This window comes from Polypterus senegalus, chromosome 16, assembly GCF_016835505.1.
Source record: "Polypterus senegalus isolate Bchr_013 chromosome 16, ASM1683550v1, whole genome shotgun sequence".
Lineage (NCBI taxonomy): Eukaryota > Metazoa > Chordata > Cladistia > Polypteriformes > Polypteridae > Polypterus > Polypterus senegalus.
This window is the reverse complement of record NC_053169.1, coordinates 101,303,804-101,369,388: the sequence shown is the minus strand read 5'-3', so window position 1 is coordinate 101,369,388 and position 65,585 is coordinate 101,303,804. Positions and strand designations below refer to the sequence as shown.

General features: G+C 43.4%; 1 protein-coding gene across 1 annotated transcript; it reads right to left on the bottom strand.

Moving 5' to 3' along the window:
- Positions 1-25,914: 25,914 nt before the first annotated feature.
- On the bottom strand, positions 25,915-55,027 carry hhipl2 (HHIP-like 2). The gene is made up of 10 exons (XM_039738930.1): positions 54,960-55,027; positions 50,522-51,007; positions 43,200-43,852; positions 37,993-38,136; positions 37,448-37,779; positions 36,238-36,364; positions 34,942-35,087; positions 32,462-32,543; positions 32,000-32,082; positions 25,915-26,995 (listed from the first exon to the last, which is right to left on the bottom strand). Exons 2-10 carry the CDS (start codon positions 50,855-50,857, stop codon positions 26,028-26,030), a joined length of 2,871 nt encoding a protein of 956 aa, XP_039594864.1. The 5' UTR covers positions 50,858-51,007; positions 54,960-55,027; the 3' UTR covers positions 25,915-26,027.
- Between the last annotated feature and the right edge of the window lie 10,558 nt (positions 55,028-65,585).

The following is a 65,585-nucleotide window of genomic DNA, read 5'->3' as shown; positions in this document are numbered from 1 at the left end:
CATAAATAAATAAATAAATCTGCGGTGGGCTGGTGCCCTGCCCAGGATTTGCCTTCTGCCTTGTGCCCTGTGTTGGCTGGGATTGGCTCCAGCTGACCCCCATAACCCTGTAGTTAGGAGATAGATAGATAGATAGATAGATAGATAGATAGATAGATAGATAGATAGATAGATATGTCACTATATAATAGATAGATAGATAGATAGATAGATAGATAGATAGATAGATAGGTATGTCACTATATAATAGATAGATAGATAGATAGATAGATAGATAGATAGATAGAAGATAGATAGATAGATAGATAGGTATGTCACTATATAATAGATAGATAGATAGATAGATAGATAGATAGATAGATAGATAGATAGATAGATAGATAGATAGGTATGTCACTATATAATAGATAGATAGATAGATAGATAGATAGATAGATAGATAGATAGATAGATAGATAGATAGATAGATAGATAGATAGATAGATAGATAGATAGATAGATATGTCACTATATAATAGATAGATAGATAGATAGATAGATAGATAGATAGATAGATAGATAGATAGAGATAGTTGGCGAGTTGATAGATTAGATAGATAGATAGATAGATAGATAGATAGATAGATAGATAGATAGATATTAAAACATCATTATCTTTCATTTAATCCCAATAGGACTCAGGTATTCAAAGACGTTATCCATCTGCAGTACGTTCTGCTTTAAGCCTTTTGGTTTTGTTCCATTGTCAGTGCTGCTCCACTGGTTTATGACCATCTATAATAAAATGTTGGTAAAGAGCTGTTTTTATTCTTCTGATTACGCTGGTCAACAAGCATTTTGCTACGGGATTCTTTCATCTGTACTTTAACAAATTTCACTTGCTGAGTCCAAATCTGAAAACCGTTTTCATCGAGCACGTCCCATTTTTTAGTTATGATGTTCCAGGTCTTGGACAATTAGGGTGACTGGACAGTAAAGGCGATGTGTTTCAGCATTTAAGAAATAAGATTGGTCTCGAGAAAGAGAAGCCAAAATGAAGGAAGGTGTTTTTGTTGACCCTGAAGTCCGTGAACTGATGCTTGACGAGGAGTTCACAAGGAAACTGAAGCCCACTGAATCAGCATCCTCATTCATGCGGGTTGTCCAGAATTTTCTTGACATTCAAAGAGCAGAGAATTATACTGAGTTTGTGGAGAATATGCTGAAAGTATATCAGCTTATGGGAGCCACAATGTCACTGAAGGCACATTTTGTACATCTCGACATTTTTCCACCAACTCTAAGCGATGTCAGAGATGAGCATTGGAAAAGATTTCATCAAGATACAAAGGTGATGGAAAACTGATATCGGGAAAAATTCACTTTAATATGATGGGTGACTACTGTTGGTTCTTGCAAAAAGAGATGGATGTGCAGTACAAACACAAAAGCGAGTGTCTCCAACATTTTTGGGCACGCTGACCTCACTTTTATATTGAGGTAAATTGACATAAATATACCTTAACGTGTCTCTGGTATTGTCTTCTGGTTGGTTTTCAGAATAAACACATCAAAACAAATTTGGTGGGAGAGAGTCCAAACTCCAGATATCATGTTGACATATTATATTGATATTCAAAAGTGTCAAAACGTCAATGATGTGGATTTCAAAAACCTGATGTTCCAGCTTAATTACGATTTCATATATGGAATGAGTGTAAAAAACTTAATAAAGAGCTGCTCTGAAGTTCCCAGTAGCAAACAAAAACTATTTTTTGTAGACCAGTGTTATTGATGAGTCTGAGATGTTGAACGAAACGGTCTCTTAAAGTATTCTTTGTCTCCGCTACAAGTGGGGTCAGGTCAGGGTCAGGTTGGGGAGCGGGCACTGGTACAGCACGTTGCCATACCCACCATACAACAAAACAAGTTGGGATCCTGGTTGGCAACACCCTAGGCCAGGGGTCTCCAACACGTCGCTCGAGAGTTACCGGCGGCTCGCCACCCCTTTCCAAGTAGCTCGCCAAAGGGTTAATGAAGCCCACATAAATCTGAAAACTTGATTAGTCAAATTAGGGGTGGGCGATCTTTCCAAGAAATCACATCGCGATCCTTTTAACACAACATCACGATCCACAATCTGAACTGCAATCTATCATTTCAATGTGGCAGACATTTAAGAGACGGCGGTGGGCTGGCGTCCTGCCCAGGGTTTGTTTCTTGCCTTGTGCCCTGTGTTGGCTGGGATTGGCTCCAGCAGAACCCCGTGTCCCTGTAGTTAGGATATAGTGGGTTGGATAATGGATGGATGGATACACTTAACAGAATATCCAGACTCAAATTCATCAAGAGCTAAGTAACACTTTATTTTAAAAATCAAACAAAGTTGAATTCAATTGTTCTTTCGTTTGCTAGCTAAGCCGAGTTAAGGTACGCGCCCCGAAGCTGGTGAGTGGGGAAGGCCCCGCCCCCCGTCCCGCTGCCTTTTTCTTGGATTTGCACAAATAAAATCGGTACGGCAAGCGATGACACATAGCGAAATGAGAGAAGCCGTAAAATCAACCGGAATGTTCAAGCAAATTCTAGAGAAAACCTGATCTCAATCCGTGAAGCAGTTCTCTCGTGAAAAGCGGACAGACATACAGACAAACAGACATTAGATTTTCTATATTATATATTAGTAAACCTTCAAAATAATGTGCAGTTCAAGTCTCAACAGCATTCTCAGCATTTCTGGAGCTTAGTAGAGCCCGAGAACTAGAAGAATCTTCACCAAGCAGCTCTGAAAATGTCTGCTTTGTTTGGGTCTCCATACCTCGGAGTCCGACGTGAATGTCATGAACTCAAAGTTCAGAACACGACTGACAGACGAACATTTAAATGACTTCAGAAGAGTCTCCACTCCACCGTACACCTCAGTGCCAGTCATCTGACTAACTCAAAAACACATCACACATGCAACTGGACCTGTGAATAAAGTGACACAGTGACATGTGACAAAATGACAAATGAAGGAGTCATATCTGTTGTGGTAGTTAGCCCTGGACACAGTCAGAGAGACACCGGATGTTGCAAACACACACGGTTTAATTTACAATTGTCCAGCACAAAACACAGCGCTCTTGTACCAAACACCTTTATAAGAGTCCCTCCCTCCGGACTTCTCCTGCCACCTTTCCTACACTCCTCCCGAGCTTTGTCTTCTTCCTCCTGACTCTGGCCATCGACTGGAGGAAGGCGGCCTCTTGTATATCCACCCAGATGTGCTCCAGGTCCCCTTTGACGATCTTCCTGTGGCACTTCCTGGTGTGGCAGAAGTGCTAACATCCAGAGCTCCTCAATCCTCCAGGCGCCCCCTTGTGGTGGCCACAGGCCACAATAGGGTTGAGCGTCCATGCTCGGTTCCCGTGGCCCCCATACAGACCAGGGCGGCTGCCCTCTGCCCTAGGCAGACACGGGGTCCAGTCCCACCTCCCAGAAATGACCCTCTACCTGCCACAGCCTGGTGTTACGTGGGCACCCCAATGGCCTGGTCCAGCCACTCGGGTCGTCAACAATGAGGGTCCTGTGAGCCGAATCACCCTCGGGTAATTGCCCCTGATGCTCCCTCACAATGCGGGTAATGTGCCCCCTTTGGGACTCCATGAGCAACACAAAGTCATCCTCGACAATACTCGACCTTTAATAGCCTCACCCGGTCTGCCTACAATACAATTTATTTTTGCTGCCCAAAATCACTCAAGAAGTGCCGCAATGGGCTTTAACAGGTCCTGCCTCTTGACAGCCACCCAGTTTTGACTCTCTAGGAAGACAAGGAAAAACTCCCAAAAAAAAAAACCCTTGTAGGGAAAAAATGGAAGAAAACTCCAGAAAGGCAGTCAAAGAAAGATCCCTTTCCAGGTAGGCTGGGCGTGCAGTGGGTGTCAAAAAGAAAAGGGGGGTCAATACAATACAATACACATAACAGAACAGAACAAATCCTCAATACAGTATACAAATAAAAAATGAGACAGCGCTGGGCCGGCCAATCCGATGAACGGACCCCTCTACCACACAATTCCTGTGATCCTCCATCAGGGATGACTTTACCTTAGGCAGGCAAAACAACTTGGCAGGTGGGCCGCAGCATCAAGTGCCACATTTGAGTACCAAGAAGAGAAACAGAACAGGTGAGGGTGAGTAACAACTTAGAACTGTTGTGTTACTTCTGTTTTAGTGCTAATGGCTGACAACAGAGATGCAGTCTGTAGAGTTAATCAGCAGCTCTAGTCAGGGTGTGCTAAACTGAAGTCGTGAGGATTTAAAAGCTGTGACTGAAGGGGCATCTCTTACAGTAGCAGGCAGACCACTCCACAGTTTAGGGGGTCCTGTAACTAAAAGCTCGACCTCCCACTGTTATTTTATTGATCCTTGGAATCCTAAGCAGACCAACATCTTGAGATCTTAATGTGCGCTCAGGTTTGTAAGTCATGATAAGTTCAGACAAGTAAGTCGGACCTCCGCCATTTAAGGCTTTATATGTTAAAAGGAGGATTTTGAAATCTGCCCGAAACTTAACTGGGCGCCAGTGTGAGGATTTAAGAACTGGAGTTATGTGTTCGTATTTTCTTGTTCTTGTAATAATTCTTGCAGCCGCATTTTGTATTAACTGAAGGCTGAATAAAGAACAGTTTGAACATCCAGTGAACACCGCATTGCAGTCGTCAATCCTACTAGAGATAAATCCAGGAATGAATTTCTCAGAATCCTGTTTATTTAGAAAGCTCCTTAATTTCCCAACATTTTTAGATGGAAGAATCCTGATTTGGACGACTTTGTAATGAGTGCTTTAAATGACCTGCTAGAGTCAAAGATAACTCAGAGACTGCGGGCTGATTCAGTAAAATCAATGGGGATTTCAACAGTTAAACGATGACAAAATATTGTGGTGATCAGCGTCATTCCCTCCAACATCTCTGTCTTATTTGTGTTTAAAGACAAGTTGTTCTCATCCATCGCTCCTTTAATTCACTAACACAGCTAATTAAAGGCAACATCAGAGAAACTTCATTTGATCTAAAAGAAAGGGATAACTAGGTGTCATCTGCGTACGAGTGAAAACTAACATCATGTTTCCTAATGATTGGGTGGAGTGGTGGCTCTGAGACTAGGGATCTGCACTGGCAATTGGAAGGTTGCAGGTTCGAATCCCGTAAAATGCCAAAGGGGACTCTGCTCTGTAAAGCCCTTAACCTGCAATTGCTCCGTCCTGGGTATGACGTTACTCTTGCATCCAGTCCTGCATGTAAGTTCTCCAGCTTGCAGGGAAAAACCTGGGGGTTGTTGGCAGAATTGGCACTCCAGTCACCATATAAAACCTCCCGCTGGTTCCACTCCTTCTGAACTGGTGTGTAGATAGATATTTTATTAATCCCAAGGGGAAATTCACATACTCCACCAGCAGCAGCATACTGATAAAAAACAAAATTAAATTAAAGAGTGATAACAATGCAGGTATAGCTGAGGTGTCACCCGTTGCACCTTTCTCCTCCTCCTAGCCGCCTCGCGCTTCTATTTATGACAGGGATGTGATTCACCTGTGGCAATCAGCGGCTCCCGGGAACAATTACGGAAGCGGACGACTCCTCACCTGTGCACATACTGTAAGTGAGACCCGCCCGCACTGCAAATCACCCCAGGAACCACTTCAGCCACACATCACCGCAAGTGTGGTGACTATTTATTTTAAAAATGGCCCTTTGACATGAGCTGTGGACCCGCTATACCACACACCCCCAGAACTCAACAGGGCCGAGCCACAAAACTCCAACTCCCATGAAGCCCTATGGCACTGTGGCACTCCAGGGGGGGCTGCCATCTAGCGATCCAGAGGAGATAATGCCCTGAGCCCACTCCCTCCCCTGGTCCTCCTGTGAAATGGACATCCCGGCTGCCCGCCACAACAGGCATCGTAAAAGTTCCCCTCCAGTTGAACAAACTCACACCTTTAGCTCCGTATTTCCAGTTGGCAGTTTGATGCCCGTTTTGCAGATAGGCCAGGAATCAAGCTGCCATTTAACGAGAAACAAAGCAAAATAGCCGCTTATTGTGACCCTCATTAAAGTGCTCCAATTTACAAAGGAAAATCTAATTAGATCATTGTATCAGTGAACAGAAAAAATGTAAATCTCATAATATCTTTGATCTTAGTTTTTTTTAGCAAATCAGATCGATAAGCGTGAACAATGTAATAGCCATGAAATGAATTCAAAACTTGGTAGTCTTTCAGAAAAAGGGGAAAAGAAGCAGAATTTTCATAAAAAGCATTCATTTACTAGGTAGCTCTTCATAAAATAATATCAACTTTAAAACATAAGGGTCTTCATTATTTTGATAGTCGAGGACACAGTGCCATAGTGCCAAGTGCTTCAGCCTCACACCTCCCGTGATGCGATGGTGCCCCCCGGTTTGTGTATCGTCTGTGTGTCTGCACGGATTGTCTCAGGGAATCTTTGAAAAATGAAGACATGACCAAGTGGGGACCCCCGTGCTCGAAAAAACGATGGAGTATCAATGCACAGAAATTGTCGAGGGGAACCCCCCTGCTTGCTCATGGAGTATCTGAACACCTAAATGATCCCACCCACATGATTAAATGATGGAATATCCTCTCGATGAAATGATGAGGTATCTCTCCACAGAAATGATAAACGGGGACCTCCCTCCTTGATTGATGAAATTATCAAGTATCCTTGACTTGGAATGAACAAGGAGGACCCCGACTCTTCAGCGAAACCAATGGAGAATCTGAACACCTACATGTTCAAGGGGGAACCCATCTGCTCAATAAAACGATGGTGTACCCTCAAAATGGAGTGATGGAGTATTCAGATACAGCAATGATCAAGGGGACCTCCCTCCTAGCTTGAAAAAATGACCAAGAACCCTCGACTTGGAATAAACACGTGGGACCCCACTCTTCAGTGAAATGATGGACAATCTGAACACCTACATGATCAAGGGGGAAGCCACCCACTCAATAAAACGATGTTGTATCCGCTCAATGAAATGGTGGAGTATCCACATAGAGAAATGATCAAGGGGAACCCTACCTGCTTGATGAATCCGCTTGATGAAGCCATGGAGTGGCTGAACACCAAAATCATAAAGGAAAACCATCCTGATCAATGAAATGAGGGGGTATCTTCTCCATAAAATGGTGACGTATCTGCGCAAAGAATTTATAAAGGGGGACCTCCCTCCTTGTTCGAAGAAATAATTAAGTATCCTCAACTATCCGCAACAAGGGGGACCCCTATTAAATGAAATGATGGAGACTCTGAATACCTAAATGATCAAGGGTGACCCCATCCACGTGATAAAAAGATAGCGTAGCCTCTCAATGAAATCATGGAGTATCCACACAAAGAAATGATCGGGGGGGGAGTGAGTCCCCCCAGATTGATGAAATGACAGAGTATCTGTTCGATGAAGTAGCTGAAGACCGAAATAATAAAGGGAGATCCCACCCGGTCAATGAAACGATGGAGTATTCGTGCACAGATAGGATGACCTCCTCGCTGGAGGAAATGATCAAATATCCTCAACTCAGAATGACCAAGGGGGTCCCCATCCACTTGATGAAGTGATCGAGTCTCCCACCAAAATCAAGAGTGAGAAATGCATTAAACAAGCCGGTGACAGAGTGCTGCATTGTTCAAAGTAAGATTAACTGTTCGTTAGGGACCTAAGTCTCCCAGGGGCCTGTGGGGGTCCTCAACCAGCCTAGTCCAGTGTCGGATCTTTTTCATCCCCTACACTTCCCTTTCCCCTTCTAAAAACTGAGCTCCGTTTGGATTTTCGGAGCCGCCTGTGCTTTCAGGCTTGACATTCTCTTCCCAAAAGGCAGAACTTTTACAAGTTCAGTCAGGCACGAAATCAGACACTCCGCGCTGCTCCACGGTCTATTTATAGCTCGCCAGCACGTGCGCGTTGTTCAGCCCTATGGCCTTTATGTAAATGTTTCGCTGATCACACAGATTAAGGATTTCGCCCCTTTCTCTTTAAAGAAGAAAGCACGTGTTAAAAGCTCTCCTCTTTCCCAGTGGCCCCGGAGCTCACTACGCTTTTATCATATCTATTTTTTATAAACGCAACTCCTCCATCGCAGATGGCCCGCATTTCGTGCCGTCCACGGCGAGTGAACGTAACAACAGCATTCGTGTGATGGCTGCGGCTGTTCCGCTAATTCACATTCAGCCAGACTCGCTCAATTAACATATTTATTAATGCACAAATGGATCAAAGCTGCTCAGGCAAGGAAGTGTAGCGCGCTGCCAAATGAGCGAGTGACTTATCACAGCGATGCACGACATCGCCGAAGACTTCAATTAAATGGAGACTTGAATTAATGGAGACAGAGGCGCACATTCTTTTAGGCTGCAGGTCGGCTCTTCGGAGGGCAAGGTGAAATTCGGGGGTGGGACGCTTTCCTCTTCTGGTTTGTAATGAGGGGCGTGGCTATGAAAAACGCCACCCAAGCTGGCATTTATTAACAAACAAAAGACACGACAAACTCCACCTTCTCTTTCTGTTAATGACAAACGCATTCTGTGAATTTTAAGGCATCAACTCACAAAGCTGGGGAAGGTGGGTGCAGATGGCGTTAGGGTTTTCATTTCTGTTTCTCACCTCCATGGATTCCTCTCTCATTTTAGGGGTATTTGAGACTCCTGAATATCAATTTGATGTTCATTTTTAGAAATTCCAGTTGCTTAAAGAGTCATCATTTTGTCCACCATTTTGTGTTTTTCTTTTTACGAAGTATAGGGAAAGTATTGCGATTCTCCAAAAATTTGATGTCGAGATTTCGATGAAACTCGGCATTTTAGGCCTCCCTGAGTTTCTCGTATGCGAAGTAGAAGGAAAGTATTGGAATCTTCCAAAAATTTCATTTCGAGATTTTGAGGAATCTCTATGTTTTAGACCTCCCTGAGTCCGATTTACTTTCTTGTAGGGAAAAATATTGTAATCGGCAAAAAATTTGATATCAAGATTTTGATGAGGTTCACTTCCCGGGTCCTCCATGCGTGGAGTTTGCATGTTCTCCCCGTATCTGCGTGGGTTTCCTCCCACAGTCCAAAGATACAGGTATGCAGGTTAGGTGCATTGGCGATTCTAAATTGTCCCCAGTGTGTGCTTGGTGTGTGTGTGTGTGCCCTGCGGTGGGCTGGCGCCCTGCCCGGGGTTTGTTTCCTGCCTTGCACCCTCTGTTGGCTGGGATTGGCTCCAGCAGACCCCCGTGACCCTGTAGTTAGGATATAGCGGGTTGGATAATGGATGGATGGATGATAGATGGATGGATGGATTTTGATGAATGTCGACATTTTAGACCTCCCTTACCATTTTTGAAATTATGTCTGTGTGTGTGTGTGAACACGATAACCTGAGTACGCTTTCACTTTGGTCAACCAAATTTTGCATACAAGTATTAGACAGACAGATAGATAGATACTTTATTAATCCCAAGGGGAAATTCCCATACTCCAGCAGCATCATGCTGATAAAGAACAATATTAAATTAAAGAGTGATAACAATGCAGGTATAACAGACAATAACTTTGTATAATGTTAACGTTGATTAATTGAAGAGTCGCATAGTGTGGGGTCTCCTCAGTCTGTCACTGAAGCTGCTCCTCTGTCTGGAGATGATCCTGTTCAGTGGATTCTCCATGATTGACAGGAGTCTGCTCAGTGCCCGTCGCTCTGCCACGGATGTCAGACTGTCCAGCTCCGTGCCTACAATAGAGCCTGCCTTCCTCACCAGTTTGTCCGGGTGTGAGGCGTCCCTCTTCTTTATGCTGCCTCCCCAGCACACCACCGTGTAGAAGAGGGCGCTCAGCACAACCGTCTGATAGAACATCTGCAGCATCTTATTACAGATGTTGAAGGATGCCAGCCTTCTAATGAAGTATAGTGTGCTCTGTCCTGTCTTGCACAGATCATCAGTATTGGCAGTCCAGTCCAGTTTGTCATCCAGCTGCACTCCCAGGTATTTATAGGTCTGCACCCTCTGCACAGTCACCTCTGATGATCACGGGGTCCATGAGGGGCCTGGTCCTCCTAAAATCCACCACCAGCTCCTTGGTCTTGCTGGTGTTCAGTTGTAGGTAGTTTGAGTCACACCATTTAACAAAGTCCTGGATTAGGTTCCTGTACTCCTCCTCCTGCCCACTCCTGATGCAGCCCACAATAGCAGTGCCATCAGTGAACTTTATTAGGTACAAAACATAGATTTCTATCAACTTTTAGCCTATTTCTGCTAACCGGAAGTGGTACTCTACCTGAAACGTTTCACCAAAAACATTCAAAATGCGATCATTTCACATCATACTACGGTAAAGCACCACATTCTAAGTATTTCGTGTCCCGTTGCATTTTCTTTCAAAAAAACGACCGGTTTTTCAGATAATCGCAAGTTTCCGTTTGACGTTCAAATGATAACACATTCATATTTGAGAATGTTTTTGCTTTACGTAAACATAATTTTGTGTGCAGATATTATATTACACACATTTTGACTCACTTCTGCTTACTGAAAGTGGTAATTTACTGTTCGGCAAAATAAAATTATCATGGCAAATTTTATATTCATGCAGCTGCAGAGTCCGATTTGTTCAAGTTTGCTTTTATAATAATTGTTCAATATATTATTAATTTGATTTCATTTGTTGGTGATGGTTCCTTAATGTCCATAATATAAAAATATAATCCTTGTCTTGCGGTTTACTCCTCAAATATCCATCTCCATATCTGAGTATACGAGAAAGTCGAAAGGAGCGCACTCCCGATTTTTTCATGACTGCCACCATGTTTGGTTCCTGTCATGAGGACGGCGTCACACGTCTGTCTTCCGAGGTCTCCAATGCCAAATGCCATCCTGTCTGTAGATTCAGACCACTCTTTCAATAAAGTTTCTCAATCTTATCGTTTTTCTTGGTTCTGGCCTATTTTGAGGCTTTTGCAGGCTCTGAATTTTCCGCCATTATGATTTTTGTGTCTCGACGATTCTCGCTGTGTTTCTGATCCGCTACTTTTGACCCTTTTTTCAGTTTACTCTCCTGGTCCGCTCTGAAACTCAGTCTGTCCGGCTGACTTAACACAAGGTGGGCGTAGCGAGGCGTAGCCGGCGGTGTGCAGTCGGTGGGGGGACGCAGAACAAAAAAATGTTCACCGGTGCCTCATGGGAAGAGCTGCAGAAGATGGCTCAGCTGGCTCAGAAAGAAGATGGCCTCCAGTAAATATCATGCACAGGAGCGAAAGAAAAAAGACGCTGCGTTTGACACCATAGTAAGCTACGGGCAGCGGTGATGACAAAATGTTAGCTGAGTAATACCGTCAAAAAAAAATCACACCAAATTGTAGCGGTCAGGGGCCGCTAAGATTCACATCGTCAATGTGAGGGTGATTTATTTATTTTAGTGGAGGAGATCCCAGGGACACCCCCAGCCTTGGATCGACCCACACACACTGACAACAGAGACCAAATAAAGCACACTGGGAACATTAAACAATTAAGAATATAATGAAATTAAGGGAACTAAATGAAAACAATAATGCCACCCCTGACCCGTTCGGCGATATTACATTTAACATATAAACACAAACACCAGACAGCAAAGTCCATGGAAAAACCAAACCGGATGAAATGAGAGGTGACGAGATTGAGTCCAGCGATCTGTATGTGGAAAGGGAAGTGAAAACACAGTCCTACCAGTAGTTGCTGAAGGGATGAAGACGGACGGATGGTTCAGCAGCGCTCCTTTTCTTGTGGGAAAGCCAATGAATCCAAACACAGTCCTCAGTTGACAGGCAGACTGACGATCCAGACCCCAACAAACGAATACAATCCAGGACCCAGTGATTAAATGTGGCCGAATTAACAGCAGGCAGTCCGACAGATAAATGCAACACACAACGGACAACAACAAAAGCAACTTTTTTTCTCTTTTGGCCACCTGCCCTCCTTTTAACCTTATTTGACCACCTTTGACCCCGACAGCCCCTGCATGGACTGCTGGGAGATGCAGTTCTTACTGATAGTAGCACTGCTACAAAATGAAGAGCTGTCAACCAACAGTCCTGTCATATAGGACAACCGCTGAAAGGCAGGATTAGAAGATACTCAACGCTGAACACAGAAACAGCAAACGAACATTCCTAAATTTCCAGTTTTTGCCAAATCGTATTCTACACAAGCGGCATGGCATGGGACAGGATAGTCAGCCATACCAGTAATGCAATGTGTGGCCATTGATGTTCTGTAGAGGAGTAGCAAGTGGTGATGCACTTTCTGTGGGCCGAAGGTGTCCCAGGGGCTGAAATCCTCTTCCCGCGGACCAATGCCCTGGCACCGGAACTGCTCCCGGGTCCTTAATAAAAGGGACCACACTGCCTTGTCCAGGTTGGAGCTGGGAGTGGCGACAGGCAACACTAAACTGGTGGAGTAGCAGTGAGAGGGAGAGAGAAGGAAGAAGACACGCTGTTAGTTGTGGATGAAAGCTATTTGGTAATAAAATCCCCCTGTATTTGAACCCGGGGCTGTGCTTGTGTATTCGTGCTTGGGGCTCTGTGGCGCCCCCTAGCCTTCATAATCCATAGTTGACAGACGATGTTGTAATTGATTTAAAATGCATTTTTCCCAAATTTAATAAAGGAAGGGAAGATGAGAGACAAGATGATAATCAGTAAAATCTGAAGGGTGCAAATTCGTTTTTCTAAGTAATGGAAATTTAACTGCAGCTTTGAAGCCACCAGTCAGTTCCAGCCGAGATCAGTGCCTGGGGTGCACCTGCCACTTCACAATCTGGGTGGGACGTTTGGACCCGTGCAGTGGAATCACCCGATAAATTGAGCGCGGCTGTCCACGATGAGCGATACCCGCACTCCACGGCTGGCGCTTAGCTGCTGTGCCGATGCCTGCCCGTCTTTCACGTTCTTTTCTGTAACCTCTCTGGAGCGCGTTGAGAGAATCTGCTGTGTAAATAAAATGTCGCTGTTAAAGGTTTAAAAGTTCTGCGTGTCTTTTCACAGAATACACAAAATGTGGAGTTAGCTGAATGAATGCGCATCTGCCCAGAGATTCATAAGGAAAAACACTCAAGGCAAATACTTTGTGCTTCGCAAAATGAGAAACACGCATGAGCAGCTCCCGAAGATTAAATGCATGAGTCAGCTGTGCGGGCGCCCGAGCGTAAAATTTAAAACTCCAATTCCCTGCTCGCTGATGTAACAAATTATTTTAACAAACTGCTTTTCCCTTTTGTTAATGTTTGAAAAAAAAATGATTACAAGAAAGCCACACCAAGCCATCTTTAATTCATTTTAATGTTCCTGATGTATTTTGCACCAAGCAGAACCATAAAATAATATTTCTAAATCTTACTTATTGCATTTCCAGGCTAACCTGGCAGGATCGGCCGTGGACGGGACCCTCACTCTCAGCTGGCTTGGATTTACCAATTAACCTTAAAAACAGCTGGGCTCCCAAATTGGGTATCCCTGATTTAATTGTGGGGTCTCCTGCTGAATTTTGTGATCAGATACTTTATTTTTTTGTTGTTGGAAATGAATGAAGCACCGCTGAATCCCACCTTCTCACTTCAATCTGATGGCAGCAGCAGTGACGTCAGGGTGGTCCTGCCTCCTAGGGTTACAACCATGAGACACAATAAAAAAAGAAACGGCTGCACATCCAGAGAACCAAATACTACATGATACTCCCTGTAATGGAGCGTAAATTGCATGATATTTAGCATATAAGTTGAGAACGTGATCCCGACTCTTTTTTCCTGTCCAGAACAGCAGCCCCTCTTCAATCGTCAGTTCACTCGTTTGGTTAGTGGTGCTGTTCACTTGGCTAACCAATTGCTTCTGCTCTGTCCTTCATTACCAAAAAACCCACTCAAGGATGTACATTAGCATAATATGAATAAATATCGACAAATAAAGGAAAAACAGGTAGATTAATTTTATAACATCACCAAATTTCAATGAAATCAGTCAAGGCATTTTTGAGGTTTTGGGGTGTTTAGTTTCTCCATCATGTTTACCCCTGAATAGTGACATATCAAAATGTTGTTTGGGCAGCATGGTAGCACAGTGGGTAACGCTGCTGCCTCACAGTTAAGAGTTCGCTTCCTGGGTCCTCCCTGCGTGAAGTTTGCATGTTCTCTCTGTGTCTGCGTGGGTTTCCTCCCACAGTCCAAAGTCATGCAGGTGAGGTGCATTGGCGATTCTAAATTGGCCCGTGTGTGTGCTTGGTGTGTGGGTCTGTATGTGTGCCCTGTGGTGGGTTGGCGCCCTGCCCTGTGACCCTGTGTTAGGATATAGCGGGTTGGATGATGGATGGATGGATCAAAATGTTGTTTCATAGCAGATATCTACCTCCTTAGATGTACCATCTTGTCCCCAGGGACAAGTAAAGTTCATCTATCTATCTATCTATCTATCTATCTATCTATCTATCTATCTATCTATCTATCTATCTATCTATCTATCTATCTATCTATCTATCTATCTATCTATCTATCTATCTATCTATTATATAGTTCCTTCTATCTATCTATCTATCTATCTATCTATCTATCTATCTATCTATCTATCTATTGTGATGGACAGCCGCAGCTCATCCCAGCAGATTCATCCAAAACGCTAGATGGCGTCCTCCCTGCAGCATGGAGGTGCCCCGGATTCCCGCAGGGCATCATGGAGGATGGAGTTCAGCTTCACAGCCCCACTGGGTGCCATGGGTGTCATCGTGGGATGCTGCAGGGAAACGAGGGATTTTATTTTCCGGTAGCCTGGAAGTACTCCTCAGTCACAAGGATGGAGAAACAGAAGTACTTCCGGGCTGAAGAAAAACACAGTGTTTGTCTGACCCAGAAGTGCTATGGAGTCACATGGATAAAAGAACAGGAGCACTTCTGGGTCAAAGACTATTTAAAGGACTGGTTGAAACCCAGCAAGCAGAGCTGGAGTTGGGAGGTAGTGTTACGGAGCTGCTGGGAGTGGAGGATTGTATTTGTGTTTCTTGTATTATTGATTATTGTTTATGGTAGTGGAGGTGCTTTTGGGCACTTTCAGCACTTTATTGAAGAATATTAAAATAATTCTGGGTGCTTTTAAACCAGTGTTTGCATCTGTCTCTTGGGTTTCATGGTCAATAGCGCCACCAAGCGTCCATTAACGTACTATCTATCTATCTATCTATCTATCTATCTATCTATCTATCTATCTATCTATCTATCTATCTATCTAAATTTAACTAAACGGTAAAAGCATTTTTGTAGATGAGCTGGTAAGTCTGTCAGTCAGTCAACTTTTCATTTTACAGTATATAAATATAATAAATAAAAATAATACAAAGTGTCTATTATATAATTGTTGTTTCTTAACTACTGGGTGCCGCAGGTTGTAAGTTGTTTCGATTTATAATGTTAGTGGTTTGCAGTGGGTCGTGAGTGGGTCGCCTGATAATCACACTTATTCCCCCTGCTCTGACAATCACGCTCAGTTCACCGAGATGGGATCACAATGTTAATCACACTCAAATAACCAATGGTGATGACCATCACCCCAACGCTGAGGATCACACACCCCTGTGGGTCATGAAGACACTTACATGGAAAACATTGAGTTGCCATACCAGAAAGGTTGAGAACCCCTGATATAAACCGTGGTGGACATCTCACCGTTGCCTTGCAAGTGCAGAAAGGAGTGAAGCAGGGCTGTTTGCTGTCACTTTTCTAGTTCCTGCTGGCAACAGACTGGGTTTTGAAGACATCCACAGCACAGAAGTGATGCAGAACCCAGTGAACACCTCGGACACAACTGGATGACCTTGGCTTTCTCTCCCACACCCAACAACAGATACAGGAAAAGAGCAGAGGCATTGCAGAGAACTCCACTCACCTGAGACTTAACATCCACAGAGGGAAGAAGAAGGTCCTCAAAGTCAACTTTGTCAGCACATCCCCATCACGTCAGAAGGCAAAGCTCTAGAGGTAGCAGACACCTTCACCTACCTCAGCAGCCCCATTGATCAGCAGGGTGGGATGGCAATGTTAGAGCCAGGGTCAGCAAGGCTATGGCAGCTCAACTCAAAATGAAGAATGTCTGGGGATCCAGGCAGCTGTCCGTTGCCACCAAGATCAGACACTTCAATTCCAACATAAAGTCAATCCTACTCTATGGAGCAGAGATGTGGAGGACCACCACAACCACCATGAAAAAGATCTGGACATTTATTAACATCTCTCTGGTTTGTTACCATCAGCGACCAAGACTTGTGGCAGCAAACAGGACAAGAGCCAGTAGAAGACGAGACTGTTCAGAGATGGGTGGAGGTGGGTGGGCTGCACCCGCCATAAGTCAGTCTCAATCCTCACAAGATGAGCCCTCACATGGAATCTCCAGAGAAGAAGGAAAAGACACCAGCCAATAATCACCTGGAGGCAGGGCCTGGAAGTAGATGCCAAGAGGATGGGCCACATGTGGGGACAATTGGTCGGAGTGGCCCAGGTCAGAGATACCTTCTTGGTGTCCTTTGCCCCATGCATGAGTGAGTGAGTAAGTATAATTCTCCATGAAAGGAATGGTGTTTAATAAGCAAGTTAAATGAGAGTAAAGCTTACTAACTACACTGACTATGTGACATTATGTCTGCTGATCGAACTTCACTGCAACCTTCGGACCCTCTAAACAGGAAAGCTGAAAATCTGACAGGGTCGCATCACTTGCCGGCTGAGGTAGCTTTAATTAACATGTGTCACCATCGTGTCACGCAGAGGCTAACGTGCTTGAATTAAACCCCACGAGGATGTGCTGATGAGGCTCAAATGCAGTTCCACATCGTTACAGTGCCAATTTGTAACGCAGAGGTGAAGAAATATGAATTGGCTATGCAAATGAGGACGCCTGCGGTCCAAGTTAATGCAATAAAGAAAGCCCCCTAAATAAATGACCCGTAGTAAATAGCAACAACAGCCATAATGTCCAAACACGCAGACGGTCGTTCGTTATGTGGAGCCGCAGAAAATGACGATGTCAGCAGAGCGTCAGCATTATTACAAGTGAGTCACCTTGCAAAGCAATTATTGAGAAGGTGCAGCGCAGACATTAGAGGCAGCAGCTGGGGTTGAGGAGATGCCTGGGGTTTGTGGTTTGAGCTTGGGATCAAGAACTACTGGGACCCCCGAAAACTGCATAAGCAGGTTCATTACAAGGAGAACAGGCCTTTCTAGTTGCACCCCTGCCTTGATGCTGTTGGGCAAAACCTTCAGGGACCTTCAACCCACAGTGGACTGAGGCAGGCTTAACGAAGAGAAGAATTGGATTTTTAATGCATTGTTGTCTCCCATTTATATGAAAGTATGGAGATCAAAGTGGACGCTGACTCCTCAGCCACTGGGACAATGGGATCGCATGGACCAGGAGATGGAAATTAATGTTAGGAGTGGTCAAAAAATCAGGACTGAGGCCAGAACCTGAAACTTACCGTCTACCTACTAAACCCTGCACCATTCTGTACTATACCGTACTATATTACCATACTCTATTTTATACCATACTTCAACAAACTAAACAATACCGTAGTATACTAGATTACACTATACTATATGCAGCACTACACTATACTCTATTAAACTATGCTATTCAATGTTAAACTATACTATACTGTATGCAACACTTCACTATACTATACTATACTATTCACTACTATGCTATTTTATACTATACTTTTACCATTTTAAGCAACATCATAATGTACTGTACTATCTGCAACATTGCAGTGTACTATACTATACTATATGCAATACTACACTATTCTATCCTACATTATTTTATTCTGCACTATTTTATACTACATTACAGAAGACTATAGTGTACTGCAGTGGTTCTCATCCTGTGGGGTGGGCCCCCCTAGGGGGGTGCAAAGTAACAAAAAGGGGGGCGCAAAGATGTGAAAAAAAGAAACCAAGAATCAAAAATATGAAAAAAAAACATCTGTTGAAACCAAAGCAAATTGAACACTAGAACAATACTAGAACAATAAATATAGAATTAGATAAATGTCTATAAAAGTTAAATAGGTATAATAAAATATGCATCTACATTTCAAACAAATGTTAGGGGGGGGCGCAATTAAAACTGTTATGAAAACTCAGGTCGCAAATACTTAAAGGTAGAGAAACGCTGGTATATTGCAGTGTCATACTGTGCATTGCTCTACAATACTATGTCAAACTATACTGCACAATGCTATATTATGCAACAATACTCTATTCTATTCTGTGCTATTTTGATCTCCACAACTTTATACTATACTATACTATACCATACTATACTTTGCAATGCTATACTATACTATACCATACTATACTTTGCAATGCTATACTATACTATACTGTGATATGCTATGCTATGCTATTCTATGCTATACTGTGATATGCTATACTATACTATACTGTGATATGCTATGCTATTCTATGCTATGCTATACTATACTGTGATATGCTATGCTATACTATATGATACTTGATATGCTATGCTATACTATGCTATACTATACTATACTGTGATATGCTATACTATACTATAGTGTTATATGCTATGCTATTCTATTCTGTGATATGCTATACTATACTATACTATGCTATGCTATACTATACTATACTATACTATACTATACTATACTATACTATACTATACTATACTATAGAGATGATGCTGTGGTGGGCGTTGTTGCTTTATTGTGATGAGTTCAAATCTTGGCCTTGTCTTCTTTCTCTTTCATGTCTGTGTGTTCTCCATGTTATTTATTATTTTTCTCCTGCCCCTTGTCTTTCCCCCCCATGTCCCAAACTTGTGTGTTTGATTAACCGGTGACTCTAAGTGTACCTCACATCCATGTGCCCGTTTGCATCCTGCAATAGACTGGCAACCTTCCCCTAGGATGGCTCCTGCCTTGCACCTGAAGCTTTTAGATAAATGTATAATCCTGCATTGGATTAAGTGGATGTGAAAAAGAATCCATAAAGCAGTCCTGGGTTTAAATCCCATTCCTGGTCTTTGTCTGCATGGCCTTTTCTCCAGGTTTATTATTATTATTATTATTATTATTATTATTATTATTATTATTATTATTATTATTATTATTATTATTATTTTCTCCCTGTGCCCCCAAACAACATGCTGGTTTAGTGAACTGCTGGCTTTAATGGACCCTCACCCAGGTTTGCTCCGGCCCACCACCTCTTTCTGTTGGGGTAGACTTCAGCTCTCCATGACCCAGAATTAAGCGAGTTTGAGAATTTTAGATATTTTTCTGATGTACAGTGAGTTGTATTATATGTTATTTTATTCTATTATCAATTCAACCATCCAACCAATTTATTAACTCACTTGTTCAAATGTCACGAGGAGTTAGGGCCTGTACCAGCAGCTGAACACAAGACAGGAGCCAATCCTTGCTGGGGGTCACATAGCCCCTCACTGGGACTCCTGAATTGTGCCAATCAGGCTGACTTTCATAATAATGCTAATAACACATTTCATTTATAGCGCCTTTGCTCTTGAAGCTCAAACCCGGCGCCACTGCTGTGCAGGTTGACCCAGAGGAGCCCAGTGGCCTTCATCGGCACATCCTCACCTTGATGATGAAGGGTAGGACGTCTGCAATTTGGTGGGAAATGAAGTAACAAATAAATTATGCATTAAAAATGAATTTGCTTCCTAAAAATAAAATGCGCTGTACAAATGAAATTCACCATCTGCTTGGCAGCTGCAGCTGTACAGAGGACGGCAGATTAAAAGCAAACTTAATGATACCATTTATTTAACAAACAGCTCTTAAAAACGAACTGAGAATGGCAAAGTAATCAAAAAGAAATCCCACCGCTGACACCACAGCAATGTCATCACTAATGGATATCCGTCAGCTCTCATCTGACCAAAATACTTTAAAACAAAACGTAGAAACAACGGGACCCCCAGCCCACCACCCTGGGTGCTTCTCATCGCTGCCATGTTGGCTTGAGCTTCATGCAGTGTCTGCAAGGTAAGACTGGGGTTCAAGGATGGATGGGAGACCATCGGAGCAGCCTAACACTATGCACTATGAGGACGCTAGGTGGCACAACAGGGTATAAGCAACAAGAAGATATTTGAATCCCTTTCTTCCTGTAACAGTGCCCTTAAGCACCACAGCCACAGTTAACGGGCAAATAATTAAGCACAATTCCCTAAAATAATTCCAGTTCTCTCCTCCACACCTCCCAGCAAGCTCTGTCGTTTACCTCCCGGATCGCTTGCTGGGTCTCCACCAGTCCTTTATGTAGCCCTTGACCAGGGACAGATGGAGGACTTCAGTTTTCTTCAGGCTGGAAGCTTCCATCCTCGTGACTTGGGAGTACTTCCGGGCTGTGGATGAGATGGACCTCCTCCGATGCTCATGCAGCGTCCCCTGGTGGTGCCCACGGTACCCATTGGGGCTGTGGTATTAAACTCCATGTCCCATAGTGCCCAGTGAGAATCCGGGGCACGGCTGCAGTCCAGGGGGGCTGCCATCTAGTGTTCTGGGTGAGTCACTGACCTTGAAGAGCTGCCTTCCATCGCTGGGGCACCCGCCCACTGTCTCTTACACCTGTAAATACACTCTGCAGCTAAAGGTTGGTGGGTACCCGACCATCACACCCATATGAGCTTGCCAGTCACCACCATTCCAAATGGCCTACTATGACAGCCTCCACTCTTGGTTTCCACAAGACTTTGGGAATTTGGGGCCCACGTGCGAGGCAATCCACCCTCCAAGCCACCCCAGGGGACTCCAGTGGGGTTCGCTTTCGTGCTTGAGGGGAGATGCTGCTGCTTGACCCACCATTAATCCAGCTGACAGTCAACCCGTCAAGCTGAGCAACAATGACTGCCCTCTCCTGGCTGAAGTCACACTGCTTTGGTAAAACAGATTCACTCCTTGAAAAACACAGGAATCATTCGTGAACTTGCAGTAGGCTGGCATCCTGGTACAAATCAAGCCATAAAATAGCCAGAGAGTAAAGTAAATGAATGAATGAGTGGAGGACAAAAAACTTTAAACCCCTTAGGATGTGCCCTGGAGTGCCCAGCATTCTGCCTTCCATCTTCTTCAGCTTCTCTAATCCACATATAGAGCGCCCACCAAGGCGCTCCCTTAAAGACCCTCTGGGGGTCTCAGGCCCAGGGAGCGTGATCTGATTTGGAAGTGCTGCCCCCCGGTGGACTTAGCCTGCTAAACGGCTGAGATGTCTGAAGGGCCTCTGGCAGCCAGAGAGCCCTCCATGATGAAGCCTCCGATCCCCCTCAAAAGTGGCAGGAAGGGAGCACTGATTGGAGGGGTGTGCATACATTTCATAAGGACTGCAATTATTTGTGAAGCCGTCTGTGAGCGACTGTAATGGTGGACATCGGGACTGGGGGGGCCGCTGCCTGCTACTGATTACAGTAAGAGGGGGAGTAATTGGGAAGGAGCCGCCTCCAACTTTTCATGCTTTTAAACTTTTAAACTCTCCGCATGGTGCGCATCATCAAGTCACTGAGCGTCCATTACAAGAAGAACTGAGGGAGATCGTCGACTGGAAGAAAGGGAAACCATCAGAAATAAGAACATACCAACTGGGAGGAAATCAGCAGTGTGTGTGTGTGTGTCTGTGTGAGTGTGTGTGTTTGTGCACGCGTGTGTGTGCATGTCTGTGTGTGTGGGTACGCGCGAGTGTGTGTGTGTGAGAGTGCGTGTCTATGTGAGTGTGTGTGTTTGTGCACACGTGTGTGTGCATGCATGTTTGTGTCTGAGTGTGTGTGTGTGTGTGAGAGTGTGTGTGAATGGGCAGATGTCAGCCAAGTAAACTAAGCCAGGAGAATGGGCAGACATGCCACCTGCCTTCTATATAGCGCCTTTCTCTGATGGACACCATTTCAAGGCCCTTCACAAGCAGACTTCCACCTTATAAATGTTTCCATATATTTGTATCTGAAGAGCTCAGAGGGGCACACATTGAGTCACTGGTGGGACATCAGGGTACACAGTTATTTTATATAGTGCCTTTCTCCATTCGAGACATTTCAAAATCATGGGGTCTTAGAAGAATTGTTTCCACACAAACACACACACACACACACACACACACACACACACACACACACACACGCGCACCCACTCTTACACACACACAGACACGCACACACGCACCCACTCTTACACACCCACACACACACCCACACTCACACACACACACACACATATATATTAGCTGCTGTAAAAAGCCAGGCCCTAGAAGGTGTTGAAATCATCTCTTTCTTTCAGCTCCAGGCTGCAGCCTCGTCCTTCTTTCTTCTTCCGACTCGGTAACTTGGGGTCACTTTGCCGGCTCTTTGAACTTCATGCTGTAGCCTCGCACTTCCGGGCCCGACAGACACACAGACAGACACACACACACACACACACACACTCACTTCCACACATAGACGTTTATATCTAAGATGGTCACGCATGTGTGCCAGAGGGTCATCTCCCAGGTTTCATCTAAAGTAAATGGCACCACCCCAGGACGAGAGGGGGCGCTGTCACTAACAGTCTTGGCTCTTAACCCCCCTAACAGCTTCAAGAATCCGCCCCCTTGAGGGCACGGAAGCCAAGGTAGCCCCGCCTCTTGTGGTCTGCCCAGTATAAAAGCAGAACAGCCTGGAAAGGCGGCGTCTCATTTCGCTGCTGGCTTCGCTGATGTGCACATCAAGATCTGAGTTTGCTGCCAAGTTTACCTCACAAGCAGCACAACACAGCACATATTTTTTGTTGATTTTCTTGATTTTTGTTCCAATTAAATGAGGTTTTGCCAGGATGCTTTTGGCTTTGCTCTGCCTTTATACAGGTATATATATATAGATATACTGTAGTGATGCCAGTAGTGATGCCAGGGCGCATACAGCCACCCCAACCCAACAAAGACAGGCAGGACGCAGGTTTACCACACAACGCACACCTTCATTCTTGAGCTGCCAATTCCCAGCAATATATAAAGAATAGTGACAATGACAGCACAGTCCTTCGGCCTCCAGTCCTCCATACAGGCGTTGTCCTTCTTCATCCTGACTCTGGCTGTTGAATACTGGCAGCTGACCCCAGAAGGACTCCAGGTGTCCGACGACCTTCTTCTTCAGGCAGCACTTCCTGGTGTGGAGGAAGTGCTGCCAAACAGAGCCCAGCAAATGCCCAGGTGCCCCCTGGTGGTGGCCACGGGCCCCAGCCGGGTTGAGCTTCCATGCTCCAAACCTGTGGCCCTGCTGCAAGCCAAGGGGGCTGCCCTCTCTCAGTCTGGGGAAGAGAATGTCCTGAAGAAACTAAACCAACACCCGTTCCTTCCATTGTCAGGGCGTCCCGGCCAGGTATGGACCCCGGCTGTCCACCACAATATACATGGCATTTAAGTTAAGAAAACAGTGGAGGACATTGCAATGCACATTAGAAGGTAAGTGACATTGTTAAGGTGACAAAATGAGTCAGAGGTTTGGGACTGAACATACTGCTTTATATAGCGCCTTTTTAAAGTAAACCCCATCGAAGGTGTTATACAAGTATGGAGTTATAGCACTGTGTGCCTTTAAGTATTCAAAGGCTGGTGCAAAAGTGAAGTTACACAATATGTTAGTGGTGGCAAAGAATAAAAATGAATTTTATATAGCGTCTTTCTGTAGTGAACCCCACCCTGGGCATTATCTAAACATGGACCTGTAGTATAGTTGTTTCCATATACGTATGATTTAAAGCTGGGAGTGACTTGCTTAAGGTCACAGAGTCAGTCACTGGACTGAACAAACTGTCTTCATTTTATGTAGCGCCTTCCAGTAAGTGTCTTCACAGATTATGGTTAACTTGCATATATTTTTACAAATGGATCGCAAGCAGGTGTCACCTCCAGAGGGAAAGACAGAACCCGCATCCTTGAGATTAAACTGTAAACTCCATTTGCGTATTCACCGAGCCACTCCATGATGGTAGTCCGGTGAAAAGAGAAATGCTGAAGACGTGGAGTACGCAAGACACAGATGTGTATTCCCAGCAGCTCCCAGCAGAGGTCGGCGTTTTTCAGGGTTCGGCATATTTTTCCAGGATCTTCCACTAGAGGTCAGCATATTCCATAAAATAACCTCACGGCCTAAATCCTCAGTCTGAACCCTGCAGATGTTCGTGCTGCGCTGTACGTAATCAAATGCACTTCATTGAAGACAGCGTCATGGTGGCTGCAGTGGCATTGGGCACAAGGCAGGAAAGAGCGCTGGACAGGGCAGCAGTCCATCCTGTTTGTCTTGAAACGCACAACCCTGCCATCCCAATGAAAACCTCCAGCTGCCCAGGTGCACCATGACGCTGTCTTCAATGAAGTGCGTTTGATTACAAGCGTTAAACGTACAGCGCAGCACAAACTTCGGCAGGGTTCAGACTGAGAGGTTCAGACTGAGTGGACGACGTACGCTGGCTGGGCTTTCGTGCAAATGAACACTCGTCAGGCTGCTGACCCTGATGGTACCCCTGGCCGAGACCTCAGACATTTTCAAATCGCTCCCTGTCTTTGTCAGCTGTCCCTGCACATTTCAAAATGTTCACCACTGTGTCTGTATCTTGTGTCACCTGTCGTCTGAGCAGACCCACCAATAACCCTGACATTACATACCAGCCTGGACACCACCTGGACAAAAGAGAAGGACGTGTGAGAAGGCCGTTTGTGATTGTGGGAAATTGTCATAGTGACAGAGGATAGTAACCTCTCAAAATGGTAACATCTAATAACAAAACTAAATGACCTTGAAAATGACAGTAAAAATTATTAACATAGATAGATAGATAGATAGATAGATAGATAGATAGATAGATAGATAGATAGATAGATATGAAAGTCACTATATAAGATAGATAGATAGATAGATAGATAGATAGATAGATAGATAGATAGATAGATAGATAGATAGATAGATAGATAGATAGATAGATAGATAGATAGATAGATAATGTAAAGTAAGAAGTGAACAGGAGAACATAGAAGGGTGGGGTCCATCTAAATATGTCCTTTAATATACAGAAAAAGCAGCCAATCAAACTTTAATTCCTAAAGAAATATTCGGACATCTGTCACCCACGAATGCCTAAGCTTTGCCAGCTCTTCCAAACTTCAGTCTTTTTTCGAATGTCCCATCCAGAAGCTCCACCTTTATGAGAAACAGGCTCTTCTGTGAACATCGGCTCCCAGCACCATTGCTCTCTGATTGGATCCTGGGATGAAAGCGAGGGGACCTCCAGGCCTCTGGATGTCAAAGCTCATTGAGGGTCTCATCCCGCAGCCTCAAATACTTGTGAAGGAGGTGTTGCCTTACACATGCCCGGTAGATGTTCTCTGTGCATGTCAGTGCAGCAATAGTTTAATTGATAGAACTAAATTCCTTGAGTTGAGAAACCCTCCAAATAAAACATTTTTGCTTCTTCTATATAAAACCCAGGAAAATAAATGAGGCCTGCAAAGCAAACTGTTAACAACTGTGTTTTGATTGCGAGACTCTGCTGAGTTCCTTATGTGAGTGTGGTTAGTGAAAAGTGCATTCAGGCCCTGATGTACATGAAGATATCCTTCCTACTACTCTCCTGTTGTCCAATTGTTTAGATGGGCAACCAATTAAATCCTCTGAATGTATTTTGTGGCATTTTTTTTTGTAAAGGTTCCTATTTCCTTTCCTAAACATTTTTGAAGACACCAAATTTCCACCATAATTGCATTTTTTTTTTGCATTTTTGAGGTGTCAAAAAATACATAAGATGTAATGAAAGCTTTAAAAATACATGAAAATGTACATAAAAATAAAAAAATAAAAAGATTAAAACTTTTAAAATATTTATAGCTTGGAATTATAAAGATGCCTAAACATTGGCGTTTGGCTCAGTTTGGCCACCTGATTCAAGCTCAACAAAATGCTAACATCTAATTCCGTCACTGGCAGACTCTTGACTTTGCTTTCTTCTTCTCACACGTGGGACGCACGTCTTTCGAAGGTCGGCCCTTTTGCTTTGCTTTCTCCTTGGACAGTTTCTTGGTATTGGAGCCAGCACCATCTTTGAGTATCTTGTCCTTTGCATTCTTCTCCTTCTTTGAAGCTCCGTGAGGTCTACCTGCCGTTTTACTTGGTGGAAAGTGGTAGAAACCCGGAGTCCCCTGAGGTCTAACGGTGGAGCTCACCAGCCTTTGTGTAGTTGTAGATTTGCGTTTATCCTTCGATTTTTTGGCAGTTGTCACACACACCGTTTTCTGACGCTTTTGCTGTTGGATTTCTGTCTTAGACTTGGATTCCACCTTTGTCCCTAAATCGGCCAACTTCACTTTAGTCGACTTAGACACTGGTTTTGTTTTTACATTAAGTCTTTTAGATGTTAGCTGTCGTGGAGGTTCTGTAGAAGTAGCGAGCTTCACAATTTGCTCGGCGAATGTTAGCTGACGTGGAAGTTCTGTAGTCGTAGTGATTTTCATACTAGGTGTTTTAGATGTTAGCTGATGTGGAGTTTCCTTAGCAGTAGTGAATTTCACATTAGATCTGGCAGATGTTAGCTGACGTGGAGGTCGTGTAGCAGTTGTGGGTTTCACACTAGGTCTTTTAGATGTTAGCTGACGTGGAAGTTCTGTAGTAGTAGTAGTGAGTTTCATATTAGGTCTTTTAGATGATAGCTTAGGTTGACGCTCTGTAGTCATAGTGAGTTTCACATTAGGTTTTTCAGATGTTAGAGATTCCTTTGTATTCGTGACTGTCCGAGAGGTCGGCTGTTTCATCGTAGTCAAAGTTGGCCAGCTGGTGGTCGGTCTTGCCGTGCTACGTGTTGTGGCTGCATGAGGTGACCTTGTGGTGGTTTTCATTTTCTTGGGAGCAGACCTGGTAGGTAGATTGTCGTTTGACTCCAGGACAGTCACTGTTGGGAAGAAAAAAAAAAACTGAAAATGTGCACATGGCGTAACTTTTAGGTGCATTCTGGGACATACATTAAATATTTTGAAAGTTGGAGTAAAATGTTTCACCCATTGCAGAGACATAACATTTGTTTATTAAATACTTTTGTAACAAAGAGCTCTGTTCAAAACTAAAAATGATAATATATTACGTTGTAATTACATGTGTATGTAGTGTTCATAAATACCTGGTGTCTGATTTCGTTGTGGAATATCATGGAGTTAGGATTTCAGTCTAAACAGGCATGTGGTGGGTGACGGAGATTCCAACCCAAGTGAGGTAAACATGTCCTCATTATATTGGTAGCTGTTGCTTTTGCAGGTTCAATGGCTAATTGTAGTTCCATCCCATCCATCCATCCATTCTGTACCGATTATCAGGGTCCAGATCACAGGAGCAGCAGTCTAAGCAAAGACACCCAGACATCTCCTTTCCCAGCCACCACTTGCTATTCCTCTTGGGGGCTATCGAGGTGTTCTCAGGCCAACTGGGAGATATATCGTAGCCTCTCCAGCATGTCCTGGGACTACCCCATGGCCTCCTCCTGGTTGGACTTGCCCAAAACACCTCCGCAGGGAGACATCCGAGAGCCTCATCCTAATCAGAAACCACAAACCCCCTCAAATGGCTCCTTTTAACGGCTCTACTTTAAACTCCCCCTGAATGTCTGTGGTCCTCACCATAAAGCCGAGCTGAGAATACCCCATGAAGGAACTTCATTTCTGCCACGTATTTTCACAATCAAGTTCTGTTAGTCACCACCCGAAGCTTGAGACCATAGGTGAGGGTAAGAATACACATGAACTGGTAAATTAAAAGCGTTGCCTTTTGGCTCAGTTCTCTCTTCACCGCAACCAAACAGTCCAATGTGCACTTAACGTCCAATGCTGCTCCAATCCACCTGTCGATCTCGCACTCCCATCTTCCCTCACTTGTGAACAAGATACCGCGATGCTTTAGTTCCTCCACTTGAGGGTGAGGTGGGGAACTCCAACCTTTTCTGACTGGTAGCCATGAGCTGAAACTCGAAAGTGCTGATCCTCATACCCAACCACTTCACACTCAGCCACAAACCTCCCAGAGTGTACCTGAGCTCAATACCCGAAAAAGACAACAGGAAGCAGGGGTGAAATCCCGAGGTCATTGAACTGGGCCTCCTCTACCCCTTGATGGTGGCCAGACATTCTGTCCATAAAATTTGGGAGTGGTCTCTCCTAGACTTTTTCGTATACTCCGATATGAGGATGGATATTTGAGGAGTAAACTACAAGGCAATGATTATATTTTTTATATTATGTACATTAAAGAACCATCAACAACAAATCAAATTAATATATTAAACAATTATTAGAAAAGTAAAGTTGAATAAATCGGACTCTGCAGCTGCATGAATAAATGGTAAATTACAACTTCCAGTTAGCGGAAAATAGCTCAAAATTTGATAGATAGATAGATAGATAGATAGATAGATAGATAGATAGATAGATAGATAGATAGATAGATAGATAGATAGATAGATAGATAGATAGATAGATAGATAGATAGATAGATAGATAGATAGATAGATAGATAGATAGATAGATAGATAGATAGTTTGGTACGTAATACTCGTATGCAAAATTTGGTTGGCCTAAATGAAAGCAAACTCAAGTTATCGTGTTTTCACACACAGACAGACACATAGACATAATTCCATGAATGGAATTTTCGGATACAGGGAGGTCAAAACCGTTGAGATTTGTCAAAACCTGGACATCGAATTTTTGGACACTTACAATACTTTCCCTATACTTTGTATGGGAGAAAGTCAGGGAGGTCTAAAATGTTGAGATTAGTCAAAATCTTGAAATCGAGTTTTTGGTGGATTCCAATGTTTTCCCTATACTTCACATTCGAGAAAGTCAGGAAGGTCTGAAATGTTGAGATTTGTCAAAATCTAAACATTGAATTTTTGGATGATTACAATACTTTCCCTGTACATCTTTTACAAGAAAGTCAGAGCGGTCTAAACTGTCGAGATTCATCAAAATCTTGATATCGAGTTTTTGGTGGATTCCAATGCTTTCCATATACTGTACTTCACATACAAGTAAGTCATGAAGGTTTAAAATGTTGAAATTTGTCAAATTCTCAATATCGAATTTTTGGACGATTCTAATACTTTTCCTATACTTCAAATACTTTGCATACGAGAAAGTCAGGGAGGTCTAAAATGTTGAGATTCGTCAAAATCTTGATATCGAGTTTTTGGTAAATTCCAATGCTCTTCCTATACTTCATATACAACAAAGTAAGGAAGGTCTAAAAAACTGCGATTCGTCAAAATCTCAATATTGAATTTTTGGACGATTACAACAACAACATTTATTTATATAGCACATTTTCATACAAAAAAAAATGTAGCTCAAAGTGCTTTACAAAATGAAGAATAGAAAAATAGAAGACACAATAAAAAATACAAATAAGTCAACATTAATTAACATAGAATAAGTAAGGTCCGATGGCCAGGGTGGACAATACTTTCCCTGTACTTCTTATACAAGAAAGTCAGGGAGGTCTAAACCGTCGAGCTTCATCAAAATGTAGACATCGAATTTTTGGACGATTACAATACTTCAACAATACTTCATATGTGAGAAAGTCAGGGAGGTCTAAAACGTTGAGATTCATCAAAATCTTGATATCGAGTTTTTGGTGGATTCCAGTGCTTTCCCTATACTTCACATACAACAAAGTCAGGAAGGTCTAAAAACCATGCGATTCGTCAAAATCTCAACATTGAATTTTAGGATGATTACAATACTTTCCCTGTACTTCATATATGAGAAAGTCAGGGAGGTTTAAAACGTCGAGATTGATCAAAATCTTGAAATGTAATTTTTGGAAGATTCCAATACTTTCCCTATACTTCATTTACGAGAAAGCAGAAATTATGAAGAGGACTGATGGAAAAATGGCAGCCCTGGCGGAGTCCTACAAACGCACCCACCAGGAACAAACAGCAAAACTATTTTTGAACAGGGCCAGGAGATAAGAATGGTGTCAGAGGGTAAGAAGGGTTTGAAACAGAGAGACTGAAAAATTGAAGGAAAAAAAATAACAAGCAAAGGGTCAACACCTTGGAGAAATTAGTTTTGGGAATAAATTCATTTGATTAAAACGGATTTTGTATCCGCAAACTTGGCGAACTTTTTTAATGAAAGGGGCCAGGAGCGGAGAACGTAGTCAAGAGTTCGTGTTGGGTCGCAACCAAAGAATGGGCATGGATCGCTCATCAAGATCAAAATGCAAAGCAGGATCAAAGTTTTAAAGAAGCAAAGCAATTCAAATATTTGGAAATCTTATAACCAAAATTAGATTCACACATCCACACTATTTTTATTCAAAACTCAGGTATTAAAGAGAAATCAGGGTCACTTTTTATGTGGTCTTTCCGGTGACATGCCAACCGTGCATTCGTGGACGTTTCTGGGGTCGACTGCTATAACAACCACCGACAGAATCGTTCTAAAACTGGTGGCACTCCTTGGAGTTTAAAACCCTTTAAATGGGTTCCAACTTATGGAAAATTAAGCCAGGGAAAGCTGGCGAAAAAATGAATACAGACTGTAAATCATAAAAATCAAATGAAGAAGAATTCAAAGGGATGACCTTCTGACCCATCGCTTTGTAATCGGGCAGACAAGACCTTTGAGGAAACGTCCCCAACAGAGCAGATCACTGACCTGACAACGGCAAAAACGGCAAAAACAAATGGTGGCGAGGATGGCGCAAAGTAATTCACAGCACAGAAGGTAAAATAAACGGACTTCAAACTTAGGTTCCTCGCCTTGGGAAGAAAACCTCAAACAGGAGTGTAAGAACATGCCATTTAGCACACAGACATCTAAAAATTGAATTTAAATAACACAATTTATGACAAGCATGTCACACCACCTGCACTTCAGAAAACGTCACCCACCTGAAGCTCAATGTGTTCGGGCCCGGCCACTACTTGGATGGGAGACCATCTAGGAAAAGCTTGGAAGAGGTGTTGGTGAGGCCAGCAGGTGGCGCTTTACCCTGTGGTCTGAATGGGGATCCCAATGCCCCAGTGCAGTGACGAGGACACCGTACTGTAAACATGGCGCCATCCTTTGGATGAGACGTAAAACTGAGGATCTGACTCTCTGTGGTCATTAAAAGTAGGGTGTATCTAAATTGCCCACCATGGTCTGATCATTCTGGCCCCCCAATCATCCTCTGTCTCTAATTGTCTCTCTCTCTCTGTCACCCCTTCACCACCTAACAGCTAATATGTGGTGAGCCGACTGGCACAAAATGGCTGCTATCACATCATCCAGGTGGGTGCTGCACATCAGTGGTGGTTGAAGTGGCTCCCTTCTGTTTATGTAAGGAGCATTAAGCAGTGAGAAAAGCACCATATAAATGTAAAGTATTATTGTTATTATTATACTACGTTCACACACGTGGGACTAGGAGTGAGCAGAGTGGACCGAGTGGACGTAATTACCCGCCAGGCCAGGGGGTGGCAGGGTGCTCTAAACCTATTTCTGTTATCTCTGCAGACCAAATACGGGAAAACCTGCCTGATTTAATGCCACTTCCTGTTCCGGCGCCCAGACTGGTGTCACTTCCTGTTCCGGTCAAATGACATCACTTCCGGTTCACGGCATACAACACCTCCATCTTTCCAAATCAGTTCAGTTCAATCTGGGAACTCAACCAAAGAACAGCCTCTTGTTTTCTTTAAACCTTTTGCAGCCTGGGACAATATACGGGTGGCTGCCCCAAACCTTTCCCGTGCGTTGAGACTCATTCTTTCACATACAATTTAAAAAACAAAAGAAGGGATGAAAGCAAAGCAGCAAACAGCAAAGCCATTCGTGCAGCGGACCCTTTGACAGGCGAAAGAGTTAAGAACCAGAAAGAAACGGGAGCACACAACTGAGCTCTGATGACTTACATGCTTGAGGTACAAATGGAACTCGTTTCCCCTTCACTTTCACAGGAAGCGGCTTATGCTTGCATTTGCCAGGTGGTGCCCTCCTTCAACAAAAAAAAGAGAACAATGAGGAGAAAATGGCATTATTAGCTGGATAATCATCAGATAGTTAAGATGCAGGAAAACGAAAAGGGAGAAGAAACAAAGGCGTGAATGAACATCCATGGTATGGCCACCCCCTAAATATCCATCTACTTCAATTAACGTACCAAACAGAAATCAACATGGAATGGGACAGCAGCCCACTTCAGGTCCATTAGGCAATTATTCAGATGCAAAAACACGGACACACAACTCACAAGTGACATCATGCAGGAAATGCAGCTCAGAAAATGGTAGCTTGTCCTAATTTGTCCCCCCAGAGCACATCTGGCAACACTTCAAGTCCGCTTTAGAACGTCCACCTTGATGTAAAATGCATACCTTGAAGGGTCAATAAACTTGTAAACTGTCCCGAATGGAGAATGAGAGCTGGGATAGGAAGTTGCCAAGAAGTACAATTCTCCTAAAACAGAAACAAAAGCAAAGCCGTTAGCCGTAAGAGCTCAGCCACCTTTGTCTTTTTCAACTCGACTCGTGTTCTGTCATGTTCAGGCTTACGATTTTTATTCTGTTTTATTTTTTCACAACTGTTCTTTGGCTTTTAAAAATCATTTTAATTTAAAAAGTAACGCGTATTTTTTTGTTCCCACCTGTTTTTGCCAGTGTTATAATGTGATTCACGTTCTGTTGTGGTGCCTTCGGAAAGTCGGCAGCCACTTCACCAAATCCAAATGGCATATCCATAACTCAAAAAAGACCCATCCTTTTGGAAAACCACTGGGAGCAGCACAACTGCCTTTCCCGCGTATCTATCTATTCATCTACCTATCAATTATTATATTGTGCCTTTTCTATCTATCTACCTTTCTCTTGACTTTCCTTATGAGTGCCGTCATTCTGGGATAGTTTTGTTGACAGGAATTCGTGAATGCTTTTATTTATTTCCTTTCACCTCTGACATTTTCTACCATTTTAGGATGTCAATCTTTCCACCAGTCTTTCAGGACTTCAACCAGCTGGTTTGTAATAGACACAGAGTCACACACTTCCATTCTCTACGGCTTCTTCCATCCCTCCCAGACTAAAAACTCTTTCAGAGTTTCTTCAGATTTCACCGCCTCTGCAGAGAAGCACGCAGAATGAAGGGTCTCCTCATTGATAATAAAGTGGACTGGGCCCTCCAGCAAGCCAGGAGTAGACCTCATAACATCCCCTTTAAGACGAACCACAATAATGAAACCAGCATCCAATTGCTCCCCCCATTCTACCCTAACAATCTGTTTCTCCCACTGGTCTTCACACCCCCATTCGGTAGCCATTTTTTCCCTAACCATCCCTTGATCTTTCTATCTCCTTCTGTCATTCATCTAAACTATGCAAACTTCTCGTACGCAGCTCATACCACAGAACAGGGTTACATTCCTCACAGGGCACTTTGAGCCGTGACAAGTATGGTTATGTCACTTGCAAATACGTCCCCGACAATACCCTGGTCCTTCTGGTAAATTTAATATTTAAAAACAGGCCTCTTGCCAGTCTCAAAATCTGATTTACTGCATTTCTAGCAGGAAGTGTCCAGCCATCTACAGAAACAAAACAGGGAGACAGCTGGCAAGCCATTTGACATCTGGACCATTAAAATGAAAGACCTTATGAAGCCACTTCACCTCCTTTGATCACAGCCACACTGATCTCCATCTTCATGTTCTTTCACAGGGCTTCAAAGACAGCTCTTCATCTTTCAGAAGATGCTCAGCTCATTCTCACCCTGGGATCACACATTTCTCCAGGCCTATCTATCTATCTATCTATCTATCTATCTATCTATCTATCTATCTATCTATCTATCTATCTATCTATCTATCTATTATATATATAGCGCCTTTCACTCTATCTATCTATCTATCTATCTATCTATCTATCTATCTATCTATATAATCCTGCCGACAACGCTAAAATATCAATCTTTCTATTTATTTTATAGTACCTTTTATTTTTGCACTCATATTTTGAAAGTGGATTCCTTTGGGTGTTAATAAAGTAATTGGGATTGGTATTTTATATTAAAAACTGTCTACAGACTCCCAAGATTCAGTTTGGGCAACGGGCCTGATTCTGCACAAATTAATTTTTTTTTTAGTCCTCTGATTCATAACTTAATGCCACTCATTGAGGTGAATGTTAGTTTTTTGGTAAGGAAAATTCCTTTTGGGTTCTTTTAAGCTATTTTTCTTACTTGGATAAAGTTTCATTTGTCATTTTGGTCGTTACCGTCTTTTGGGTATGCGTCACGAAGCTCGTGTCACATGATCTTGAGCGCTGCATGACAGATGTGGAAGTTCCGCTATGAACGCAGAGCTCCTGGAACACAGAGTCATCCCTCAGTAGATAAAATCCTTCAAATAAAACCTGGGAGCTTAGTTAGTTCATCTCCAGGTAGGCCCAGTGCTAGGCTTTGATTTAGTTTTGACATCCTTCTATCCCCAACTTCTCTTTTGATTCGCCCTCGTGTTTCGTTTCACGGTTATCTCCTTCCTTTGCCCGTCCGGTGTGACGTGCCTGACATGCCATCTCCTGGTCTCCCTTCATCTCACAATAATTTCTGGAGGCGCAGTCTCAACTTTCCCTCTCAGATTTACACATTCTCAAGGATGTTGTCCTATCAATCCTTTTCCTAAAATTGGACCGCAGTCCCAAATGATGGTGTCTTTCCCTCCTATCAGCTTTTTTAAACGGCAGGTACTGAAAGCACAGCCAAAAGTAATAATGTATGATATACAGGAGAGAATCGCCTTTGATTTACTTCCCATCAGTTTTATGTTTCGATTTATTATAGAGAAAATAAAAATGTCAAACTTCACCTGCTTCATCTTCTGCAAAGGAGATGATAAATTTGTGGTGATGATTGATCATCCTGGGGAACGCGCAGGTCGCTGTCTCACCCATGCAGATTTGCCTTTCTTTCCAAACTTGATTCTGCTTATCTTCCTGCAATGCCATAAGTCGACTAGATGAAAAATAAGATCTCAGATTTTAGGCTTTATTAGCAGCTTGAAGAGATTTTTCAGGCTGGCTGTTAGTTGATGTTGAACCGTAAACCGTCTGCTTCTCTACCTCTTTATAACCAGCCACTCGGTCGTCTCCACACATACAGTATCTCAATCTTTACTTTCTTAAGATTTAACATTTATTATTATCCTTTCACATGTATCTATCCATATTCTATAACACCTTCCACATCTTTCTTCCAATCTGTCATGAAGTTATTGGGGGCTTTATGCACCCCTGACCCCAGACACAACAAGCGTGACTAAGGTTCAGGTCAAAATCAGCAAACAAAGCAAAGCAAATGAAGATAAGTTTGGACCACCACCACCAGCTGAGCTATCGATCCAACTACACTCCCAATTCAAAGCCCACCAGACCGAGGAAGAGGAGGAGCTTCCTTTAAAGCTGGACCCAGGAGTACTTCCATAATGTCATATGCATACTGCAGGAGCACGTCCAGGTCAGATAGATAAGGGCTGAGCAGCCATCCCCATCAAGAGTCCATCCAGAAGATCCAAAGACCCCAGAGAGGGTTGTCTGCTCCAATGACAACTCACCACATGATGCCCTGGGGATTACAAACCAATGTGATGCATACTGGAGGGACATATGGCCATGGCAGGCAGCTCATCCATTAGTTCAGCCACCCAACCGAGGAGGGTACTGTCCACCGGACGGTCCACAAACTCCTTCACAATGTCTTATTATCATCAGAACAATTGTGACGAGAGGAGATCATTCAGCCCGTGACAAAGCACGCCAATCCCATCCACTCCCTTCATCCAAAATAACATCACGTCAAGTTTTAAAGGCCCCTGGAGGCCTTCTGTCTGCCACACTACTTGGTCCTTTCTTACATGTGTAGGTGGCTCTCTGTGTGATGAAGAACTTTCTAATGTTTGTGCCCTCAACAAGTTTCGGAATCCATGAGAAACCAAATAAAACAAATAAAATATTATGACACTTGGTGGCATTTGGGGATTCAGAATGGCACCATAAGTGTCACCCCTATTGATTATAACCGAGTATATAAAGATGCAGAGGAGGCAGTGCAGTAAGTAATAAGGATTTAGAAAAATAAAGGCAAATATCTCCAAATATATACCTACCCATTCATGAAGTCTCCAAAAATGTAGTAACCATTTAGATTTGGGTTTTCGCAGCCACGATACACGTAGCCTCCGGTCACTGATTTGCCTGTTAAGTGGCTGTAGGCAAAAATTGGAAGAATGTCACCTGCAATTAAAAAGAAGAACAATGGCGGCTTAGAGCCTGCTATGCTAATGTCCTGACTCAGGGGGAAAACAGGAGAGCAGAATACCGGGAGTGTAAACCGGGAGAAGCGACAAAAGGCCAAAACAAAAGACAATAAAAATAAACCGTAGTGACGAGGGGCAAAATCAATGTCAAATAATGGGTCTTAACCAGGCAATACAAGAAAAGAAAGCACACAATATCAAAATGAGAGCAAGGAGTTTTATCTGCAGATTGGGGAAGGTGCCTAGCAAAATCCTGACCTTTGTCAACTTTGTTGTTGATCAAGTCAAGGTCACGACCCCGGATAACCCGCCCCTACAGATAACAAACAGTACGCAAACGGGCTATGGAGCATCAGTTTACAGTCTAAATCATGACAGAAAGCAAAAGTCCAACATATAATAATACAACGAGTCCAAGTGTCGTTATTTCTGAAAGCTTTATAGTAAGACTTCAAGAGCCCCGAAGCACACAGGTCCCAAACAGTACCAAAAATGCTCACTAGAGGGGGAAATCCCATCAAAAAACCCCAGACAAAGATAATGAAATTGCTCTGAAATAACATGAAGCTCTGTGGAGCACAAAAAGGTGTTGCCAGTAAAATCAAACCAAGGTGAACAAACTCTTAATACAGAAATCCAAGGTCAGAAGGTCAAGAAAGGGAGCAGAAAGCCCACAATTCCAGGAAACACGAGAAGCATAAGCAGTGGCATTAAAATAACACTCACCGACTCCCTGGCCCATTTGAATGAACCACCAGGATCTGTGGGAACCCCTCACCTGGTTTAAGCTGAAGCCCATCTCAAAAGTACTGGGCACATGGCAAGGACCACCCCTGAGTAGGACGCCTCTCTATCTAGTTCTTCACACACCCACGCTCACTCATCCTGGTGCTCATTCACCAGTCACCTTAATCTACATGTCATAAATGTGGAAAATATATAAGTGGTCTGCAGAAAACGTCCAATAAACAAATTCAACTAACTCTCACTTTACTCCGTCAGCTCGAACAGAATAAGAGACGTTCAAAGTCCATAATCTGGTGTGGGGATCCTGGCTTACCTAAAGAGGAGTTCTGGCACAGTTTAACATCAAAGCATTCAAATCCTTCTTTTGCTCTCCAGCCGTAATTTCCTCCTTTCTCAATGATGTCCACCTCTTCAAATCGGTTCTGGCCCACGTCGCCGCAAAAAATCCGGCCTCTCCCTTTGCGAGTGACGGGGTCGCCTCTGTCTACGGAGCATCTCCACATGTTCCTCACACCATAGGCGTACACCTCTGGCCTGGCATCCCTTTCATGGACAAAAGGGTTGCTGTCTGGAATTCGGTACAGTTTGCCATCCAAACTGGTGCCATCTACATCGATCCTCAGCACTTTCCCAAGTAGTGTGCTTCTGGTAATAAAAGGTAAAAAATGAGATGTGGAAACATCTCAGTGGTGATCGCTAGAATGGGATGCTTGCGTCAAGGTGATGTTTCCATTTTTTTATGTTTAATAAATTTGTAAACATTTCTAAAATCCTGTTCTCGCATGGTCATTCTGGGGTATCTAGTGGGACAGACACGTGCAAAACGAACTTTGCAGTCCGTGTTAGACGAGGACTTACTTGTTCTGAGCATTTCCAAACTTTCCAAAGGGATCACCGGATTTCCCGCCGTCTCCAGTGAAGATGTACATGTAGCCATCTACGCCAAACAGGATTTGTCCTCCATTGTGATTGGCAGCTGGTTGTTCAATCTCCAGAATCGCCCTGTCAATCAGTGGACGCATGAAAGGACAAACAATTAGATTCACGCATTTCTATTCTGAAGTTCATCAACTAGAAAATATTTGATAAGGTGCCACATGAGAGGTTGGGCATCAAATTAAAAGAAGTGGCAGATCGGGGTGATGTTCTTAGATAGGTGCAGAATTGGCTCAGACACAGGAAGAAGAGGGTGATGGTGCGAGGAACCTCATCAGAACTGGCCGATGTTAAGAGTGGTGACCAGCAGGGGGCAGTGCTAGGGCCGCTGGTATTTTTAATATCTATGAATGATTTAGATAGGAATATAAGGAACAAGCTGGTTAAGTCTGCAGATGATATCAAGAGAGGTGGATCAGCAGATAATTTGGAATCCGTTATATCATCACAGAAGGACTTGGATAGCATAGAGGCTTGGGTAGATTTGTGAACGATGAAATTTAATAGATAGATAGATAGATAGATAGATAGATAGATAGATAGATAGATAGATAGATAGATAGATAGATAGATAGATAGATAGATAGATAGATACTTTATTAATCCCAAGGGGAAATTCACATGTCAGTAAATGTAAAGTATTACATATAAGAAGTAAAAATGTGAGGTTTGAATACACAATTGGCGGTCAGAAAATCGAGAGTCCACCTTATGAGAAGGATTTAGGAGTCTTGGTGGACTCAACACTGCCACACAGTGCCCAGAAGCCATTAAGAAGGCCAACAGAATGTCAGGTTATATAGTGCCTTGATGTGTGGAATACAAGCCACAGGAGATCCTGCTCAAGTCTTTATAACACACTGGCGAGGCCTCATGTGGAGTCCTTGGTGATGTTTTGGGCCCACCAGACATAGCAGCACTAGAGAAGGTCTAGAGAAGAGCGACTTGGCTGATTCAGGGCTACAGGGGATGAGTTATGAGGAAAGATGAAAAGAGCTGAGCCTTTACAGTTTAAACAAAAGAAGATTAAGAGGAGACCTCAGTGAAGTGTTTACAATTATGAAGGGAATTAGTCCAGTGGATCGAGACGGTGACTTTAAAATGAGTTCATCAAGAACACGAGGACATAGTTGGAAACTTGTTAAGGGTAAATTTTGCACAAACATCAGGAAGTTTTTCTTTACACAAAGAACGATAAACACTTGGAATAAGCGACCAAGTAGTGTGGTAGACAGTAAGACGTTAGGGACTTTCAAAACTCGACTTGATGTTTTTTGGAAGAAATAAGTGGGTAGGACTGGTGGGCTTTGTTGGGCTGAATGGCCTGTTCTTGTCTCGAGTGTTCTCATGTTCTTACTAATCAGGTTAAGAAGAGGAGTTGAAGACTTTGCCATAACAATCAAAATGGACCCAGCATGTGCTTCTCTGTTTCACAGTCCTTCATGATATTTTTTTTTTACTTTTTTCAACATTATTTTGGTGGGTTGTTTTGTTATGGGCGCTGCCATTTTTCGTCTGTGTTTGCATGTTGCCGTTGCTATGCCTGTTGCCAGTCATGTGACACAGGTGTCTCTGGCTCAAGTCAGTTTTCTTTTTATCCCTTTACTGTTCTTTGTTTTTTCCTTTATGATTTTTTAAAAATATTTTTGTCTTTCTCCTTTTGGTAGTTCATTCTCCTTTAAGAAGTTTTCTGTGTATTTATGTACAGTGATCCCTCGCTATATCACGCTTCAACTTTCACAGCTTCACTCTATTGCAATTTTTTTCTCATACACGCTTACGTCACTACGCATGCGCTTTCTGAGAACTTTTATCTAAGCCCTACGATGGCTCCTAAACTGCTTTTTCTAAGCCTTCTGACAATAAAACTAAGCGCCAGAGGAAGATGCTTACTATCCAGGAGAAGGTGAAACTCTTGTATATGATTAAAGATGGCAATACCCTACAAAAGCCTCCTCACGCATAGGAAAAGACAGCGCCAGCAACTGCCTATCAAGATGTTCTTCAGCCGCACACCCAGACACCCACTGCCTACTCCTAGTACTTCTTCACTGAAGACAACAACGCACCTGCTGAAGATACTGCACCACCTGAAGACTCTCCTACTGAGGTCGTGCCTTCATAGGTTAGTGGTTGTGTGTAAGAACTGTGTGTGTCTGTGTGCAATTAAATGTACAGTACAATATTCTACTATATAAAAGCGTTCGGGATTGTCCTTCCGTCCCATGAGTGCAAAGCGTAGCGGTATTCTGCTTATCACAGACTTACTACTTGTGGCTTGAGGTACGAAGTGACGCGATGTGAGGTGAGTTCTGGTGCTCTCATCGTTCCCTTGTTTTTGTGCCCGATGCGCTGGAAAAATAGACAAAATGATGTCTCTGGAAATAATTAATGTTGATGGAGTACAAATGCCTCACCGCGTAGTAAATATCAGGGGAGATGGTGCTTGCTTATTCTCATCTATAGCTTATTTAGTGCATGAAACTCCATCTTTAGCGGTACAGATTCGGGCTGAAATTGTACGACTCTATACAGGCACTTGAGGGGATAGAAAAAAACATAGTTTTTCGGGAGATGTTATGAATGGGCACTTTGATGTTCTCATTCCCTACACTTACATGCCTGATGTACACATGGAGCGCACAAAAATTGAGGATAAAAGTTGGTCGCCTTAAAAGGCTAGTGCGCCTAGTAATATGATATTTTTAACGTCTAATATGTCTTATTTTCTCTTATTTTGTCTAATATATTGGGTAATACGAGTGTAATGGTGACTAAAGGGTGTTGTTTCATGTTAATAATGTTAAAAAACGTATTTAGAAGGTCGTAAACAGGTTTTCTATACTCTAACTGCGAAAATATTCGATTTATAAATAAAGAATCCTACTTCACAAAAATTCATTTATTACGGTAGAGTCTGGAACGGATTAACTGTAATAAACGATGGTTCACTGTATATGTATTATGATTGCCACAGAGGACAGAAGGGCGTCCTGGCTGGACAACAGCAAGACCTCGGGACTAAATGGAAGGTGCCAGCGAATGGACAAGCAGAAGCTGGAGGCCAGGAGCAGTCCCACAGCACCAAGATTCATTAGGTGGTCCACTGGAGGTGTTCCAGTATGAACACCTGCAGGGGTTCATGAGACCAGGAGTCTGGAAGTTCAGCCCTGTCAAGTCCCTGGGTGCCACAAGGGGGTGCTGTCATTTAGGACAAACCTGGTTTTCAAATAACCAGGAAGTACTCGCCCAAAAGTCATGCCAGGTTGCCAGAAGCTGTTCTGGGTCCGGGATAAATGGACTCAGGAAGTCAGGAGGCAGCGGACGACACTCAACTAGAGGCAGAAGGAGAGGAAACAGTTTCTTTATTGGTATGAGTATTAGCTGTGTTTCACTTTCCTTTATGGTATATAGTGCTTGTTGGACTAAGAAAATCTAGTATTTGAATCTGTAACTGTGTTGGACATTATTAGATTTGGGCTTCGGGGGGCTCAGTGGTGCCCCTTACTGGTTACCGTATGTATTTATGCGCTTCCATTCAGTTGAAACTTACTGTGTATCTTATGTTTCTTATCTTTCATATTTTGAGGCTAAGGGGGTGGGACCCCCTAACTCTAAAGCTGTGGTTGACTCTTCTGGAATGTTTGTTTGGCTGCATTTGGAATTTAGTTTTGCTGTGTACTACTACTGGTCACTTCACCTACACAGGCTCCAATTCTCCATAAAGCGACGTTGTCTCCAGGAGAATAATGTAAAACAAGAAGGCTGTCAAAACCAGGAAGTCAGGACCAAGAGTGAAAGTAAGACAAAAATCAAAGACAAAAGTAGAGAGAAATGTCCAGAGAGAACCAGGAGTGAATTGTGCTTTAAAGTGGGTGAAAACGATTAGTCAGCTCACTGACCGTCACATTTCTAAACCAATCCAATGCCGCAGGAAGGCGGAGCTCAAAGCAGGGGTGGTGATTAGAGAGCGGTAATCTGGTCCAACAGACAGCATTCTGAAAGGTCTCTTAAAAAGACCCCGAATTAAACATATAAATGCGTGTCACGTGTGCAGAGAGCACATGACACGTTTTAAAAACAAACATAACCTGATGCAAGGGAAAAACCGTTTCTGTACATCAGGTTACACATCGGCATTCGACGGCATCAGTGGATGATTGTTAAACGTGAGCGATGCGTTGTCACAGGTGCTGTTTGTGCTTCTAAATTACGATGATGGTGTAGGAGTCGATGTAAGCATGAAAGAGTTGGCAGAGATATTCATAACAATATGAACTACAAAATATGCGTTTGAAGTAAATGGCGTCTCACACTCCGACAAGAAGACTGTCATTAACAGAGTGGATAACGAAGAGCCACAGGAGACGCAGATTTCAGTGCTCAATACACCCAGATCGACAAATCTGCCAAACAACACCAGCAGATGCACAGAGGGGGCTGCACGATGTCGTGAAGGTGGTTGTCCACCTTCTACCTGCACGTCTAAACGAATAACTGACTGTCTAAGTGGAAATGCAAACACAGAATCACCGCAGAGTTTCAACACGTCGCTAATCCACAAACCTCAAAGCTTCGCCAAACTCATTCTGCTGTTGTTATGTCAAATAGTGAAGTGATACTTTAAATGGCAGAAAGGTATTTTAGCCGACAGAGGCACTTCTCAAATGTGTGGAGCTGTGGTGGTCTACGTGTCTGTCTGTCTGTCTGTCTCTCTCCACGGTCACCACACTCGTTTTTAAACTTCGGTGACCTTGTGCTACTGAGCTTCTGAACGGATGACAGTAATTTTAGCTTTTTATTTCCTCTCAGCGTCAAGTCTTTAGTTCCCATTTTTTTGCTCTCTCCTTGAAACCCCAATGATGGTTTAAAATGCACGGACTGGATGAATTGGGGGGGGGAAATGGGGGCTTGTGGTTGAACCCCTTCGCCGCGCAGGATTTCGCCACTCTTCACTAGACACATTTGAACAGGTGGTCCCCCAGCTGCATTTTCACCTTTGAGAATCATGTCTGCCCCCCGACCCAGCGAGACCACCACCTTACTGCCTAGCACTTCCACCTCCACAGTTTTCAACTTGTATTCCATCTATAATTCTCCAACCTCCACACATTAAGCAGAGCACGTACCTTTCGGATTCGGGATCCGCTTTGTTCATGTCAAAGGGTGACACCTTCATCTCACTGATTCTGATCATTTCCGTGTTCTCGTTTACCAAGATGGAGTAATAAATGTAGAATTTGCCATTGTATTTGTACTTGGGGTGGAAGGCAAGTCCCAGAAATCCCCGCTCATCTCCTATCCACTGCGTGGTGTACACTATCCCACTCAGATCCAGAAATGGCTCCTCCAAGCGACTGCCGTCAGGCAGATACACCCAAACAAAGCCGAGCTGCTCCGCCACAAACATGCGATGGGTGTCATCGGCGGCGTGCAGCATCAGCACCGGGTTCCTCAGGCCGTTGGCCACTTCCACCAGGCACAGTTGAATGCAGCCCTTGGAGTCCTCCACCACCGAGCCCAGGTTACGCGTCAAGTCCCTGTTCGCAAGAACGTTAGGGAAGCAATAGTCCTGATCGGGAAGATCTAAACGTCGGCAGAACTCCAGCCTACTCTTCTCACAGGACTCCTGAAGGAGCTGGTCATCCGTCAAGAGGGACACAACTGAGTGGCATTTGACATGGAACTCGGAGCAGTAGTTGAAGCACAGACCTGGGAGATTTCTCAGTGGAGTGTAAGGGTCTTCGGCATCAAACAGGTGGGCTGCATAGGGGGAGCACTCCTGAAAGACAAACAAAAGCAGACCTCTTATTCATTCTCATGTCTCATTCCGATGACTTGGCACCACAGATGTTTGTTTGGTTTTTTTTCCCCTTACTGGTCTAGTATTGAATATTTATTTTGAAACATCTTCAATGCCATTTTTGTTTGTAACGGGGGTCACTGTTTTTTCCCTGCCCGTTGCTAGGTAGCTTTGGAGGTTGCCAGGGGGTGGAATCACGGAGGTGACGAGGCCAACATTAATCACGCAAGGGGTTAAAGGGTCGGCCATCCTTCCTCGTCCAAGTTTACGGTTTGGTGTGCGAATGTTTGCCTCGTTAATTCTGTCTTTTTGTATTTACTGCTTTTGACCCCTGCTCTAAGGTTTTTGATTTACATCCTGGTGCTTTTGTTTTTTTGACTTTCGCTACTCTTTATTTAAATTTAAATTTAAAAAGATATTGTCACACACGTGCGAGTGGGAGGCAGCTGAAGGGCTTATATAATCGTAACTACTTATCCGACCAGGGGGCGGAGGGGTGCACTGACTCTCTTTCTCAATTCCCTACAATTCCCTACAGATCGGAAGCCAGAGGAAGACACTTCTGGTCCTGGGCCTGAGGGCGACATCACTTCCAGTCCCTGCCCTTAGGGTGACATCACTTCCAGTCCCCGCCCCAAGGGCAACATCACTTCCGGTCCCTGCCCCGAGGGCAACATCACTTCCGGTCCCCGCCCAGAGGGTTACATCACTTCCCGTCCCCGCCCCAAGGACGACATGACTTCCGGTCCCCGCCCTGAGGGTGACATCACATCCAGTCCCCGCCCCGAGGGCGACATTACATTCGGTGAACTCTCCATAAAAGCCGCTCCACTTCCTCTGATCATCAGTTCTATCTTGTACTCTGTAGTGTAAACTACCCTGTGCTATTCTGACAAACTACCTTTTTGCAGCCTGGACTACAATATATGGGTGGCTGCCCCAAACCTTCTTGTGATGTCTGGACTCGTTTATTGTGACAATATTTATTTCTCCAAAGCACCTCTCCACAATCACCTTGCCAGAAATCAGCCACAATTCCACAGTAAATACACAATTCTTCCTCCTCATGTCCTCCGCTGAGAGTTGCCCACCACCTCCCAACTCTGACTCCAATGTGAGGCAGCAGACTCCCTTTAAGTCGGACTGTTGGGATTGTTTCCGGTGTCATCCCGTGTCTGGAAGGAAGCACTTCTGGGCCACAGAAAAAGTAGGGAAGTCCTCTACTGACAGCACCCACTATCGATATGACAGGGCTGTACTTCCAGACTAAAAACTCCCAAGCACCCCTGCGGGTGTTCCTACTGGGCTACCATATGAGGACTACTGACAGCTAGTGAAAGGGGGATGAAACATCACCCGCTGCTCAACTTTTATCAGTCCTTCCATTAAACCATACTGGCAAATGTAATTCCACCCTCCACTGGCCAATTCACTTGCGTCATCGCGCTGTCCTCCTGTCCAAGTAATGAATCATCACCCGACCCAGCCAGGATGCCTGTTCGCCTCCTAAAGCGTGTATTTTGAAGATACAGTGGCCGATTTGGCATTCATTTTCCCGGTTTTCAAATACTTTGTTTTGTTAGTATTGATTGTCAGTTTGTAAAATTTTGTCAATTTCAAGAATTCTACTAAGATGTCATTCACAAGTATAATGTCTGATAAATGTTTCTGAAGCTTGCTTCACGTGTTTAGTTAAAACAGGCAGGCACCTTTGAGTTTGCAGGTATTACACAGGTTTGAATTATTGTGTATTTTCTGTGTAATATTTAGTTTCTACATGTCGATGTGTCTGCTGTGTTTTATAAGTGGGTCCTTAGGAGGCGGGGCCACCTGCCTATCGCCATCAAGGGGCCACCGTTAGCCCCGTAAAGGCTGAGGTAACAAGTAGTCCGCTGTACTTCACTGAACGTACGTACATTACGAGTTTCTTTGGTGATATTAAGGAGCTTTCTTGGGAACTTACTGGACTTTTGTAGACCTTCCGCTCTGTTTCTGACTTCACTTTCTGGGTTTGTGTTTTAGGGGACTTGTTTATTTTGGATTGCTTTTGTTATTTCCAGCAACACTCTGGACTCATAGGCTTACTTCTTGGTTTCAAAGGTTCTTATTTACTGAAATCCTCATTTTGCATTGTAGTAACGGGAGACAAATCTTGGAAAATATGTATTCTTGACCTTTGAAATACACATTTATGGATTACTGTATTTACACGTATACTACGCTCACATTTTTTCACGAAAATTTGCATTAGAAAATCAGGTGCGCATCATACACGGGGAAATGTAATTTTACTTCTTCTTCTGCTTAGGCTCGCTCACTCGCGCTCTCTCTCTCTCGCTTGCTTTTTCACGCACTCTCGTGCTCTCGCGCTCTCTCTCGATCGCGCTTTCTCTCTCTGTAAACGCTTCCTATACAATCATAACACGTGTCGTACACAGGGCAAAACGATTTTCGCGATTTTCTTTGTAAAAATTGGGCTGCACGTCTTACACGAGGGCGCATGGTACACAAGTAAATACGGTATTTGTGCTACAACTTTGTACATTTTGGGCCTCATGTTGTCCAAACTATGGACACCACCATTTTGGCATTACTGTATTGTTGTTACGATCAAAGTCGAGGTACTAAGGATGAGGCCTCTAGCGGATTACGGAGAATGTTAACACGTTACTCAAGGCAGCAAGCTTTGTCTGAACAGCTTCTGTACTCTTTCTTGTTTGTCTTTTTTTTTTGTTTCCACCGTTCTGGCAACAACCCTTTAGCTACCTCTTCAACTTCTGTTTTCACGATTGCTTTTGGTTTTTAACAAAAGAGTGGCTTGATTTTCCAGTTTTTGACTGGTCTTCCCATTAAAATACCGATAGAGAAATACTGATAGAGAACTAAACGCACAAGTATTGAGAGAAGTGTATAGGGTGAGCGAAACGAGTGGAACGTAAAGACCTTTAGAGGAAGATAGATGGGAATTCAAGCGCTGTAAGTAAATGATTAAAATGAAGAAGTGAGAGAGAGTGAATGAGTGAATGAATGAATGAAAGGCTTGCAATGGTGTTTGTAGTAAGAAAGAAAGAGATAGATAGATAGATAGATAGATAGATAGATAGATAGATAGATAGATAGATAGATAGATAGATAGATAGATAGATAGATAGCATAGTAGATAGATAGATAGATAGATAGATAGATAGATAGATAGATAGATAGATAGATAGATAGCATAGTTGGCAGGATTAGATAGATAGATAGATAGATAGATAGATAGATAGATAGATAGATAGATAGATAGATAGATAGCGTAGTTGGCAGGATTCAATAGATAGATAGATAGATAGATAGATAGATAGATAGATAGATAGATAGATAGATAGATAGATAGCATAGTTGGCACGATAAGATAATAAGCGATTCAATAACAAAAGCTTTCATAATAAGAAGGATGGAGGTCTGGGAGTTATGAGGTAACATTTCAAGTAAGTAAATCGCTTACAAGTGTATTTATAATAAGAGAGATGAAAATCTTTGGATTAGCAGACGTTTGAAGGACTAAGTGGCTGAAACACCTTTCTATTAAGATATGTGAGAGCTATAAGTAAATGTTTAAAATGAAGAAGTGAACAAATGAATGAATGACTTACAAGAGGGCTGGTAGACAGAGAGATGGATGTTTGGAAATTGCAGGCCAGCAGGGTCAAGACTTTAACTAAGTGATTAAAATGGAGAAGGCCTTTACAGTAAGAAGAGTTTGAAGGACTACATGAATGAGTAGCAAAAGGGTTTCTCTTAAAGCCGATGGCAGTACAACTCGTGGCTCCACAGGTGTGCTGCAGATTACGAGCAGTTCTTCGGTTACCAATTCGTTTCTTTGTGGTTTACAAACAGTAAGGAGCAGACGCTTTGTCACTCAGCCAAGTGGCAGCCTGTGCTCGGACTGCGACCGTCTATCAGTAACGCCGTCACAAATTGCAGGGTCTTTAGCACAAGAAGCCCTTGGGATGTCTAATTATAAAGATCTCCAGGTGTTGCTGTCATGTCAATGATTCAGTTTAAGATGAGCTGAAGATGAGCAGATATTCTTTGATCTGAGGCTTACAGACTTTAAAGAGCAACACTCATCTAAAGCCGGGGCGACTCTGAGAGGCACCATAATTAGAGTGCCAGGGCCGCGTACGTCTCTGATGACACATTGTTTGGACGTTTCCTTAGTAGGGCTCTCATTTGGCGTTTCTTGAACTCTCAGGGAACTGCCCTGCCTCCCTTCCTGTTCACCCTCTAAACAACACACGTCCAGAACAAAACCCATACTTGCCATCTTCAGACACCTTCAGATGATTCGCCCATCACAGGAGGCATTAATGATGGAGATGAGTTTAAGTACAGGAAGGTTGTGAAGGCCAGGACAACAACCTGCAGCTCAACATCAGCAAAAGAGAAGAGCTGGTGATGGACCTGACACCATCCGTGCATGGGGATGTGGAAGTGGTGCAGAATTACAGGTACCTGGGGGATCCATAAAAACAACAAACTGGACTGGTCTGACAAAACAGTGATGCTGGACAAGGAGGGTCTAGCAGACTGGACTTGCTAAGGAGACTCTGGGGTTTTAATGTGTGCAGTAGGCTGCTGGAAATGTTCTACAAGTCCATAGTAGCCAGTGGGGTGGTCTATATTGTAGCCTCCAGGGAAAGCACAGCTTGAGTTCAAAAAACATACAAGGCCTTAACAAACTTATCAGGAGGGCCTGCGCCATCATAGTGCCAACCAAGGACACACTGGAAGCTGTTGTAGAAAAGTGGATGGGGGCAGAATTGGATGCCATCATGATAAGTCCCCTTCATCCCCTCCAGGATGTGCCCTCTCTCTCAGAACACTTTGAGCCGCAGGTTCATTCAAACACAGTGTGCTCAGAAGTGCCTCTGGGGGTCTTTATTGCCCACTGTTATCGGCCATTTCAGTGTTTCCTCCCAGAACATTCGTTGAGTTTATTTTGAAATACCATTTTCACATACCTGAACGATAATCATTTATTTATTTATTTACTTATTTATCAGTCCATCCGTCCATGTATTCATTTATTTATTTGTTACTTTTAATTATTCATTTATTTTGTTTCATATCATTTGATTGATTGATTAGCTATTATTTGTCCTTGTTATTATGTTTCATATATATATATATATATATATATATATATATATATATATATATGATTAGAGGGTCTGAGCACGTGTGTCAAGGCTTTATATTTTGGATAAATCTGCAAAAATGTCTAAATGCCTCTTATCACTTTATGATTCTGGGATGCTGAGTGTTGCTTGATGAGGGAAAAAATTAATTGAAAGGATTTTAGCACAAGACTGCAACATAAAATGTGTAAGCAGTGAAGGGCTCAGAGCCCATGTGTGTATATATATATATATATATATATATATATATATATATATATATATATATACAGTATATGTGCACATGTATATATGTTCATATATGCATATATCATAGTATACATATGTATATATAGTGCATATATATGTATAGTATGCATGTAGTGAATATATATAATGCATATATTTGTATAATGTACTTATAATGTATAGATATGTATATATAGTGTATAGATGAATATATGTGGTGGCGGGGTGGCACGGTGGCACAGTGGGTAGCGCTGCTGCCTCACAGTTAGGAGACTCAGGTTCGCTTCCCAGGTTCTCCCCGTGTCTGGGTGGCTTTCCTCCGGGTTTCCTCCCAAAGTCTAAATACATGAAGGTTAGGTGCACTGGTGATTCTAAATTGTCCCTAGTGTGTGTGTGTGCGCCCTGTGGTGGGCTTCCCGGGGTTTGTTTCCTGCCATGCGCTTTGTGTTGGCAGGGATTGGCTCCAGCAGACCCCTGTGACCCTATAGTTAGGATATAGCGGGTAGGATAATGGATGGATGGATGTATATATGTACATATAGTGTTTATATAGTATATAGACATGTAAATATAGTGCATATATATGTACAGTGTACGTGTAATGTTTATATAGTGTATGGATGATATATATATATTGTATCTATAAATGTGTGTGTGTGTATATATATATATATATATATATATATATATATATATATATATAAATTCATATATTTGTATAGTGTACATATAATGTTATGTTATATATATAGTTCACATTTTGGAATTGTGTCTAGTGTTAAATACTATCATCTAAATAAAATGCAAAATAAAAATTTGTTCAAATCGGCGCTTGAAAATATCAAATGAAATTAAACGCCTATAAATTTTCTGTCAAACCTCCTGCTGCTAAAGCACAAGAACGTATGAATTACGCCTCGTCGCACTTCTCATTAAAGGCATTCGTTTCGTGGTTGGTTATTGTTGAGTTTTCGGACGACTCTGTTAATTTCATTCTAAATAGCCTTCTTGACACGTTAACTGCATGCCATGTAATCTCATTCACGTGACCTTAAAGAAAACAAACAAACAAACAAACAAACAGACATTCCAAGTTTGTCCTGTAACATTAAATGCCATTGTCCGGTTCGGACGACGTGCGACGGGGAGTACAAACGCCTTGAGCGTTCGGGACAGAACGGTTTAGACGCGCGCACGCACACACAATGGACCCGGTTGGCCAAAGCCGCACTCTCACCTGGCAGAGGATGTCCTTGACGAAGCCCCCGCACAGATCGTGCCCCTCCAGACCGATGACGTCCATGATATTCCAGTAGCTCTCGGCGATCCCGTTGTCTTGCTTCTGATCACAGCAGCCAAACTTTTCATACTCGGTGCAGAACTCCAAATGGTACGGGGGTTTAAAGGGCGGTCGGAAGTCCAGACACTGAGGATGCCCCGCTGCCCCTGCCACCATTAATAGGAGCAGAGCCGAGGAGAGCAGGCAGGCTGGCTTGACGTGCGGCTTGAGTGTCCCCGCTGAGGAGCGCGGAGGTCTGACCCGAGGACCACTGAGGTCTCCAGTCCTCGTCATCTCGGCTTTATAACGCCGCTACAATTCGCTGTTTGCCTTCTTCTCAATGGGGTTTTTGTGGGCTGGCTGAGGACGTGAGCTTTCATTGGTATTTCACACGTCATTGAAGGAGCGAGGACCCTTCAGAACCTGCTTGATTTGCACGACCTCCTAAGAAAAAAAAACGTCTTTTTTCTTTTATAATATTTGCTTATTTCTCCTGAACTCGGAGAAATTAAAAATTAAAAAATAAATGTATAAAAAAAAACTTTTCAAACACCAAACTAGCAGTGCATATGGGCGTACAGTGCGCTCTGGACACATTAGCAATGCGCTATAAATAATAATAATAACAAATTAGCATAATGCAACACCCTTCATTCATCCAATCCGGCATCGATGAGGTCCGCACCCTATCCCGCCGGCACTGGTGACGAGTCCACGCACTGCGACCAGGGGGACAACTCGACATTGCCTATTAATTTATCCAGCAGGTTTTTGGGGTTGGCATGGGCGTTCAGAGAAGGGGAGAACATGCACGCACAACCACAGCATTTGTACTCAAAGTAGCAGCGCTACCCACTGTGCCGCCCGCTACGACCGTGTGGGTGATGGTGTTGCTTACCAGGCCCAAATAACAAAATACCAGCAGGTACCCAGTGACCCTTATAAATAAAAATGAAAAAGATTAATTATTCGACATTGGTCAATTTTATCGATCAGTTTTTATCATACCACATCCATTTTATTATATTTTATCCTTTTTATGCCCTTCTGCATCACTATGCGCTGGCAAGGACTTGTTGTGGTGCATACATTTTACATGTGTACTATATTAACCTCTGTTATATGGTGCCTTTCACATCTTTGTCTTTTTTTATATAGCGTCCTTAATTTCTCTCCGTTTGTCTACATCGTGCCTTTCCGATCTATCAACTATATAGTGTCTTTCATTTCTGTCTATCTACATATCAGACTATTATGTAGTGCCTTTCACATATGTCTGTCTGTCTCATTAATCGTGCCTTACACGTCTATTTATCAACTATATTGTATCTTTTATCTACCTCTTATATAATACCTTTCTCATTTATCATATTTTTCCTTATCTCTCACTCATATCAATCCCTATATATATCTATTTTTCAACTATATAGTGTCTTTCATTTTTGTCTATCTAAGTGGTGCCTTTCACAATTACCTGTGCACGTATCTTTTATTGTGACGACTATATAGCACCTTTCATGCCTATTATATTTGGTCTTCTCTCTCTCATATCGGTCCCTTTATGTCTATCAACTATATAGTGTCTTTCATTTCTATCTATCTTATAGTGACTTATCTAGCTATACTGTATCTCTCTCTTCTACATCGTGCCTCTTACATTTACTGTGTGTGTTAACTATACAGTGTCTTTCATTTCTATCTCTATATCTCTCTATATCTCATATTGTGCCTTTAACATCTCTCTACTCTTTTTTCATGTCTATTTATGTTATATAGTGCCTTTCACCTCTCTCTCTCTCACTCTTTCATAAACTACCTTCAGTTATCTAACTATTACAAACCTGACACAAGCCTAACAGTAGATATATTACTGGTTGGGTTTCTTCATTTTTTAAGTTTTGTTTTTCTCAAACTGGATTTCAGCTTGAGCGGCATGGTGGCGCAGTGGGTAGCGCTGCTGCCTCGCAGTTAGGAGACCCGGGTTCACTTCTGCGTGGGTTTTCTCCTACAGTCCAAAGACAGGCAGGTTAGGTGCATTGGCGATTCTAAATTGTCCCTAGTGTGTGCTTGGTGTGTGTGGGTGTGTGTGCCCTGGTGCCCTGCGGTGGGCTGACACCCTGCCCAGGGTTTGCTTCCTGCCTTGTGCCCTGGAATTGGCTCTGGCAGATCCCTATGTCCCTGTAGTTAGGATATAGTGGGTTGGTTGGATGGATGGATGGATGGATGGATTTCAGCTTCACCACAAGTTGTAAAGAGTGACACTCAGGCCGCACACACCAAAAATAAGAAAACAGCGCCTGTGAAGAAAGAAGCTTCTGCACCTGTAGGTCACAAAATGCCTTCCTGATCTCGGCGACCATGCAGGGTTAAGTTTCGGTGGTCACAATGCGGCTTGGAAAGGGTCGCTGACCCCAAGAATCCTCCCTGCGGCCACTGGATCTGGTAGGCGGAGTGGGAGCACAAGCGTAAATCGCTCGACTTGTGGTAGCGTTTATTTCTGAGTGAAGTGCCGACAAGGTAAAAGACATGGAAGTAATTACTTCAGGGTGAGTACCAAACAGATAGTCGTGGAATAAATAGAAAAGAAAAGAAAATGAAACACGCGGAGCCCAGCCAGATTTGTTCATGGATTCGGTTTTAATTTCTTATGTCTTCCTGATTGAGGGTTCAGGTATTAAGCCCTGGACCAGAAATGAACCGATAGCCGTAATTTAACTAAAGCTCTAAAGATTTCAAATATTTTTTTTAAATTAAATAAATAATAGTTTCCAATTAGCGCTATTATACAGCAGGAACATGAAATCTCAGACGGATTGTTTTATTGATTGATATATAATGTAATGAATTGAAGGATTCAGAATAATAATACTCATAATACTAATGGTGAAGATGAGGAGACCATCAGCCACACAGCATCCAGATGCCATGTACTGACCCCAAAGGTGCACAACAAGGTCAGCATGTACCAGCATTGGGCACTGCATCATTATACGTACACCAGACATGGTGGTCATCATGGGGGACGAGACTATTCCCACAGACCGTACCATCACTGCCAATAGGCCAGACATCGTGTTCCATGACAAGAAGAACAAGTCGTGCGTCCTCATCGATGTGGCGATCCCAGGTGAACAAGGGAGCAGAGAAGATCATCGAGACTAAAGATCTGGAGATCAAAGTCTGTGGAACAAGAGGACAAATCTGGGAACCATCAAGACCGGGTGCCAAGAAGAGCTGGACAAACCCAAAGGTCGAGAAGATGGCACTCCAGCTAGTCCTCAGCTGGACAACAAGCTGAATTCAAAGCCGGAGAGGTCTGGGTGACCTCTGGTGGACACCCCAGCATACCGCCAAGCGATCAGAGGAGGGATTATTAATACTACTACTAATAATAATACTAGTAAAAATAAATGATGTTCTTTATTACTAGCTATGTTACCTTTCGAGACAACGAACAGAATACATTTAAAAATATTTGCTACCTCGTGCCTCACGTCAGCGCCTTTCCTCGGTATCCTCGCATGTCTGGCCTGCGCAGACAGACAGGCATTCTGTTTTATTTCAACAGATTAAAAGCCACCCAAGCAATGAGGCCTTTAATGACCTCTTGGTCACGGCCATCAGCAGTGTGTCTGTCTGCGGAGAGAGCGTCAACCTCGTCATTGAGAAGTTTACTTACCTCGGCAGTGACATTCATGTGTCATGTGACTCTTCCTATGAAGTGAGTAGTCGGATTCGGAGAGCATGGGGGGGTCATGAGGTCATGGAAAAGGGTGTGTGGCGTTCCTGATATCTGCAAAAGGACGAAGGTCCAAGTCTTTAGAGTCCTGGTGCTTCATGTTTGTGAGACATGGACGCTATCCAGTGACCTGAGACGAAGACTGGACTCTTTCATATGTGGCTCTTCAGAGAGTCCTTGGGTCCCGCTGGTTTGACTTTGTGTTGCTCATGGAGTCCCGAATGAGGCACATGACCTGCAGTGTGAGGGAACATCAGTGACGGCACTACGGCCCCAAGGGTGATCCAGTTCACAGGATCCTCTTTGTTGAGGACCAGGCCAATGGGAGGCCTACATAACACCAGGCTGTGGCAGATAGAGGATCATTTTCAGAGGGTGGGACTGGACCATGTGTCTGCCTAGGGGGTTGCCAACCAGGATCCCGAGGTGTTTTGGGTGTGATGGGTGTGACAACTCGCTGTACCAGTGCAGGCTCCCCAACCTGACCCTGACCTAACCAAGCAATGTGGAACTTCTCCTACCCTTGGATTAAGGTATCAGTGTTGGGTGAATCCAATTACCCTATTAATCATCATAATTTGGGGGTTTTAGAAGAAATATTTTGAAACTCCTGCCAATTTTAACAGTCAGACAATAGAGACGTGTGGGTTCTGTTACCTCAGAGGCTATGAAGAAATTCTCGCAGAGTAATCCAATCCTTTGTTCCTTCAAGGCTGTGAATTGTCCATGTGGTACAATCTCGACTCTCTCCTTCCTCGGTGGCACCCTGCAGCCTTATCACTCCATAAGCTCTGGGCTGTTTTCACTACTTTAGTTAAAAAAAGTAAAAAAAAAAAACTCAGGAGACCACATGGCGTTCCCTCTAACAAAAATGCCCACAAGCAAATGACCTTTTAGCTTTCTCCAGGTTTCATCTTTTCAGAAGTCTTTAACAGTCCGAGTGTTTCCTTTACAGAAATAAATGTCTGGAGGTAAAATCTATTTTAGTTGAGTTAGATATGCTGTCTCAATGCACACAAGGCCCAAAAAATACTTGACTACCACATGGGAAAAAATGACCCACCCAACCTGTGACAAGGGCAGACACAGAACTTCATTTCATTTTTACAGTTTTATTTCCAGCGCCCCACCAAACAGGGAAGCGACATGGAGCACAAAAGGCATAAACGATGTGCTTAGACCAGAGTTTCTCAACCTTCAATTATTTGCGACCCGAGTTTTCATAACAGTTTTAATCGCACCCCCCTAACGTTTTTTTGAAACCTTAATAAAATTTATTCCTACTAGCCAACCCGCGCCGTACATTACGCCGCATAATCAGGTCGGTTTTTTAATGATTTTTAAGCACAGGGAGAAAAGTAATATTTGAAAAATCGGTAATGTAATAAATCAGCAAGAAAAGCAACATTGTAACAATGCACGGAATGAACCAACACACAATCGTCGGTGACTGAAAACTGGCAGACCACCCTCGCGCCTTCTCTTGCCAGACGGAGGGATGGGGGGCATGGCGCGGAGTGTAGAACGGGAGGAGAGGAGAAGGACGTCCATTCAGCTCCCTCCGTCATGCTAGTCTGCTGATTTCTTGCTCAGTATGCACTGCCCGCTCATGTGCCCACCTCCAACTCGTCACTCGAGTCGTCGTCTTTACACAGTCCAGATGCACCTGTGACTCATGTAGACTTTTCATTGCTCTGTGCGGTTTTGTCTGCTTTTCTATATATAATCCACCAAGACGCCCGACCACAGTAGTACCGAGGTGGAAGGGGGGTGAGCACAAAGGGTAGGGACGCAACCAGTGGGAGTGTATGAGTCGCATTTAGTGGGAATTCCACGGTTTGCAGCCCATTAATTAGCACAGAAGAAACACAGAAACTCCCCATAACACCCAGACGCATCTGAATGAACCACCAAGAACTGTGAGAGACCCTCCAGATTTACAGGACAGATGGCTGTGACTGGCAGGTGGACCACCCACAAAATGCATGGAACATAACCGAGGCATCTTATTAAATAAAGACCCTGCATTTGCTTTCATATCTAGCCAGGGCTTGGATGGTAAACCCCCCTCGTGTGGGCCTTATTGGAAGTGTTTTGGGACTCCAAATCATAACATCCGCAGTTCAATTCTGTTGCTTTTCATGGTTCATATATTTGAATAGAAGAGATAAATCTTGTCGGAGATGTTTCGTTTCCTAAGGATCTTCCTGATGGTGCCTGGGACCCCATGAAAATCTCCACCGCCGATCAGTTGCCAGAGGTTTGTTAATTTTCAAAATAACCTTCGATTTCACTTTTCTGATATAAATTTTCGGTGGGTTGTAAAGAGTTTTCTCTATTTTGTGGTGAGATTGCTGTAGCACCATCTTGATTTGGGTACTTACCACAAGCATCACCATTTTTTACCATTTCTTATTACTGGTATTGACGACTTCCATTGGTGGTTATATGCTGAGGTACTGCCATGACAAATGACCCCTACCTGAAATGGCGAAGTGCTGTAATCAACATCAAAGCACTCCGATTCACTTTAAAAACACCACACCATTTAGTGTCATTAAGGACAAATGAAGGGAGTTAGCAGGAGAAGTTTGTTTTCTGTGTCCCTTTTGGCTTCGACTTGCGTTTAGTGATTGGGTCTAAGTGTACATTAGAATTGAGATCCCAGTTTTGACCCTCATCTCGTTCCTGGAGCACAACTTCAGCTCCTTGAGTGATTTTCTTGGTTCTCTGATAGCTCCACATGATTCCTGCTCGACTCTTTCGACTCCTCCCATCTACTGGGCATTCCCCTCTCCCGTTTCCTATGGACCCTTTCACTCTCCCAGCTAAGTGTTTATATCAGTTAGTACAATTTCTGAACTTTATTCAAAGTGTTGGATGTTTGGTATTTTCCACTATAAACATTATTTATGAAAAACTTTATATTAGGGAGCCCAGTAGGTGTCAAGCAAAAAAAAGAAAATTTAGACGTGAGCGTCAGTAGGCTTTGGGCCTTAGGAACCAAGTTACACAAACTACTCTAGAACATTTCAGTAATTATTTACCGCTCTGATGTTGATCTTTCTGATCATAAAAGAGGTCATTATGCTAGCAATTGATGAGAAGAATTCATAATGAATTTCAGAATTACGGTATTTGAGGGTTCCTCTGGAGTGTCTCTTTCTCTTGTATGATTTGGCTCAAAAATGAATCAGCACATCGTCATCTCGTAACAGACTTAAGTATCGAGTTTGGTATTTTTCCATCCAGCCGTTTTAGCTCTCGAGAAACTGTGACACATAGACAGACACACACATCCATCATCAAGATATCAAAGTTTTCGGTATCAGGGAACCCTAAAACATCGAGATCTGTCGAAAACCGGAGATCGAAATTCGTGACAAAAAAAAAAAAAAAACTAAATCCATTCAAACAACTGACGTAACTCGTTGGAATGGATTATTTTTGTTTCCCTGACTCTTATTTCAGTAGTTCGGAACCCCATTCCATATTACTTTTTTCCCCCCTTGCAGGTCAGTGAACTGTAAGGTGTGTGTTAAAAGCAATGAACCAGAAGACGAAATAGTTGGAAGACCACCACAGTTGGAGTGGTTCTTTTGAGGAGTCCTGAAACAAGTTTCAAAAGCAGAAGTTACGAGAATGGATTTACGGAAATTTCTCTGAGAAAATGATATTCCAGAGGCAGTGGTGAAAAGTTAAGTTTAAAATCTAGTTGATAGTGAAACTGAACAGTGTAGAATAAGCTAGAACTACTGGCTGGCTATACTTTCAATGTTCCGGTTCTCTATACTGCATACCAGGAAAAATAAAACGCTACTGAAATAAGAAAAAAATAAAAATAAACTGTTCAAATGCTGAGTTATGTATTTCGTTTCAACAGATTTTTTCTTTTTTTTGCTCGACATCTATGGGGCTGCATAACATTTGAAGAGTTTCACATCTCAAAAAAAGTCGCTGATGTTTCCGATAAGAGATCCAGATAGCCGCACATTTGCTGCTCCACTTCGGGATGCATCGAGGTCATTTCATTTCCGAGCTAAGCCAGTTCGGTTATGATGCCCTGTCTCCTATGCAAAGATGAGCAGACAGTTAATGGAGACGTTATTTGTTGAGCCTGTGTCTGTGCAAAATGACAGAGAAAGTAAATCTGAAACTAACACATGAAAGGGACAGTTAAGTGAACTCCAAGTGTCTGCACACTTGAGATACAATCCCACTGAATACAGATACGTAACTAAACCTTAAAAGAGGTGGAGCGGAGGTTAACATGGCAGCTTTGCAGGACCAGAGTCCCAGACTTAATTCATGTATAAATGGTACGTATACCCAAAAATGTTGCGTACGCCCACTTCCACGCTCACGTCGCGATGTATAAAAACTAAAGTTAGCATTAAGCCACGCACGGCAGCACAAACCATTGTGTACGCACATTTCCAATTTTGTCCGTGCGCCACGTTTTAGTGTGAATTCTACGCACTGCATTATACACGAGGCCCAGGTGATGTCAATAGGAAGTTCGCCAATTCTCTCCATCAGTGCATTGTCACCCATGTGTGTCAGAGGGTCACCTTCTGGGTTCATCAGAGGTAAGCCCTGCCACCCAGGGACACCATGGGGCGCGATCGCTGACTCCTCAATCTATTTTGCCAGTCAAGGCTCTGAGCAGATGCCCATTGTGGACAACTGACTCTACCACTTCCAATCCAGTAGCTATAAAGGCAAGGTGGGCCCAGGTGCTTCTGGGAACAAGTTATGAGGTCAATTTAAGCAAAAGGAGACTAAAACTGACTGAAATGTTTAATTATGAAGGGAATCAGACCAGTGGATCAGGATGGTGACTTTAAAATAAGTTCAACAAGAACACAAGGACACCATTGGAAACTTGCTAAGGGTTAAATTTCACGCAAACATTAGGAAGAGGAGCACAGACACATGGAATAAGAGACCAACTGGTTTGGTGGGTGGAGAGTAGGACTTTAGAGACTCTCAAAACTCAACCTGATGTTATTTTGGAGAAATTACGTGGACAGGACTGTCAAGCTTTATTGACCTGAATAGCCTATTTTCATCCAGATTGTTCTAAAAAGATTCTAATTTCGACTCTGGGACACTTGATCGTTTCATCGATCTAGGTTGGGGCTTTCCTGTTGATCTTTTCAGTGCACAATTACTGCATCAGTTTGGGTGGGATCTTACTGAAAAGGGCCCCGTGCCATCATGGATCCTGAACAGCCCGATGGTAGATGCACCTCCTGGTGGGGACACGACACCTCTAAATAATCAACCAGTTGTCACCACAGTTGCAGGTTGAGTGCCAATATTTTGACATCTTCTGGATCATCTCAGAGATGTTGTCCAGCCACTCTTTTCTTTGTCGTTTTCTTCTTCCTTTTTCCTCTGGACAGTTCCTGGCAAGTCTGTCTTGAAGAGGTTCTCAGATCTTGGGGCATGACCAGACCACTTTAACTTTCTCCTCTATACAGTATCCTCTTTACCACCATCTTCCTGCCTGACTGTCGTTGAATGAGGCTATGGATCTTGTCGTTGGTGACACAGCTGAAGTATGAAATCCATGCAACAGTCTAGTAGGACCTCAACTCCACTGCTTGGATGTTCCGCTGCAATTCTATTGTGAAAGTCCAGGATTCGTGTGCATCTGTAGAAAGCCTGAAAGAACCAACCAGGACACACAATCTCAACATCCTGTCTCTCCAGGATGACTCCTACCATCTGCACGGCCCTTGATATAAATTTGCCGATGATGGAACCCCAAGAACTTGAGCTGGCTGAACAACTGCTCATCGTGGTCCTTCCACACTTATTTCCGTTTTCTCCTATGCTCAGTGCCATTGGTTCCAGCCCCCCCACGACCTTGACTTAGCTTAAGTGGGTCCATATTATGCTTTTGTAAAATAACTAGAAGAGGTCTCCCTTCCTCAACTTGAGGCTGATGCTTCCAGCAAGTGCACAGGCCGTTTTAGGATTTAATCGCGAAGGTCACCGCTCCTCCTAACAACTTAATTTTTATTATGTTACTCCAAGCATCTGTAGACACTCGTCGGTCCACCCCAGTCAATCCGACTTCAAAAAGCAACAAAACAATGCTATCGTTTGAGCCTGAAAGTCGCCCAGAATTCTCCGCTCTCTGCTTCTTATTTTCTCTGTATGCTCTGATCGTTTGAAGTTCTTTGAAAGTCCACAATAAAAAAAAAAAACCAAGAGGGACTTTATATACGTTAAAGCACTCCATATGTGTATAATGAGTCATTAAAATGTTTGCTTGGAATGCTTCTTAAACACAGCAGATACGTCGGGGCTTTTCAAAGTGGCCTCATGAGGACCATCCAGGGCGTCTGCAGGCACCGTACATCTGATTCGATAGACTGGTGTTGGATAATAAAATGGAGCCCAGGCCTTGCACGTCAGGTTCTCTTGGTTTGTTGTATTCATACTGGTTGCCGGCTTCATATGGGTTTCTCATCAGCTTCACTCACGTCGGCCTCCTCTGCTCCTCGTTTATGTCAGGAATGCCAACTGCGCTGAATTGGATGCAGCTGCGGAGATGAACTCGGCAAATTCTTATAGTTGGGGCTGCTAAAGTCTCTACCTTGGGCTGTCTGCCATGCTGTTTGTGTTTGTTATTTCAAATACTTTGTAACATCATTACTGAAATATGCAGGGGGAGCCAAAATGAAGTACCCCGTTTCTGAAGGTCATTGCGCGAGGTAGTGGGGTGGTGGGGGGAGTCCTTTGATAGGAGAATCCCTTGTAGTTTTCAATCGTCCACAGGCCTTGGTCCGGTGTCCACCGTGCCTTCGCTGTCAAAGTGTTCTTCAAAAACAACAAATTCATCATCACTACGTAATGCACCTTCCGAACGCACTTCAACATTCCTCACAACGGTGACGTCACAAATTGGAAAACAATTCTTCAGTAGGTGGCTAAATTTAGACAGACGGGTACAACACTGAACAGAAAATCTTCAGGCCGTCCTCGGACTGCAAATATCCAAGCTATGAGGGCGTCCATTTTGCGGTCGCCTAGACCAGGGGTCCTCAATCCCAGTCCTGGAGGGCCACAGTGGCTGCAGGTTTTTGTTCTAACCATATTGCTTAATTAGAAAGCAATTCTTGCAAAAATTTAATTTCATGGCTTTAACGCTGCCATGTCAGGTAATTCTCATATCCTTGATTTTCTTCCCCTTTCTAAGGAGATCATCCAAATGATTTGAAGGCTAAAATGGACGAGTAATTCTCAGTCCTTCACTTTTTTCTCTTCACTTTCCTTCCAAGTATTTCATTAAACCCAATAGTGAGTGATAAATACACACGGATGTCATTGGTAACAAGAGAAATGGAGAAATGCTGGTCTCTTTTGTCATTTGTATGTTATTGCTAATTAGGAGCCATTAAGAACCAAGAATCCAGCTGTTTAAGACTAAAAGAAGCAATAAGGGTTCAAAATCTTAATGAGCAAAACAACTAAAGTGAAGCAGAAGTGTCACTTGACCAATAAGGGCTTCTTATTAAACAATTGGGTTAGAGCAAAAACCTACAGCCACTGCGGCCCTCCAGGACTGTGATTGAGGGCCCCTGTCCTAGATGTTCGGCACACTTCTTTCTTAGCCATTTCCAACACATCTTTGATTTTGCATGAGGACCTTAATTTCCATTCACACAGAGTGATGGTAGTGCAGGAACTCACTTTAGAGAGACTGAAGAGCCGTAGAGAGTTGTGCGCCAACATTCTGCAAACCGTTCATCGAGATGCCATCATCATGTGCAGCGAGGAGGCACATTTCCATTTGAATGGTTTCGTAAATAAGCAAAACGTTCGCTTTTGGGCTGAAACCAACCTTCGTGAACTTCATTAGAGACCCCCACACAGTGAGCGTGCTACAGTTTGGTGCGCCATTACAGAATTTGGCATTATAGGCCCTTATTTTTTTTTTGCGGAAGCGGGAGAAATGGTCACCTTCATTTCAGAACATTACATTGAAATGCTAGAGAACTTTTTGTGGCCCCAAGTGGAAGAAATTGATGCGGTGGATGGCTGGAGTAACAGCTCATACAGCCTGTGCGGAGATCCATGCGTGTTTTTCGGGAGATGTTTCCTGGAAAGTTGGTCTCCCTGCGCAGCTATGTCAGGTGGCCTTCATGTTCGCCTGATCTCACTCTGTGCGATTTCTTCTTCTATCTCAAGTCACAGGTCTACACACGCCAACCTCAAAACCTTGATGCCCTCAAGGACACTATTCCACTTGAAATGGCAAAACGAGTCATGCGAGCATTCAGAAATCATCTCAAAGTGTGCATCGCTAATGACGTCCACCAGCTTGAAGACATCATTTTTAAAACGCAGTGAAAATTTTCTATTTTGCATCCCCTTTCTTGTGTCGTAATGAAATTTAATTTTATCTTGTAGCATTTTTGTAGAATAAACGTTTGAAATGTGGTACTTCTTTTTGGCTCACCCTGTATTTTTGAACTGCGTGGTAGTATTTCTACCTTAAATCTCTGTGCCTTAGATTCCAAAAATCGATCTGAAATCGGTTCATCCTACTATCCTATGGCTATGTTCACATTACCGGGCTGAAGTGACTCCGGTCCAGTTTCTTGCCTGAATGCGACACAAGCCTTATGTTTTCAGGGCTGCGTGGACATAGAAATGCAATCTTTTCACATCAGATTTGAGTCACTTTGACATGTGGTCCCTGATTGGATACGTATACGATTTGTGGCCATATGCCATGAATGAGAACGGCTAGATCAGAATCCATGTATTTTTTTAATCCATACGCATATGCTGGGTGTTGTCACCATCAGCCCGCACGGCAAAACAACAATGGAGGACTGCTGCAGCTGTGACAACACTTACAGTCCCACCATTGCTGGCTTCTCGTCTCTGGGTGCAGCAGTGCCACCAACAGCTCGCCATCGGGTTTTTGTTCACCTTCTCAACCCTGGCAAACCATTTGCCATCCTCCAGAGCAAAATGCAAGGCATGCACTAGCTACTGCCGTGTCCATGTTAATATGGTGAGTTATTGTTTCACAAATATGACGCTTTTTGTTGTCGGTGACGTCGATGACTTGTGCACAAATGTATGTCACACATGTGTGATTGGGAGACAGCTAAAAGGCCTAAATGATAGCAATACAACACCAGACCAGGGGGTGGCGGGTTGCACTCACTGTCTCTCTCAATCTCTTGCAGTCCATTCACGGGAAATCCCACAGGGTTTCGGCGCCAATGATGACGTCACTTTCCGGTCCCGGTGATGTCATTCCCGGTTCCGGCGCCAATGCTGACATCACTTCCGGTTCTGGCCACGATGACATAATTTTCTTTACTGGCCTTTATAGCCGCCATCTGATCTCCTTAAGATCAGTATTATTTTGGACTCAAACCTGTGAACATCTCTGTTCAATTTACTTCAAATGATATACGAGTGGCTACCACAAACCTTTTTGAGGTCTGTGACTCATCTCTGTGACAGTATCAATGTGTACATGAAGACAGATATGTGCACAGGACAGATATAGCAGGTCACTTGATGGAAACTCAAGATAGGCCCATCTTAGAAATCGCCTTAGTCAATGTGTGGGCCTCTCTGGCAGGGTCTTATATTGGTTTGAGTCCTACCTGGCAGGTAGAAAACTGTTTGTTAGTTGTGAGAGTTATACTTCAGAGACCCCTGATATTCTATATTGTGTTCCACAAGCCTCTATCTATCCTGGGTCAGCTGCTCTTTTTGATTTACATGCTTCTGTTAGGTCAGATTATCTCAGGACATAACGTGAGCTACCACAGCTCTGCTGATGACACACAACTATATTTATCAGCAGTGCCCGATGACCCCGACTCTCTTGATTCACTGACCCCAATGTCTTACTTGTGTTTCCGAATGGATAAGTAGTAATTTTCTCAAACTAAATAAGGAGAAAACAGAAATTATAGTGATTGGCAATAATGGATATAATGAGATTATTAGAAATAAACTTGATCCATTAGGATTAAAAGTCAAGATGGAGGTAAAGAACTTAGAGGTAACTATTGACCTGAATTTCAAATCAAGAAAGTGATTTTCCATCCATAGCTTAAGATCAGTGATGCAGTCAGGGAGTGTGTTGGGAGATGAATCTGAAGTCACGCCTGCTTGATTTTAAATTATACTATTCTTTTGGCGCCCCATCATAAATAAATGCACACCCAAGACTGCTATAATGAGTAGTGTGAGAATGGGACAAAGCAAAGGAAACGTGCGCCTTTGAAATGTAACCGAGAATACAGTGCCTTGCAAGGCCCACCTCAATCGGTTAGAAAGACGTTTTAAAAGGGGCGCACACTGGGGTGAGCCAGTATTTTTTGAAAAGTGGCCACAGCCGCCCTTTGGAGATGCCATTCACAGCAGCTGGCATACAGTTGGTATTCTTGATTATCTGTTACTGCACAGAGTTTCTTAAACTGTGGGTCAGGACTCTTTCTGAGTTGGAATTCACAATCGTATTCAATGCTTTGTGGAGGGGTTTCAGCAGTTTAAGCAATCGATCCGCAGGGAACTTGTAGCGGAGATTAACCCCCACCCTGATGACTCTCCGCAGCATTTCTAGGTCTAAAGGAACAAAGAAGGCCAAAGTGGGTTGTGTGAAAGAAACAAGTTTAAGAACCACAGCTGAATTAGGTTGCATCATTTGGTGCATGTAGGGCTCTTTCAGGATGGATATCTACACACACTCAAATCAGATTTCAGATCAGGTTGGGGAGTCGGCACTGGTACAGAAAGTTGCCGCACCCACCACACGACGAAAACGCTCGGGATCCCTGTTGGCAACCCCCCAGGCAGACACGCGGTCCAGTCTCACTCTCCGGAAATGACCCTCTATCTGCCGCAGTCAAGTGTTATGTGGGTGTCCCCTTGGCCTGGTCCAGCAACTCAGATCCTCAACAATGAGCCGGATCACCATAGGGTAATCACGCCATGTGGCCATAGTGCCGTAACTGATGCCCTCTCACACTGCAGGACTCGGGACTCCATGAGCAACACAAAGTCAAACCAGTGGGACCCAAAGACCCTCCAAAGAGACGCACACGAAGGGGTCCAGTCTTCAGCTCAAGTCACTGATAGCATCCATGTCTTGCAACCAGGAAGCACCAGGACTCTAAAGACTCGGATTTGCAAAATGAATTTATACGGCCCAACAAAAACAATCAGATATGAACCAAAAATCGGAATGGAGTCCCATGTTAGTTGCAGTATAAAACTGTCTCGGCCGTCCTG

Coding starts and splice junctions, on each gene's coding strand:
- hhipl2 (XM_039738930.1), bottom strand. CDS start 50,857: ATGACGAGGACTGGAGACCTCAGTGGTCCTCGGGTCAGACCTCCGCGC. Junction 37,780..37,992: donor TTTGGAAATGCTCAGAACAA/GTAAGTCCTCGT, acceptor TTTTATTACCAG/AAGCACACTACTTGGGAAAG. Junction 32,083..32,461: donor AAGTTTATTGACCCTTCAAG/GTATGCATTTTA, acceptor TTTTTGTTGAAG/GAGGGCACCACCTGGCAAAT.